Raw genomic sequence first — 71,475 nt, 5'->3', positions numbered from 1 at the left:
CTATTCAAAACAGGTCATTTACACACTTAGTTTCAAAATTGAATTATTTTCATAATAAATAGATAGTTTAGGGTATTTTTATAAAAAAGCCAAATAACTTGATTTTTCACTTACAAAGCAGACTATTTCTGTTGTTTAAATTTATTTTACACAGCTTCAGCTTACTTGTTGTCCTTATTGCTGTCTGCAGACCCTACAAAGCTTTTCTTTTTATGTATTTTACTGAGCTCCAGCTTCTTCAGAATACATAACATTTTTGTAAGTAATGCATTTAATATTAGAATAAAATAATAATTATAAATAAACAAGCAATCATGCGTACCCTCACCACACTCTTCAGTTAGTTTTTTTTATTGTTGTTGGGGTTAAAATTTTTGTTTAAAATTTTTTAGTAAATTATACAAGTATTTTTATTATTGTCAAAATTATATTTAAATGTTTTTTAGATAAAATAGTAGAAAGATAAAAAACTAATCAAGTTATATGATAGTTGAATAATTTAAAATAATAATACATAAAATATAAATTTTAAATATCTTTTAAATAATTAATATAAATTATTTATAAAACTAATGATAATAAATTATTTTAAATATAAATAATACATTATATTTAAATAATTTGATACAATAATACATAAAACATAAATTAATCTAATTTTTATATATTTTTAAATAGTTAATATAAATAATGATATTTTGATATTTTTACTTCCAAACACAAAAATCAAAAATTAAAAGCACTTAAATCCCATCTTTTATGTTTGGATGAAAAAACACTTTTTAACTGTAGTTTTAACTCCAAAAACCAAATGTTCTTCATTGTTTTTGTGCTAACACTTCAATAAAAAGCGTAACTTTAAATTGTCAATCAACTTCCATCAAGTCTAATATCAATAAATAATGGTATAATAGTTATTAAGTGGTTGAAACCGGAGGCGATTCATCCATCAAACCAAATCAAAGGCTTTTATGATAACAGAAATTTTCCAACATGTTTAGTTGTTGAAATTATTTCTTCATCCCTTTGTCTAAGTTCAGACCAAAAGCGCAAAGTCTAGCCATAAGAAACAACTCTCTTCCAAAGTGGCCTTTGAAGTACCTCTCACTCATCAATACCATTTCAACTTGTGTAAACGTGGGCTACCCTCAGCTTCGAAATTCATCAATTAAAATTTGATAAAAGTGTTATATAGAATTTAGATTATATTTTATTCTTTTACTTAAAAATAAATAAATTAATCTTTTTAAATTAAATTAAAAAGTAAATTGAAATTTTCTATTAAATTTATTTATTTATTTTGAGTATTAAAAATAAAATGCAATTCAAGGTTCCATGTATTTAAAATCACCATCTAAAGCAAAACATCCCATGTATTTAAAATCACCATCTAAATAAAAAGCAATTCAAGATTCCATGTCTGCTGTTTATTCTCTTGTCTAGTAGTACAAGTAGGGCAGGGCTTTGGGGTAAGGTAGTGGATCCCACATCGCCCACCGAGAAATTTCCCCCAAGTTTTCACACTTTCTTGTAGAAACGTAAACAAGTTGGAAACGTGTGGGCATATGTCTTGTTTCGTTTTGTTTCTCTAGAAACCCTCTCTATCCATCATTAAATCTTTGCCATTGAGTTCAAACAGAAAAATACAGCCTCCTTTCTGGATTAAATTAAAACAATTACCTGATGTGACTCTTCCCCTTAAAGTAATCCCATTATTGGGGTTTTCTTTTTGTGCTTATATTTCACAACTTCGTGTATTGCTTACCCTCCTCACTTGCAAAAATATGGATAAATTTCAGGGTTTTGTGCTCCTTTTTTTGCTTGTAATCTCAGTTTCTTCATCCCAGATTCCCATGGTGTCGGCAGCCAGGCCATTTTCTATCCTGCCTGATCAACAAAGTAAGAGCCTGCCTGCTTGTTTGTTTCTCTTCAGCTTTACCTTATTGTTTCAGTTTCAGTTGACTTACTAAGGGGTTGTTGTTTATATAGGATACTCGAAGATTTTTGCGACTCTTGGAGTTGTTTGCAAGTGTTGCGATGGAAGTGGAGGTGAATGCTCCACTACTTGGACCCAACCTTGCTCTAAGCTCAAGTGCCTGCCCTGGAAACTACATTAGGATTTTGGGTTTTCCCCATTTTCCTTTCTCTTTTTTCCCTCACCTTCTTGGCTGTACTTCATATGTACATGTATCATCACTAATACAGCGCAATCTGTTGGATCAAATTTGCCTACTTCTTGCTTACTTGAGACGTCTTTTTAAGTTAAAATATTACTACTGTGCTCAAGCTATTGAAAGCTTAAGAATCTAACTTCTGATTTGTGCAACCACCTCAACATTTGGTGAATATTTCTCTTACTTAAATTTAACTTGGATTGGGCTATTTACACTTCAAATTCCTTTGAGCAACCGAGTTGTTAAAGTTTAGAGGAGAGAGAAAAAAATAACATATAAGCAAATCATGTATTTTAAAAATGTATTTGTATTTGTTTACTTAAAATTATACATAGATGTTCGAGACTATTAAATTAATCTTACACGATTTTATAATTTCATCATCTATTTTATTTGTATATGTTAAAATTTGATTAAAAGAATTGAATATATATTAATAAAAATAATATTTTAAATTATATTAATAGAGATATCGATTTGACTTAAAATTTTAATTAAACTATTAACTTAAATATGAAATTTGACAAGGTTGGACTTTGTCATAGGCCTAGTCTCAAGCTCATTAAAACGTTTGATGTGAGTTTATACAAATCCTCGAAAGATATATAGAGAGAGAAAAACGCTTGTCAACATTTATCAACTCATCACTTCTTCAAATCTTACAATGCTTTGCCTATCACTTCGCATCGATTACAATAATGATTTTAATTGACAACCTGTCACTCTACTTATAGAGTGAGTGGTTGATGATCAAAACTCACACCAAGCCAACCTCCCTCTATAAACACCACCATTTTGCACCAAAGAAGAGGTGTAGAAGAACTTAGCTACTTGTCATACAAACATCTTGCAACAACTCTCTCTCTCTTCCTTATATAATCTTAAACTTCTATTTTTAATGGCACTATGCACCACACTTGGTGTGAACCACCATCATAGTCTACTCCAACACCATAACAACTTAATTTTTAGCTGATGTAAAAAATGCGATTTCAAAATCGAATTTTGTAAACCAAGTCAATGAAATCATGAATATAATCTTTTATGTATTTAATTTGAAGATATATTAATGGACAGTTGTGTAACAACCTATAGCCGACCCGACCGCCGGATCTGAGATACAAATTGTCACATTCATTGTCGGAGCAACTACAGTCAAATTATATTAAATTAATATCAATTGACATGAGAGTGCTACTAGATCTGGTGCCCTGGGTGCAATATATCCGTTTGTAAACTTGTAATTTTTTCGACAGATTGATTAATAAAATAAAATTATTGATTACATTAATATAACTTTTATGATTGTCCCTTATATGGTTTTTGCATGCACCACTGGTTAGATGATTGACGGGTTAGATGAAGTTAGGATTTGATGATGTGGAGGATTGGGCGGATGGTTTGGGAAATGGAGTTTCTATTTACTGCAATCCAAAATTATTGAGTGCAAACCGGGATGTATGAAGTTCCGAGCCTTGTGGAGGGGACATTACGGTGTCAAAGTTAGAAATGAGGTAGAAAGGATGGGCTGTAATGGGTTATAATGAGTAAGACCATAACTCGGATCCGTCAGGACATTAAACCATAGCTCGGCCATGGCAACGTAAAGAGTCCGCCAAGACATTAACAATGGGATATAAGGTGTAAGATCATAACTCGGCTATGGCAACATAAATAGCCTGTCAGGATATTAAACATGGGGTATAATATGTAATATCATAGCTCGATTATGGGGTATGAATCATTTGGTCATAATGAACTGTTGAATGCGAAAATATTAAATATATTTTCTCATAGATTTGTTTACGGTAAAGTCTTCATGATTTTAACAGAATTAGAATTGGGTTGAGAAAATTATTTAATTAAAAATATATTGAAGTTTATTTCTAAAAAATAGAAAAATAAATATTAGATTAGATCAAATTATAAAGTATCGGGTGGCTCAACATCTTCTACCATCTGCTTAGATACAGCCTTCGAAACTCCATCCTTATTTTTCACCTTTTTGGTTGCTCATTGAACCTTCGAGGGTAGAGGAAAAGTACGGAACTCATAGTTGTTAGACGAGAGAGAAAACATATTCACTATTTAGAATTTAGATGGATGACTATAGAAAATTAAAATTAATTCTAAAAATAAAATAAATTTAAAAATAAAATGCTTTTCCTTACAAAAATCCAAGTTTTTTTGCATAGTTTTTCCTCTTATTGAAAAAAAACTAAATTTAATTCTAAAAAAAAGGGAAAAAGAATTTAAAAAAAAAAGAGATAAATTGGGTTTTCCTCTGAAAACCTAGGTAATTCTCTATAAAAATCCCAGGTTTCTTTCTTTTACTAGGAAATAATGAAATTAATTTAAAAAGAAAAAATAAAGAAAATTAAAAGATAAAATGAGTGGTCAATATAAAAACTTACAAAAATTGAATAATTAAAATGAGTGTACAAAATGAATCTCAAATTGAGGCCTATTGATCGAGTATTATCTTCCACAAAAATAACATGAGTTCGAATCACTATTATATCAAAGGAGAATTGTTTGTAATAACAAATTAACAAAGAGTTGCTAACATTATAAAAGTATAAAATGATTGTGGCAATTTTTTTTTTTTTTTATGTCTAAAATGAAAGCTTATGGAATTTGGATGATGAATTGTAGAATTTACCTTTAAAATAAATCTTAAAATATAATTTAAATTTATTTATTTTGATAAATAGAAAAATGGAAGTTGGTACGTGTACAACATTTTTCACGGTGATGGAAAAGAAAAAGTGGTAAAGTAAAGGGGAAAATACGCGGGATTTAGCCACCACACACTGCTGTAAATTGTAAACGCAATGATTTTGGTGGAACTGAACACACTGATAATTATAACAATAATAAATGATTGACTTGGTATTAAAGTCTTGGATCCTGAGATTTAAGCCTCATCTGATTGGGTGGTGTTTAAGTCATGTACGAAATATTTGTTTATTTATTTCTTCTCCTTTCGCCATCAAAGTCCCTATCTAACCAACTTCTTTTATAAGGTATAGAAAAAGCATAGCTGATTGACCCAGTCAACCAATTTGTCCTTTTACCTAAACCGACTTTAAACTTTTTTTCTTCCTTATTTATTGTTTTTGGATTTATCAGCTCCAAAGTATCTACGTTCACATTTTATTTTCTCATAATTTATGACTTATTAAAATTATTATCTCCACTAAAATTTTAAATATTAGTTATGAATACATTTTCTTATAATATAGTTAGGGTAAACTATATCTAATGTTATGAAATTATTAAATATTTTAGTTATTTAATTTTAAAAAGTTACAATATGATTATTAGACTATTTAAAAATTTTTATTTATTTCACTAAACTATTTTAAAATTTTTATTTAAGTCAATGAGCTATTTTTTTTTAAGTTTGGTTAGCGAGCTCTAAGTGACGATTTCCCAATCAGTATGGTGGATTAATACCCATTGACGAGTAGAAGAATATATTTTAGATCCAAACCGATTTGATGGTTAGTGTCAGAGATCAGAAAAAAAAAGCTATTAGGGTTGTGGTTCACATATTTGTATTAGTAGATAATCTAAACATGTTAGTTTAATCGAAAATGAGCAAATTGGTTGAAAGGCTAATATGTTGTCTATCAAGTCTAATTAAGGAAATGGTTTGTCTTAAGCGTCGAAGCAGATGACTCTCAAAAGATAGAGAAATAAATATAACTGGCTGGATTAGGAATACATCAGACATGACTCAAGTAGAATAAATCTTAGATCTGCTCATGAATTTATTCACTTGTCATTTTTATGGTATGAAATATCTTAACCTTGAATGGATGGTGGATTATGTATGTGTGACTTGTATACTTTGATATAAGTAAAAACCCGAGTTCAAATAGATAAGGAACCGAAAGCCAGTGCATTGGGTATACTACTTTTTGCAGTCTGTAGCATTATTCCACGATAGTGGAATTCATAGTCCAACTAAAGGGTAGATGATATTCTCTCATTAGTATTGCATGATAGATGAAAAGTAAAAGTGACCATTGATCATTTGTTTTTGTGATAAATGACTTGATTACTATCAAATAGTAATTGACTTTCTTCTTTCATGGTTACCATAAAATAAAATAGGGTCATATTGGGAGAACAAATTTTTTCCAAAGAGATTAAGGATATCCTATGATGGTAACACACTTATAACAATGTCATTGGACGAACATTTATTCAGTAGCTTTCATAATGGTATATAGTTAACGAGAGCTCAGTCACAATACTTTTGTGGAATGACTTCATGACTAAATAAGTTTATAATTAATAAGTGAAAATGTGAAACTTAATTATAAATAATTTGTGTCCTAATTATATATGTCTCATCGGTCCCTCCGCTAGATCATTGAAACTTGAGATGAATTGCATGTAAAACTAAATAGATAGAAATGAACATAAATGGATGGAAATGATGAAGTGAGAGAAATGGTCGTATTCACAAATGAATTTGTTTTCTCATTAAGTACAAAATGACTTGAGAATTAATTTAAGGTTTTCCAAATTTGTATTTAATTAATTATAATTAAATAAATGAATTTAGAAAATAGAATTAAATTAATTAGTCATTATGAATTGTTGAATAAGGAAATTAAATACATTTTCTCATAGATTCTTTTACTATAAAGTTGTTATAACTTTAACGAATTAGAATTGAATTGAGAAAACTATTTAATTGAAAAATTAATTTAGTTAATTTAATTGTTTAAAATAATTGAATAAATAATATTTATTTTGAGAAATAAAAAATAAATATTAGGTTGGATTAAATTATAAAGTGATAGGCCAAAAATCCAAAAAGCACATCGATGCGGTCGTTGAGAGCACCAAAAATTTCCAATTCCCTGTAAAAAAATAACAGTAAAGGGAAAGTAGGGTTGAATCCTCAGGGACCGGATTGTACGAATTCTTGTTTCTTGAAATCCTGGCCAATTTTTTGGCCAAGAAAACCTGCGTTCTTGAAAAATAAAAAAATAAAATTAAGAATATGGAAAAATAAAAACAGAATTTAAAGTGAATTGAAATTGCAAAATTAAATAAATTGCAAAAACTAAAATGAGGGAAAATAAATAGAGTTGGAAAAAGAGAAAGTTTCTTATGTGGCGAGATTCCAGCATCCGGTTGTCTCGTTCCGCCTTGGGTTCAATCCTTGGCTTTTAAGTAACCCTTCTCTAGCAGGATAAGCCAGTTATAGTGGAAGAGGACGCCTACGACCACCAGCTCCAAAGATCTATGCTTAAGATTTGGCGGAACCTGACTTTAGCCAATAATCGCTTTTGTGGGACTATCTTTTGCTAGATCACCACTTCCCAACGGCGAATACCACACCGTTTTGTCTCTTGGATTCGCCAACCTCTGACGCAGAAAGCCAACGAACCAATTGTGTAATCTTCCCAAAACGTACAAAGCGGTCGTTCCTTACACAATTTGAAAAGATCACCTATTAAGGGACATGGACAGAAGCGTTTGCCTCGTAGTGTGGAGAAGCAATGAATACCCTGTTGAGAAGGCTAAGCGCGGATTCTAAGCCTCATGAACTTTTTTAGGGAATTTTGACAATCTTCGGCTAGATTGATTTAGTGGCTCATGATTTTTGGAGAAGAAATAAATAAAATAGATATGGAATTTTTATTGAAAAAAATATGGAGAGAACAAAAAGACAGAGTTTTTGGGAAAGGGAGTGTTTATAGGAAAAAAAGATATCAAATATATGTCACTCCATCCCCTATTTATAGTACTAGAAAACCTAGTCTATTCCTAATGAAATTCTAAAAGATAAATAATAAATAATTAAAGATAATTAAAGATAAATGAAAATAAATCCTAAAATTAAATCTAAATAAAAATCCTTAATAATTATCCTAATATAATTGAAATTAAAATAGAGTCTTGTGCTATAAAATCTCTTCTTTTGCATTTCAGTCCTTGGATCTTCCATGTTTGCATTTTTGGCACAACTTCTCTCCTTCTTTGCATGTTGGCCCATTATATATTCAAATTGGCACTTTTTACCCTTAAATTTCCTCTTGCCTCCAATTTTGTCCCTAAAAGATAAAAGACCATAAATAGCCCAAATTAGTCGCATCATACTCAAAATAAATATATAATTAGCACATAAAAATATGACGTTCTAGAGTATTATCACACATATAATTGGACCAAATACATAAGAAGCCCAAAACTCAATCAAGATTATTGTTCCTCTATCTATAAATAGATAAATTGGTTGACCTAAAAACACACTTCATAGATTATTTAGTTATTGTTATTCTACCAGAAAATAGTGGTAATTTATTTACTTAGAATAGATTCTATTTTCTAGAAATTTAGATTTTTTCCAGTTCTTATAGAGAGGAATTACTTTCCAACTAAAAGTAATTAATTCGTTTTTTATGTAATTTGGTTTGTGTTGCTCGAGCCTACAGGTAGCGCAATTCATGAAATGTGGATAGTGGAAAAGGTCGTTCAATTGAAAGCTAAGATCGACTTAAATTTTTCTTGCACAAAACATAGGTATTCTTTGGTTAGGGTTTATTACTATAAATACCATAAATTGACTCAATTTTGAAAAAAATTAAATCTTCCACTGTAATTGTAAAATTGTTTTCTTAACCAATTTTTTCAATAGTTTGTAGGTCAATCAGTTTAGCCTTATTTATGGACTTGTACCTTGATTGATTCTCGATTTGACTGATCAATCTAGTCATGAAAACACTAGTTTTGATCAATGAAATGATTTTTTCGATCTCGTCAGTTTAACCAAGCAAGTTGTGAAATTAAAAAAAAAAAAATTAATTGCCAACTTCTTGACCTCGGGAGGGTGAATTTTGAGATTATTCGCATTGGTAGACATTATAAAAGAAGAAGAAATAGAAAAGAAAATAAAGATAGAAAATAATGGAAAAAGAAAAAGAAAAAGAAAAAGAAAAATAAAAGAATTAAAAATTACTTTTTAAAGTTCATATGACAAAAGAAAATGCTTAGGTACCAACTTGTACTCCTTAGTAGAGTTTAAACATAGGTTACTTTCACATTAGTAGAAATTAAGTATATCATTATGTTGTTTGATGAAAAGTAAAATTTGATTTTTGATAAATATTTTTTTATTTTAAATAATTTTGAAAAAATAAAAATATTATAACTTGAATATCTCTATTATAAATATTAAAAATTATTATAAATATTTTTAAAAATATAAAATAAAATCAACTTAAATTTTCAATATTAAGTGATTAGTAGTTATTGATCTACTTATATATCTTATTCAACATTTATTTATAGAAAAGTTATATTAAACAAAATATTAATATAATTATCAAACCCATCTAAAATATAAAGTATTAAAATTTTACTTTTTCAATGATTTAATTAAACTATTATGTCTCTTCCATTTTAGATAACTCAGAGGTTTTAAATCATAAGATTGTGGAACCTCTAACATGTGAAATGGAACCATTAAGAAATTGTGATTGAACCAAAACTTGGGCTGCCTCCTTAAAATATTAAGCCTTTGGGGCGAGCATCTCTTGTATTCTAATCTAAACCCTTCAAACTACGAAAATCGACCCTTAAAAAGAATATATTCATTTAGGTAAGCAAAGCAAACAAACAAAAAAAGAGCAAGGCAGGACAGTGACAATGGGCAAAAAGCACATGTGATGCTTCTCAGGTTTGGTCCCTCGTGAACCAATTATTGTACTCTTATCATCACCATGTTTGCTGGGGTTAATCCATCTTCTTCCTCTACTTACCTATATACACATCCCTCTTTCTAAATATAATATAATGTATATTTTAAACAAAACGAATGGTATAAATCGCTAAGCACATACAAGGGGGAGCTAATGTCGGATTAATCTGAAAATCGAGCTACTATTTGTGATTAGGAAACTAAAATACCAAAACCTTTGTATTTCATGCAAGTTTGTTGGCATGATATGAAAGTATTGAAATGAGAAATTGAAAATTGATTGGTGTTTAAATAGTTTACACAAATTAGTCTACCATGTTGATGTCTTTTCTAATGATGGGTGAGGTTTGAAGATATAAATTGGGTTTTGAGGTTTGAAGTTGTTGTAAGATCAAAGTGAATTAGGGATATGAAAACTTATGTTTCAAAACGTTTTCAATATTTAATCAATAAGGGGTGTAATTGAAGTAAGGAAGGAATATAGCATAAAGCTAATAGAAATGCTGAGAGCATGGAGAGTGAGAAGAGGGATTACATCTGAGTATTCATTGATATGCCCAGTAAGTAGTTGGCTGGTTGAGGATCTTTTTTCTAACAAAGCTATTGATTGAATGGAACTCAAGCTGAGTATTTAAGATCCTATAAACTTGGCTTGATTAGTAGAGTTGCCGACTTTTTTGTTATTTTAACCTCCACTATTCATATTCTTCGAAAAATGCTTGTTTGAAGCCAAATGTCGCATATATAGATGATACTATTTTACCGGTATTCAATTTTGTGCTGAACAATAGGCACGTGTAAAACTGGGGATAGCTAGCCTGAATTATGAGCTGCATGAAAAAGCCTGGTGTAGCTTTCATGGAAAGAGTTGTTGGGAGGATTTAATTATTATATTCCAGCACACATATACATTAAATAATAAAATTGGGTGCCAAAAGTAAAATATTGTAGAAATATTAAATATAGCATTGCATGCTGTTATTAAACAATAGAGCTGAAGAAACCTGGAACTATTACCAGGGAGGCAGACTGTCCCTTATCTTTCACTCGCAATAAATATACCAATTTAAACTAAAACATTCCTTCCATTATTTATTATTTTCTTCTTTTTTAATAAGTTAATTACTATCTTCTCACTCTTATCTTTTATTTATGGGTAAACTTCGTCATCTGTCCCTAAACTTTGTTTAAAATTATATTTCGATCACTCAACTTTCAAAAGTTACATAATAGTCACTAACATTATTAAATTGTTACATTTTTGTCACTCGACTATTAACTTCAATTAATTTTTTCTTTAAAGTGTAACAATTTGATAAGTTAGTGACTATTATGTGTCTTTTGAAAGTTGGGTAACTAAAATGTAATTTTAAACAAAGTTTAGGGATAGTTGGTGCAGTTTACCCTTTATTTGTTTACATCAAATGCTCTTTGATAAAATTGGTAAAATTATAATGTGCTTTTATATTAGGATATTAGGAGTTAGATTGTATTTTTTCTTTTTTATTTAAAAAGAGACATAAATTAACCCCTATACCTTAGATAAAAAAAAAAACAAGTTGGTCCTTTCATTAAAAATGACATCCATTTTTACCATTAAATGATGACATGACTGATAGAGGAAGTAAGCAGTTACACATGTACATCATGTTAACGTAGCATTTGGTAGTATCATCAAATATTTAAAAAATAAAAAATCCTAAAATTAAATAAAAATTTTAATATTTAGTTGAAAAAGCACCTAGACAATTGTTTGTCCGAATCATCCTAGACGTGGTTTTAAAATAATTATTAAACAATATAAAAATTTATTAAAAATAATAAAAAGTTTTTAAAATAAATAGCAAAATTAAAATAACCCTCACCAAACTACAAATTCAAAATATTTAAACAATCATTTTTAAAAATTAGGTTTATTTTATTTTTTTAAAATTTGTTGATACGACATAAGGTACACATAGCACACCACGTGTCAATGCTTACTTGCTCCATCAGTCACATACTCATTTAACAGTAAAAATATATGTATAGAGACTAATTTACTCGTTTTTTAGTAGAAGAAACAAAATGTAATCAAACTCTTAATATAGAAGTATCTAGGGATAAATCCAGGTTTTACTTCAAGGGGGCGAAACTTTTAAATTCGAATGACATTTTCTCTAGCGTAAAAAAGTGTCAATTCTTCTTAGATACTTATTTTTTTCTTATCAAACAAATCGATTTAATGTTTTTTAAAAAGTATGAACAATTTAACTGTAAAAAAAATTAGAAGGAAAAAATCACACTATATAAAATTAAATATTCCTTTCCAATATGCAAAAAAGAATAACTAATAATATATTAAAAATTTCATCAGTATCATTATAATTCTAAAAATTAAATTTTAAAAAATGGTCTTAGTCCTATCTCTCAATACTAGGCATCCCAAATTGCACCATTCGTTTTTTCATAAGATTAAACTCATCAATGATAAAACCTGTTGAAAGTTCTCTTGTTCTGGCTTCTTCCCGACCTGGAGGGTAATCCCAAATAGACTTTTGAAGTCCCAGATCACGCTTTAAAGAAGAAGCATCAAACTTGTTTGTTTCGACTCTCGACACCTTACGAGGACGTTCAAGAACTTGAGAAGACCTAATATCTCTTTCAAGAGCTTGGGAAGACTCAATATCTTATTCAGGAACTTGGGAAGACTCAATATGTCGTTCAAGATCTTAGGATTGAGAAGACTCAATATTGCGTTTAAAAGCTTGGGAAGATCCGATATTTGATTTTTCTCCACTAATAACAGAAGGTTGAGGAATTGATTGATCATTATTGCTTTCTGACATCATTATTTTGAAAAAATATTCGATCTTTTTGTTAAACATAATTTAATTGAAAAACCTGAAGACTATAATAATATATTAAACAATAATATATTAGGAAAAAGAACATAATTTATACAAAAATATTTACCGAGAGGTCTTTTCCATAATGAGCCGAGAGGAAGATAATTTGTATTTTTTTACTTTGTGCACTTTATCACGGCATCAAACTACTTTCTTTTTCTCTTGGTAGTGCCGACACCTTACCAGAGAAAGATAATTCCTTAGCAAGACATACAAATAAAAATACATGAAAGTCACTAACCTAATATGTATAGAATTTGACTTTAAAGTCCATATTAGGCTTTTAAATTTTGTCTTTCAAGGTCCATCATACTTTAATATTTGATTATTATTAAAGCTATATAATTAAAAACTGAAAAATACTTTGTTAATATAAAGTATAACCTTATGATTTAAAGAGGCAAATTATATGAAATACAATTTAGCCAAGGGTGAATGTTATACAATGTGAACACTAAATTTAAAATATATGATAATTTATATATAAAATTCAAAAATCTAAAATTTCAAGTATCCTTTAGATCCATCCCTAGAAGTATCTATAATACTTTTATCGATAACATTTCCATATTTCAATAAAAATATTGCCACTTGAATTGAAATAATGAAGCCCAAACCCACTTCATTGAAAAACAAACAAACTTGCAAACGAAATTGGAAGTGAAGAAAGAAAAAAAGAATTGAGGAGATAAGACGAGATGTCTTTTAGAAAAGTGATAAAAAAAAGAGACCAAAATTAAACAAAGGAAAAGAATGGAGGATGGAGTAAGTAATATTTATGGTGGGAAGTCCAACGAGTAAAGTGAAAAAACAAAAGCCGAGGACAAGTGCGGATCATGAGAGATGTTATCTTTTTGAAAAGTTTGGACAAAGCTACCTTTGATAAAAGGAAATCAACTCAACCCCACATTTCTTCTAAATAAATAATACCCCATCTTAGTTCAAAGTCTCACCAAACCAATGCCATTTCAAAGGGATGAGCCATCCGCTTCCACATTCTCCTTCCCTTGGGTCTATTGTCCCAAACCCACAAGGCATGAGTGATGCAACTATTTTAGAGTGGTGTTGAAAAGGACAAATTGTGTTTTGTAATTTAATTTTGGGGGTCAACTTTGAAATGAGTTTATGGTCAATGATTAAGTGAGATGCTAGTGGACGGGGGTCATTGGAAAATGGAAAGTGGGGGTTTCCTTACTCTTCTATCCTTCGTCCTCGTTTTAGTCAATACACACATAAAACAACTACTTGAATCTTCCTTCTACTAATTATGACTTTGAATATTTATCTACTTCCATTCATATTATACTAACAAATGGTTGAATCAATCTTTTTTTAATTGTTAATATTCTAAAATATCATGCACTCACTTGAAGACAGGTTAATGGTTGTTAACCCCTCCCCCCCTTTAGTTGCCTTCTTTTTCCAAGTCTGTTCCGCCAGCTCTTTGAATCACATTTCTAAAGTCATTGTATTTTATTTTTATTTTTAAATAAAAAAAAAAAAAAGGTACAAATTTGATATAGTTTCAACTTCTAGTAGTCAATATTGGCAGTTAATAAAAGAGTTAATTATATTTTTCATTTTACTTTTGAATAAAGGTTGACTCTATATTGGTTTTTGCTGAAGTTTGTTATTTCATTGAATTTTGCTATTTTAATAATTTGAAGAGAACAATTAATAAATTAATTCTATTGTTAAGAATTAATATAATGGTAATATATGATAGACTTGATTAGAAAAGAAAAGAAAAATCAGCAACAGTTGGAGTAATGATCAACGGTTGATAAGATCCACATCCCATCCCCTATACTTACATCAACGGTGTATGTTTCAAACCAGGCATTATTTTATTTTTCTAATCCTTATTTTAGCATAGTTTTCTTAACATGGAAGAATAAGCTATGATTTCAACCTTGATGTTGATGGTAGTCGCATTATTTAACACCAAAACCCATATTTAATCAAGACCACATATATTATTCCATTCAATTCATTACATAATCTTCAAATTTCAACTTTGTTTTCATGGAAAAATTACTCTTTCACATTAACCAAATTAAATTTTACAATCACACTTATATTTTTATAACTACTGCATGTAGCAATTAATTACTCTTTTTATGAATTTTAATGCATTAAAGGCAATCATTTATCAAAAAGATAAAAACCCATAAATTTATTGTGCCCAAAATTCCCCATATAGTTTGCTTTATGACCCCTCAGTTTTTAAAGTTTCACAATTTACCCATATTTGTTTATTTAACCCTATTTATAAAATCTAAAAATTTTACCATATAAAATAGAAAAGGCCCCTCCACAATACCAAAATAATTAGAATCATGTTAATGAGTTGATATGCATCAATTTTCATGTAAACTTCATCTCATAAATTATTATTATCTCGGAGGATATATGAAATCAGTTTCGACTTTGCTTCCTTTATCTTATCCCTATATATTATCACTTCTTCATTTTTCATTCCTTTTCTAAAAACTATCCTTAAAAAGTGAAAAAAGAACTTCATTAATAAATATCAAATTAAATTAAAAATTAATTAGAATTTTTTGAATTGTTAATAAAAACCAAGACATGGAATGTAATATTATAATAAAAATTACCAAAAATGTAGGGATTTCTTTAACTGGTTAGAGCAATTCTTATGAAATACAAAAATCACAAATGATTCTTTTTAGTAAAAAACAAAGGAAGACTAGTTGATGATGACAAGCTGCATATTATAAAACTAATGGTGGGATGGATCTTTTGTCCTTAATCAAGCCCTTCAAAAATTGGTGATTAAGATGAACAAATCTCTTCCCTTCATTTTGCTTACTTTGTTTACGATCGACCCTTGACTTGATCTGATCTGATCAAAGTCTCTTAAAGAGTCCACTTCCATTGGTACCCACAATTTTCTCATCACTCTCTCTCCCTTTCCATAAAGATATCAGAAATAAAATAAAAAAAAATTTATTATATACATAAAAGATAAAGTTTCATGCTTGAGTCGATTAGCATAGGAACAGCAACCAGCCAGCAAACAAAAAACATACAAAACCTCTAAGAAAACCCCAAAAAAATTAAATAAAAAAAAAGGAAAAGAAAAAGAAAAAGAATCATCTTTTTTTCTTGAACACCACTGATTCTCTCTCCAAATGATTCATATTTACTTACTCTTTCTTTCTATTTGTAGCTGACTTCAAAGTATAATTGCATAATATGGGTACTTGTGAATTTTGAAATTTACTATTTCTAAAGAGCATCAAAACCAGATTTTCATTTTTTATTATTTTTTCTTTTCTGGGTTTTGTATTTTAATATATATATACAGTCACAAAGAGCTCTCTTTTTTTAGCTGTTGTTTCTTTCTTTTTGCCACCATTTCTTTTCTTTTTCATGGTCTCTCATTTTACCATTTGTTGCCTTCACCATGGAGATGGAGAAAAGGCTTCTCTTTTCACTTCTTTTATTCTCCCTGCTTCTTCTTTTGGATTCCTCTTCAGCTCAGATGCAAGGTATTTCCTTTTATTTATATTTGTGTAGTTATTTAACAAAATGGGTTCTCTTTGTTCTTTGTTTGCAACTTTCTCCATGTTTTGTGAAATTTATGCTTTTCTTGTGATATGTGGTTTAAGGGCATCGATTTTATGGGTTATCTCATATAATCTCTTGTATTTTTAGGCTGTTTTAACCTTATTAATACCTCATCTATTCCTCTAGAAAAATGTATCAATCTTGGGATCATTCTGTTTCAGGATTTTAACTTTGGGTTATATTTTGAGTGATATATTTGTTTTCTGTCGTCATTTTATCTTTATAAGATTGCTATAGTGAGCTATTAGGAGTGGTTTTATTTTTAGTGATTTGAACTTCATCTAGTGTAGCTAAGCTAACAACTAGTTATCTTTTTTGTGAAAAGAAAATTGTTTGCTCTGTTCTTATTTTTTTAAGATGTTATATGTTAGAAAATATTGACCATTGTAGATGAGCAAAAGAGTGATTTGAACTTCATCTAGTGTAGCTAAGCTAACAACTAGTTATCTTTTTTGTGAAAAGAAAATTCTTTGTTCTGTTCTTATTTTTTTTAAGATGTTTTATGTTAGAAAATATTAACCATTGTAGATGAGCAAGAGAGGCAACGGCTATGGCCAGAGGAAGGCAGAAAATCTTTCTGGTTTTGAATTTGTGAAAAAACTGATGCATAGTTGACTGCTTACGTGTGTCAGAGGAAATTAGAATCCTAACCTATTGACCCGATTTCTGATAGAGAGTCTTGTTTTCATTATTGATGAGCCAACTCAAGGAGAAAATAGCAAAATTTAGTCATTTGTACAACGATTTAAACAGTTCCAACAATCTGTATTTTGTTTGATGACCTTCATACTTCATGGTTTTAATGATCTGATGGAGAGTTATTTGCTGTTTGAGCTATTTTAAGCATAATCCCATAACCTGGGGAACATGCTTGCAACCTTACAACATAGGATAGAAAAAAAAAGTATGATGCAACCAGGAAAGTTTGATTAAGTTAAAAAAATTTTCTCGTCATGATATTGTCTAAATCACATTAGCATACACTTAGCGCATTAAGAATGAAACAGTTGTAAACCACAAAGTTTTGGTTTATTTATGGAGTTATTACAAGTAACTGTACATGTGGTGTTAGAAAAAATGCAATTCACCTGTAAAGTACATTTTCAAAATTAAGTTTGACATCCTTTAAGCCAGGGGCCTTTCTTTTCCACCTTCATTTGCCCTTAGTTTGGACCATGGTGCGTTAGGTCTAGGATTTGGCTGGTGAGGTCTAATGGAGTTGTGTGATTTCTAACAAATCTAAACATATGAAACAGGTTTTGTGAGTTTGAATTGCGGGGGTGATGGAAATTTCACTGATGAACTTGGCCTCTCGTGGTCTTCCGACTATTTTCTTAATTATGGAGAAACAGCTAGCATATCTGTTTCGAATGAGACAAGACAGCAGTATATGTCACTCAGGCATTTCCCTGCTGATTCAAAGAAGTACTGCTACAAGCTTAACGTTGTAAGCAGGACTAGGTATCTTGTAAGGGCAACTTTCTTGTATGGTAATTTTGACAACAACAATGTTTATCCAAAATTTGACATTTCCCTTGGGGCTACTCACTGGTCTACAATTGTTATATCGGATGCAAATACTATAGAGAAGGCAGAACTTATATTCCTGGCTACCAGTCCTACTATTAGTGTCTGTTTATCCAATGCTACAACTGGACAGCCATTCATATCTACATTAGAGCTTCGACAGTTCAATGGTTCAATCTACTACACGCCATTTGAAGAGAACTTTTACCTTGGTGTCTCTGCTAGAATCAACTTTGGTGCAGACAGTGAAGCTCCTGTTAGGTATGCTTGGGCACATTTTTAAATTGCTGTTAGATAATGAACCGTCAATGACCAGCATTTAAAGTGACACGAAGAAAATTGATATATACATTTATGGGAATTATGTGAATTGTTTCCCTTCCATAAATATTTGTTTTACAGAAGATAAAATAAAGTATAATTTTTTTTCAGGTATCCTGATGATCCTTTTGATAGAATATGGGAATCAGATTCTTTGAAGAGAGCAAACTACCTTGTTGATGTTGCTGCTGGCACCGTTAAAGTCTCTACGAATAAGTCAATTTACATTAGCAGTACTGAAATGCCTCCTGAAAAAGTGATGCAGACTGCTGTAGTTGGTACAAATGGATCATTAACTTACCGCTTGAACTTAGATGGTTTTCCCGGTTTTGGCTGGGCGTTCACGTACTTTGCTGAAATTGAAGACTTGGCTCCAGATGAGTCCAGAAAATTTAGGCTGGTGCTACCAGGCCAACCTGATTTGAGCAAAGCTGTTGTTAATATCCAAGAAAATGCCCAAGGAAAATACCGTGTCTATGAACCAGGATATCCTAACATATCCCTTCCCTTTGTATTATCATTTAGATTTGGGAAGACATCTGATTCTTCCAAGGGGCCACTGTTGAATGCTATTGAGATAAACCGGTATCTGGAGAAAAATGATGGTTCTGTTGATGGTAAGTAAGATTAAGTTTCATTCAATAAATATGTATTATGGAATGCACTCTTTGATTTGATTCTTGGGATACTTGGTTTTTCGTCTAGATTATTAATTAGACTTTGCTATCTCATTTTGATTTATTATGAAAATTATAATCACAGTGCCTCTGAAAATAGGTTCTCATGAGTTGCAGGAATGGTGATTGCTAATGTGGTCGCACTCTACCCATCAGCTGATTGGGCACAGGAAGGTGGTGACCCTTGCTTGCCTGTTCCGTGGTCATGGGTGCAGTGTAATTCAGATAGACAGCCAAAGATAGTGTCAATGTAAAGATTCATGCCACCGGAGATTCTTGTCCACTTCTGTTAAATTGTTTGTTTCAGTAATATCTGAAACAAATACGAATACATTATGACTTCTTTTATTTATTTGGTGCTTGGCAGCCTTTTATCCAGCAAGAATTTAACAGGGAACATACCTTCAGATTTTACAAAATTGAGCGGTTTGGTCGAGTTGTAAGTTTCAAACTGCATTCTTTCCATAGCTGGCTATTTAATTCAATTGGTTGAGACACCCGTTTTACCCCCTAAAAACTCTTATTTCTTATCTATTCCTTACAGATGGCTTGATGGGAATTCCTTGACTGGTCCAATACCAGATTTTACCGGATGTGTGGACCTAAGGATCATGTAAATACTGAGTGCTCTTTTCTTAATTGTGATATTTTTGTGAAGAATTTTCTGACTAAGAATTTTTCTCATGTAGTCATCTTGAAAACAATCACTTGACGGGTGAGCTACCTTCATCTTTGATGAACCTACCAAACTTGAGGGAACTGTAAGTCACTCCAACTTGTCTGTTGTTTTGATTTTGCCTGATAGAAGTTTCCACAGTTTACTAGTGAAATTCTAAGATGTATTTCATGCATTAGTTTCTGCTCATTTTCTATTGCTTTAGTTATGTGTCATTGTTTTCCATGTTGCTTTCTAAGAAAAAAAGAAAGTCTTATATAATTGATGCTCTCATGATGCAGGTATGTGCAGAATAATATGTTAACTGGAAGAGTGCCATCAGGCCTTCTGAGTAAAAACTTGGCTTTGAAGTGAGTATCATAAAATGTAATTGAAATTCATTAACATGCTTAATAATTGGTGTGTCATAAGTTCATCTTAGATGTATAGAACTCTTTTTTTGGAAATGGTATATCATTACAAGCTAGTTTTGGAGATACGTGAGACCATTGTTTGAACAGAGTTGAATATATTGTTTGAACAGGATTTTAATGTTCTAAATCCCCAGATAGGTGTTATTATTGAAACTTCTTCATGAGTTGCCAGATAAGATGCTATAGAGTCCCTGATAAGTAAATATTAGTGTTTTGAATTTGCACTCTTTGCACTTATTATTGTTTTTTGGTTTTCTTCCCTTGTAATGATATTATCGAAGGCCTACTCCTAATCTTCTAATGAATAACAAAAGTTGCTCAATAGTAGCCCGTCAAGGAATCCTACACAAACTGCAAATATGTTCTATCTTCTAGTTGGTAGGCAAAGATATACGTATATTTTGGCTTCCCTTTTAACATTTTTTCTCCTTTCATACTAATATATGCTTCTTTGTTAGTTTAGCACAAAATATTTACTAACTACTACTTTCCCGCAGCTATGCTGGAAATATTAACCTTCATGAGGGGGGTGGAAGAGCAAAGCACCTTAGTACTATTATTGTTGGTTCGTCCGTTGGAGCTGCTTTTCTGCTTATATCTACGATTTTGTCTTGCATTATTTTGCGCAAGGGGAAGAAAAAACATGAACAAGGTATGGAACCAGGTTTTTGAAAGTTTGGCTTTGGCTAATCTATTGCATATCTGGCTTGACATGCTTAATTTCTTCAAATTTATTGCAGAACAATTTCATCATCCTTTGCCTATTCAAGGTCAAAGAATTGCTTCTTCATTGAGTAACGCTCCCACTGAAGCTGCCAATTGCTTTACATTACCGGAGATAGAAGATGCTACAAACAATTTTGAGAAAAAAATTGGTTCTGGAGGCTTTGGAGTTGTATACTATGGGAAAATGAAAGATGGGAAGGAAATTGCGGTAAAAGTTCTCACTAGTAATTCCTTCCAAGGAAAGAGGGAATTTACAAATGAGGTAAGTTTCAAACCCTTGTTCCTCATTATGGAGTTTTGCTGCTTGTCTGTGGTGTTCATGAGTTTTGTTATTTTGGAACTTTTCTGACAGTTGTTTAATCTTTCCCTTGTGATAAAGATCAAATTCAAAATAGTGGCATGAGAGTTGTTTGATCATTGAACTTGAAAGAATAATAGCTAAGTTTATTCATTTGAGGCTTCTCATATATAAACCTGTAGTAGTCGGTGTATTAGGTTTCTATCTCCTTGATGTTTTAAAGGGAATTTCATCCATTTTTAAGGGCTATTTAGGTAAAGAACATCACATCAGATTCTAGGCCGTGAAGCCGGGCAATTCGGTAATGATAGTCAGATTTGAAGTGACTTTATTATTTGACTAGGATGCCTTCAATTCTTTATCATGTATGGGTTCTGAAACGAGCTGACAGGATGAAAATATAAATTTTCATACAAATTATGAATTTGTTAGAACTTAGATCCATTCGATGAGTTTTACTGATAAACCTCAAGTGAATTGGTAGTATGCAAGTCTGCTTTCAGTTGGAAACTTTTCTTAAAAGGAATGTTTTGCTGTAATATGACCTTTTCTTTTCTTGAGAGAGGGTACTGAGGCTTTTAAATAATTTATGCTGCATTGATTATTTATTTCTAATTGGCCATTTGAAGCTAAGATCATGTGAAATTGACTTATGGTGTAGGTAAGTCTTCTTTCAAGGATACATCATAGGAACCTGGTACAATTTCTTGGATATTGTCAAGAAGATGGGAGAAGTATGCTTGTTTACGAGTTCATGCACAATGGAACTCTTAAAGAACATCTTTATGGTAAATTCAATTATTCTTAGGTTAAACCTGATATTGATTGAGTGCTCACCAATGTGTAAATATTTGTAGGCCCTTTAACACGGGAACGTGGTATCAGTTGGATAAAACGCCTTGAGATCGCAGAAGATGCTGCAAAAGGTATTCAAGCTAAGGGACTAAATTGTAGTTTCTCTGTGCAGAAGTTTCTTGCGTTGTTCAAGTATTGAAAGTTTGATTCTTTCAATTCCTTTATTCAGGGATTGAATACCTTCACACAGGCTGTATTCCCGCCATTATACATAGGGATCTAAAAACTAGCAATATTCTTCTTGACAAGCACATGAGGGCAAAGGTTTCTGATTTTGGGCTTTCAAAGCTTGCCGTAGATGGAGCATCACATGTGTCAAGCATAGTTCGGGGAACTGTGGGGTACTTGGATCCTGAGTAAGGCCTTGCTTCTACTAAATCCTCCTTTCTTTTGTTGAAATCATTTAAATGACTGTTTGCACTGATTTATATATAAGAAACAAAGTGGAGGGATTTGTCTTTTAGATAAGTGTTATCATGCAAAACACACCAAATCTACTGTTGCTGAATGCTTTTGGTGCGCAGGTATTATATCTCCCAGCAATTAACGGATAAAAGCGATGTTTACAGCTTTGGTGTGATTCTTCTAGAACTGATGTCTGGTCAAGAAGCCATATCTAATGAAAGCTTTGGCGTTAATTGCCGAAACATTGTCCAATGGGTAATTTCATATAGTTTCACAACTATCATATAAATATATAGTTTTTCATAACTTCTGAACCTCTAATTCACTTTTAACAGTAACTAATAGTATACAACAGCAATGACATTGTTCAAAGTGTTACTTTATTTCTCTATATACTTTCCTACTGCTGCTTATGGTTTGGAAAATGAATTGAGATATTCATTTGTTGATTTCTTCCAATAAATAACTTTGCAGGCAAAGTTGCATATCGAGAGTGGGGACATTCAAGGAATCATTGATCCTTACCTCCGCAATGACTATGACATTCAATCAATGTGGAAGATAGCTGAGAAAGCTTTAAATTGCGTGCAACCTCACGGACATATGAGGCCATCGATATCGGAAGTTCTCAAGGAGATCCAAGATGCCATCCTAATTGAAAAGGAAAGTATGATGGTTAGAGAGGGTAACTCGGATGAAATGTCTAGGAACTCTGCCAATTCTTCGTATAACCCTGGTTCCTTGGATATGATTGGAACTGATAATTACCTGTCATTGGATGAGTCCATTGCACGGCCGGTTGCACGATAGTCCGTTGTTTGTCCATGTACAAAGAGGCAATTCCTTATGTTTTCTCTTCTTAAATTCTTTGTTATGTTGCCAGAATCTTCAATCATGCTCTAGCCTGTAGGAAATTTCTTCTGCAATCCACCCTAAATAGCCAGGGAAGATAAAAAAGAAAAGAAAAAAAAAAAAGATGGGATGATGATACCATGGGACAGAACAGGTCCAAGTTTGAGCTGGTCATTTTTGAGGTTGTTGCGTAGTATAATTTTATTGCCTTCCTTGCATGGAATTAATGTTCATTATATGTGAACGGAAAAGGGAAAAGAAAATATATGACATGGTTTTCGTCGTGCTTAGATTGCATGGGACATGCATGATTTGGCTTTCATCATGCATGGTAAATGTAAGATTTAAAGGTTTGGAACCATCAAAAGGATAAACAGATGTTCAACATGGTTATGAAATAAACGTGGTCAAATTCTGTAAGATTTTTTTTTTCAATATATTCATTAGAGTGAGTCTAGTGATTAATTTTCCGTGTTTTGTAGGTTGATGAAAGAGATCAATTTTGTCAAATAATTTGAGGTAGTTTATTCTTTTCTAACATATGATCAAGTGACGAGTACCTTGAATTTGTGTTTTACGATTGACGATTATTTTACATGGATAAAAAAATACAAAAATTATATGATTTTTGAATTGTAAAAAATGTTGAGGTGTAATGTAACATTATTTTTTTAGCAAAACATAATCTTTACAACTATCCAAAAATTTTTCTCAACTTATATAAATAAATAGATAATATGTTTCAAGTATTTAAATTTAAGTCCTCTTGTATTGATAAAAATATTCATATTAATTGAGTTAATAAATTTTTTTGGTGAAATGAATTAAAAAAGCTACTAGTTGGTAACACTCATACAAGCAAAAGAAAAACTTTTAGACTTGCCATCCTCTAAGAGATTTTGAACTATATCAGGAGGAACATGAAAAAATTGTAAATCAGCTCTAGAGGATAAAGCTCTTTTTGCCAATTAATCGGCAATTGCATTTTTTTTTATAGCGTAGAAGTTAAAGGTTTTTTTGAAAAAAAATACTCTGAATTCGCATAATCAAAGCCGAATTTGCCATAGCTGAAGAACTTGCGTAAATGACCCAAATAACGTCCAGATTATCCGAAAGATAACATTACTATAGATTTACTGATTAAATTTATCTAAAATATCTTTTACAATTTGACCAATAATGAAGGGGAACGAGCGAAATTAATATACTATGCGGTTAGATTGTAAGAGGAACTTGAAGATGATGTTCAAACCATGCGATCTTAATTTGAAACCACTTGTTCTAAACATTACAATCTTATTTAGATAATGCTTTCAAGAAAACTAAATGAGATAAGGTATTTATAGATTTTAGAGCCAGGTGTTGATCGTGTTTTTAATATATATTCGAATAAAAAGAAATGATAAAGAGTGGGGTAAAGTTCGAAGGAAGAAATAATTATTAGTAATAGAGTTGGAAGTGTGAAGGAGCAGCGAGGTGTGGATAAAGAAAAAAGGACATAATCCAGTCGACGTAGTACTTCCCTTCTCCATTCAAACCATACCTTTCTTCTTCCTCAACCACATCCTTCTAATACTTGTTTACCTTGTTCCTTTCCCCCCCAAATGGACCAGCCATGTCTATGAATATTGCTTCTCCTTCCCCTTGTTCTTCTTCCTCCTCATTTCCCTCCGCTCTCCGCTGGCTCTCTCCCCTTCCTCTGCCGCCCTCACCCTCCACCTCCACTACTTCCTCTAAGCCCGCGCGTCCCTTTTCTTTGCGAGCTCAACCCACCGCTACCGATTTATCTCTCCCCAGTGATAAAAAGACCAACGATGATCAGACACTTCTTTCACTCCTCCGCCAAAAGAAAACCGAACAAGCTTGGACCCTTTACTCTCAATCCCCTCACCTCCCCACTCCTACTTGCTTAAGCCGCTTAGTTGCTCAACTCTCTTACCAAGCCACTCCTCAATCTCTCGCACGCGCTCGTACTATCATCACCCGCCTCCGCAATGAACGCCAGCTGCATCGTCTCGACGCCAACTCCCTCGGCCTCCTCGCATCGGCCTCCGCGAAATCCGGCCATACCCTTTATGCCTCTTCGCTCATTAAGTCCATGCTTCGCTCTGGTTACCTACCGCACGTCAAAGCATGGAGCGCTGTCGTTTCGCGGCTCTCTACCGAGTCACCCTCTGAGTCGATAAGCCTTTTTGACTCCGTGACTCGCCGCGTCAGGCGTTTCGCGGACCCTTCAATTGTTGCTGATTCCAAACCTGACACGGCTGCCTATAATGCTGTGCTTAACGCTTGTGCTAATTTGGGGGACAAAAGTAAGTTTTTGAAACTGTTCGATGAAATGCATGAATGGGGTTGCGAACCTGATGTTTTAACTTATAATGTCATGATAAAGTTGTGTGCTAGAGCTGATAGGAAAGATTTGCTTGTGTTTGTGCTGGAGAGGATTATTGAGAGAGGAATACGTTTTTGTATGACTACTCTGCATTCCCTCGTTGCTGCTTATGTTGGATTTGATGATCTTGAAACGGCTGAGAAAATTGTTCAAGCTATGAGGGAAGGAAGGAATGATCTTTGTAAGATTCTCCGAGATGCGAATTTGGAAGATTTAAAACAAGCCAAGGAAGATGATGACTATGACGACTACGACCTGGAGGATGAAAAGGAGGAAGATATGGAAGATTTGAGTAAAAAAAAGATAGATGATGTAGTATTTGAGAAGTTGCTTCCTAATTTGATTGAGCCGAGCAGCGAACCGCTTTTATTGCCTAAAGTGTATGCACCGAATTCTAGGATTTATACGACACTAATGAAAGGTTATATGAAGGCAGGTAGAGTTACTGACACGGTGAGAACTTTAGAGGCGATGAGGCATCAAGATGATAAGGCTAGTCATCCTGACCATGTTACATACACAACAGTTGTTTCTGCATTTGTGAAGGCCGGATTGATGGATAGAGCGCGAGAAGTGCTAGCTGAAATGACAAGAATTCGTGTGCCTGCGAATCGGATTACTTACAATATTCTTCTCAAGGGTTACTGCCAGCAGTTGCAAATAGACAAGGCAAAGGAGCTGCTAAGGGAGATGGCTGATGATGCAGGGATTAAGCCTGATGTGGTTTCATATAATATATTGATTGATGGGTGCATATTGATCGACGACAGTGCTGGAGCACTTGTGTTCTTCAATAAGATGCGAGAGCAAGGAATCACTCCCACGAAGATCAGTTACACTACATTGATGAAAGCTTTTGCTTTGTCGGGTCAACCAAAGTTAGCTAACAAGGTTTTCGATGAGATGCTTAGAGATCCACGGGTAAAAGTCGATTTGGTTGCTTGGAATATGTTGGTGGAGGGATATTGTAGATTGGGACTGGTTGAAGAAGCAAAGAAAGTCATCCAGAGAATGAAGGAAAACGGGTTTTACCCTAACGTTGCTACTTATGGTAGTCTAGTAAATGGGATTGCAGTGGCTAGAAAACCAGGGGAAGCACTGTTGCTTTGGAAAGAGATAAAGGAAAGGTGTGAGATGAAGGAGGAAGGCGAGAACTCATACTCTGATTCCCCTCCACCATTGAAACCAGATGAAGGTCTGTTAGATAGTTTGGCAGATATATGTCTGAGGGCTGCTTTCTTCAAGAAGGCATTAGAGATAGTGGCTTGCATGGAAGAGAATGGCATACCACCAAATAAGACAAAGTACAAGAAAATCTATGTAGAGATGCATTCAAGGATGTTTACTAGCAAACATGCTTCACAAGCGAGGCAGGATAGGAGGATTGAAAAGAAGAGAGCGGCTGAGGCATTCAAGTTCTGGTTGGGTTTGCCCAATTCTTATTACGGGAGTGAGTGGGAATATGAACCTCCTCAAAGATGATTAAATTTATGCCTCTGGCTCAGGGTCTATAGAAACAACACCAACATTGATCTATACTTATAGCAAATTGTAACAAGGTTAGTGTAACTATAAATTGCAAAAGCAAAGTAGAGTCTCGTGGTGCTTCATGTAATGAATTGAATGCTTCCTTCACTACGTAGTAAATTGTAACAAGTTTAATGCAACTATATATTGCAAATGCAACATAATCAGCCCATAGATGTTTCATGTAATGAATTGAATACTTTCTTCAATGTGTATACATCACCCTTTCAAACAGATAGTTGAATTGGAAATTGTGGGCTTATTCCATGTATTTTAGTTTGGTCTTTTTTAGTTTCTATTCTTTTGTAGATGAAAAGCACAGGGACTAAAATCAATCAATTCAAAAAGTAAAAAGGCTAAAATTGATCAAATTAAAGTTCAGCGACTACATCTATAACTTTTACAAAGTATAGAGAGGAATAGCAGAATCTATAATGCACAACGTAAAGCGATCTGAACCCTCCATACAAGGTTGTCACGGCAAATCAAATCTGTAGAAGCGTTGGATGTGGTGGGAAAGTAAATAATCCGGGTAACGAACTGAAATCCTAAAAAAAGACAAGAAAACAAAAATGGAAGATCCAACGTCATAAATCACCTGATCACCGCACTATACCGGTCGCTCCCACATCCTCTGTGAAGGGCTTCCTACCTCAACCTCGGTCACTTTTTTCCGGCTTCAAATTTATTTATGCTTTGAACCGCTTCCCAAATTCAAAAAAGAACATTCACTAAATAATTAACGCATTTGCTTTCTTAGTAAAGCATTTGTTATTTCCACATATTTCAAAATCTTTACCTTTTCTTCAATTCTATTTTTTATCTCAATTCAATTCAAATATTTAAATAAGTAACGCATTTGGCCTCATTGGGGTGATTCCGGGATGCAAATCGATTTTGATATCGAAGGTCTAAGCCTCATCGATGTTTCGTCCGAAGACGATTGCCTCCTCTCTCAATCCTCAGGTCTTTCTTTATTATCATCATATGATTTCCTCATCTACATTTCATCGAAACATAACTTTATTTTTCATTTTTCTGATAATCATGTTTTAGAATTACGGTGAAATGTTCCTTTTTCCAATTTCTTAATCTGTTTATTACGAATAATTAGCTCCAGAAGATCATTGATGATAAGCTGATTTTTCATGTTTTATTGATTTCTCTCGGTATTCTTCTTATAGAAATTGTTTGACTAAACCTTCAAATGAAACTGATTGAATTTTTTACCTGAAAGCAGTTTCTCATCGGCATTTGCTGTTTTCCCACTATAACGGATTCAGTTTGGCCTTCTGAAAGCAATTTCTTGTTAACATTAGATAATTTGGGGATGCTTTTTCGAAAAATATAAGATGATGATCCACTGATCCTCGTTTCTTTTTGCTTATTAAATTTGAAACTTAAATCTCATTTTAATGTTGCAAAACTATATATCTCTCCTGACAAATTGGAAATTGTGTGTTGTGCAGAGAACGGGATTAAAACCAGAACTGTTTGGTTTTCTTTGGATCTCGACAATGTAGAAATCTCATCAGGCTTTCTTGAAGAAGCTGGAGAGTTAGAGCAACCACCAGGTTCTTTGGAACAAGACGAGTTGAGAAAAAATGGAAAATATAATTTACGCAAAAGTTTAACATGGGATAATGCTTTCTTTGCTAGTGCAGGTACAATTTGATCTTTTTTTTTCATATACTCTTAGCAAGTTATGGTTTTAAAGTACTTGTTTTTATTTATTTGTAATATTATTTTAGGTTTTCTCGAACCGGAGGAGTTGTCTAGCATGTTGGGAGGCAGTGAGAAAGGTGAAATAAGTAGATTTCCCGGGATCCAAGAGGATGTAAACAGATCTTTTGATTCATTAACGATGTTGGATACTAAAATTTTGACTTTGGAAAATTCTGATGCTGATTTGTTTGAGGATATAAGAGCTTCAATCCAGAAATTTAACAAAATTTCCAACACAGCAAATTCCATTGGCAAAAAGGAGTTGGAAACAACATATTCTGAAAGTGTATCATGTAAGTATAATTTGTTTCTTTCTGAATCTGCATCTTTTTCTGCTGTTGCACCCAATAGTTTTTCTTCGATGCCACAAATACAACTTCAAAGGATTTCCTTTCATCCATTGAGGGAAATGTAATAATTAGGCCAACATAACTTGTATTCTTACGGTTTGTACTTATCTTATGATCCTTTATTCGTATGCTGAGGTTGTTTGCTGTCTTATTTTAAATAATATCACATCAGATATAGGGCTTAAAATAACATTCTAGGCATGCTTATTCTTTGCACAAATATTCTCAAACTGACAATACCTGTTTTCCTTTTACTTCCAGTTTCAAAGAAGGTAGCATTTATCACTCAAGATAAGGTACATCAAGATCTGCCAATGCAAAATTTCATTATTTGTAACTTTCTTGTGTGTCCCCGCTAACATTTATTTTTCTGCTATTTCAGATGAAGCAGAAAGCAGCTCCAAAGAGGCCAAACATTGGTGTGAAAGATACTGGGAAAACAATGAAGCAGGTTTCTTTCTGATGGCACATATCTCATGCATTTATTAGCTGTGTCATGCAAATGACTGAAACTGCAACTTGTATCTTCTTTTCTAGTTGAGATAGAAATAATTTTATTGAACCATGTGTTCTAAGTAAGTTTTAAACTTCCAAATCTAAGAGGTGAGGTGAAATTAATTGGATTTTGTTGTTCTAGAGATTCATAGAAAACAATACTATAAAGCTGTGGTAATTTAATTATTGTGACTGCTGATTATAGACCAACATAACGGCTATTTACTACGACTGTAACTCTTATTTGTTTTTCGTCTAACTGGCCTGTACAGCCTCTTTCTAAAAGTGGAGAATCAACTTCTTCTCTTCATAAGCTGCCAATGGGACTAAGCCAGTTTGCTCCCATTTCCACAACATCAACCAGAAGGCTCTCCTTGGATGCTAAGATTGTTAAAATGGAAAAGAATGCAAAAAGTGTGACTGGTAAATTAAAATACTTTCTGTTTAGATTAGCTTCATCAAATTAGAAGTGTTCTTGCTCATGAATTCTATTTAGTTCACTCTCGATTTGTTTTAATGGTTAGGTAGAGGCACCACTGTATCAAAGACTCGTGGTTTGGGTGGTTCAAGACATATTGTGCCTAAGTCTACCCTATCTGCCAAATCTTCTTCCTGCTTCCCAGACTCTAGCACAGCAGAGCTGAGAAATTATTGTACCTTGCTTGAAAGTAGTGCCAGTGTTTTATCTGAGGGAATTGGAAAGTCTTCCTTGAATTTGACTAAACAAAAAAACGACTCCAGAAAAGTTAACCCTTCTTCCTCTGGTTATACTATCAGTAACCCATCCAAAATTGTAGCAAAAGGTAAAAATCAAGCAGGAAATTCGAAGCTTTCCACTTTTTTGAAGTCTTCAACCAAGCTCTCTTCCAGTATATCTCCTGCTAGCTCTATCAGTGTACAGTCCTCAGAGTCACTATCATCAACCTCTGCTGCTAATCAAAGTCCTAACATTGTAAGAGATAGACTTCGTATTGGCTCCCACAAGGGACTCACTACAAATTGTGATGTCCACCAAGATCTGGATTCTCCGAACCATCCTACTGGCCAGTGCTTACTGGAAGCCGGGGCTGAGGTTACTGGTGCACTTGATGAAAGAGTAAATAAAGCTTCACAAGAAACTAGTGGGCTTCTTCCCCCTGCTTCGCTGAAACCCTCCAGCCTTCAATTGCCATCACCAAAAATTGGCTTCTTTGATGGGGTTAGTTCTTATTTCTTAAAATTTCCATCTTTAACTGTGGTTAAGAATAAGCAAACAGAGATTTTCATATCAGAATCTTCAGCAGGAAAGGAGATAGAACCTGTCTGTGTCTATTCTTTGACGAAATCCAAATGGACAAATTGCCTGCTTGTATTCTTTTTAGCTCAATTTTGTTTTGATCATGAATGCAGGTAAGATCATCAGGTCGTAGTCCAAATGGGAATATGTTGTATCATCCTGGTGGAACTAGTGACTCGCCTAATATTGAAGCAAAAAGCACTAGTCCTAGTGGAAGCTCAAACAGTGCAATGATTGGAAAGTTTCAACCTGTTAGAATCCTCACTGCAATCAAGGGCCCCAAAGTTGATGTTAAGCAAACTTCCTCCCTTGTAAGATCTAGATCTTCCTCGTCAATTCAAAAACCTTCAAATGCTCCAACAAAGGTACCAAGTGCTTCAAGAAACCTCAAAAGCAGCCCTGGCACATCTCCAAAACTTCAGAATAAATCCTCTCCTAGAACTGATAGAGGAAGTTACTCAAAGGCTCAGGGAATTGGTTCTGTTGAAACAGTAGTAAGCCAAATAGTGGGTGTGTGAGGCAAGGATGGTGCTCGCATAAAGGATGCCAAGATTGTTCCTCTTGATGGAGTACCTCAAACTGCTGATAATTTAACTTCCGAGTCTGATGTTCAACACATTGTCACATTGAAAGAAGCTGCTGAAAAAGAGACATACAGTCAACCATACTTTAAGACTAACACACTTTCCCTTTATAACACCACCAAGGAAGATGCTCCTCTTGAAGACCAAATTACTGGTTTTGTTGCAAACGGAGGCCCTGTGGAAGTGGATATAAATTCAGGCACTCGTAAAGAAGCCATTTCTGATTATCATTTTGCTCATGGCTGAAAGTTGTTTGTAAACATTTTGTCAAACCCCACTCATTCCTCAGTGACTTCTGAAATTACTTCTGGGTCAAGGAAACCTTTCTCGGTCAAGGATTCATTTTACAATATTGATGCACCACTAAAAAGTTTATCAGGAACAGCAGTGGCAGTAGACAAGAGGACCATTTTATCGATTCCAGAGAGCATCTTACACAAGAACAGCTAAGATAAGTGGAAAAATCTTGTTTGGTTTTCTCAAGGTACCTTGGTGTGGATCTAGGTAAAAAGCCTTGTAGGCTATATAATACACTCTGGTAGCATTTTGTACTCCTTTCCAGCAATGAGGGTTCCAGATTCAAATTCCACCAAGTTGGGATCTGATCCTGATCTTGAGTAGATAGTGTCTTATGGAGCGCGTTTTAGAGGTTTTCAGTTATGAAGTAAGAACTTAAAGATGAAGTCATGGATTGGATTTGCCATCATATTACCATTTGTGTCCAGACATATTTATTATGCAATGAGAGCAAGATTTATTAAGGAAGAAGAAAAAGAAGGTTGTCTCATATAGATTGTGCCCACATTGAAAATGTACTTGCAAACAACTCTTTATTTCAGAGTATAATTTTATGCCCAGTTTGCATACATGATTTTATATAGTTCTGTGCCAAACAAATCTGCCTTCTTGACCATGCAAATTTCTGCCAGGCTTGTAATTGAAAGTTGCTGTACTTGTTCTTGGGATGGGATTTTTACGAGATTAATTGTTCTTAGTTTTTTTAAACTGTCAGTGTCATACCAACAAGAAGATATTTACTTATAGAATCTGTGGATTGTTTTTAGTACCAACAAGTATACAGACCCAGCAAGTCGGGGCAAATTCTTAGCAGCTATAGGACTACTAAACACTGTATGAATTACCAATCCAATAAATGCAATCTTATCTTTTCCGATGCATTTGCATACTTTAAAACCCTTAAATCCAATAAACAGCTTTCATGTATATTGACAATCTTCATTCATAAATCATCTCAGGCTCCAAGTTTGTACTCCCATTGAACAGAAGACAAACAAATTGACAGGATGGACGTCTACTATTGGTACGTGTGAACTAGGGTTGAGCAAGAAAAATTAAAAACTGAAGGTAATTTTAAAAGTCGCCGTACTCGAAACTGAATGTAATTCTATTTTTATTTAATATATAGTAATTTTTTATTTTTATTGTACAATAAATATTTTATATTTAAAATAGTAAAAATAATTTAAAAGTTGTTGAAATTTTTTATATAAAAATATTTATAAAAGAATTTGAAAATTTATCAAATAATATTCAAAGCTATAAAACATATCTCATTTTGTCAAAATAAGTCTAAAATTTAAAACAAAAATTAATACGAAAAAACCCTAGAAGCACACATTTGGCTTAATAAATTCAATCCATATTTGATCATCATGAAATATGCAACTCTAATATTTAAATATTAATAATATTTGAATCAACCCAATTGTGACCTCTAATTCTTTGCATAACTAAAAACTAAGAATCTCATTATTGAAATACATGGCATTATGAAATTAATTGCCCTTTCTTATTATAATACTATACATTGCGAAATGTGGTTTAGAAATACTAGAATTACTAAATTTCTTTTTTAGTTAGCCAACCATTCGACCTGATTTTTCACAATAGACTTGGAATTACCAAGAACCTATTTAATCTGGTTTTGTTCTTTAATTTTACATTTTATTTACAACAAATAATTATTTATAATTCAGTCCTACCTCTTATGCACTAATTTGACTAAATCAACAACCAAAATTGTTTTTAGCATTTTATTTAACATTCATTATAACTCACCCTAATGGTTAGAGGAGGTGTAATCCTGAATAACTAAAATTACCAACTTTTATTTTATTTTATATTGTTCTTCCTTTTATCAACAATTAAGTAATTAATTATAACTCAAATGTTTTGATTAAGTACGAATCGAATCATTTTATTTACGCAGTTGCATAAGTCAACGCATCAAAATCATAGCAAGCGGAAGAATGAACATTTTGGAACAGATATAAAGCACCAAAATCTTTTTGATCAAACGATGACACCAAAAATTCAATACAATAATAGCCAGAAAATAATCAAAAGTCCAGAAAAGCTACCAGGCAACAGAATGCTCTCAGTTTTAAGTAAAACTATAGAAAGATCATGAAAGCCATCTTTTCCTCATTGCAAACTTAAGATCTAGGCTTCTCTTTTTTCTCTTTGAAGAGTGCCAAGAGTGAGACACCAGACACCTTCACAACCTTGAACCTAACACCAGGAATATCACCAACCGCATGACCCTTTCGTCCAAATCCAGCAATCAACACCTCATCCTACATTAACATATTAATCATCAAAAGTGTAGCAGCGAAAACCATACCTTAAGGCTTTAACTATTTTCAGTTCAGTAATACTCACATTCTCTTCAATGTAGTTTAAGCAACCATCATTTGGAACAAAAGCAGCAATCTTCTTGCCGTTTTTGATCAATTGAACTCTAGCACACTTTCGGATGGCAGAGTTCGGCTGCTTAGCCTCGATACCTCTGCATGTACCAATGCCTCAGTGAACTTGTTTGAAATAAGAGTTGAATGAAAACATTAGAACCAAACAAATTTAAAAAGAAAAGGAAATAAGAGTTACATCTTCTCAAGGACAATTCCTTTAGCATGGGAAGAACCGGCAAATGGCTTCTTCCATTCATTTCCAAGGTTAGACTTCTTGTATGCCTTATCAGCCCACCTCTGCCTCCTGCGGTGGGTCCTCAGCTTGCGCCCCGCTCCCATACCACGTGTTTTCCTATAACATTTTTATATTATTAAGCCATTACTTAATATTTCTGTATTCTAATTGTCATTTGAGATATGATTTCAAACAAGCTTCGTTCAAGAGTAATTCCTCCTAAATCTTAAAACCCAAATCGAAACAGACATTTTGTTTCTACTAGTCAAACAAGAAATCAATAACCCAAATTCGAATTCAGTAGTCCAAACTTAGTTCTAGAAATCTAAAACAGCAACCAAAATTCAAACTTTCGGAGCATCTAAAACCAGAACCCCGGGCTGTAAAAAAATTTCCTTTGTTCTTCCCCCAACTTATTCAACACTCGCCTTAAACAAAGAATGGAACCAACAAAAGACTTCAAGATCCAATACCCAGATTTTAAAAACCAACGGTTTTCATGAAAAGTCATCCCTTTCACTGAATAAACAAGAGTAGCTTAAACACTTTAAAAAAAAAAAAAAGGAACATAAACAAGTTGCTAGAATATGTCGATTAGAGCTAAAAGAAGTAAGGAGAAGAAGAACACATACCCCATGTTGGTGGAGAGAGGTTGTTCGGGGTGAGTGGGATGGAATGAAGGTTTTGAGAGATTTGGAGGCGAAGACAAGAGGGAAACAGCAGTTGCTGCAGTGAGCGAGTTTTAAACCCAAACGATCCTAACCCTAGGAAACGATGCGGCAAATAAAGTGGGCTATGGTATTCGCCTTACAAATTGGGCCTCATACCTACGCCATTTCATTTATCTTTTAAAACTAGTCCAATAATAATAATAATAATTACAATAATCTAGTGAATTATTTATTTATCACAAAGAAAAACTATTTTTAATCTCTAATTTTAATCTACTAATAACATTCCTTAGAAAATAACAGTAACAGTAACAGAAACTGGAACTGTAGCAACTTTGTTGATTTTCAATAAGTAGAAGGGATTTTCTTCCAAAAATAATAGATTTTGTTTACAATGTTAGAGTTCCATTAAAAAAAGCATTGGAAGACATTGTCATATTCGGATATATATATCCATTTGTCATATCAGGAGCAAAATGTGCAACGACAGCAACCAGATGTTCCTCAGTTGCAACTGGTCTTGCAACTCAAAGACATACCAGGGCATTTATAACCAAGGAGATCAAAACTAAGTATAGAAAGATGAAGGTTGTTGGAAAATGGAAGGAACCTTTTATCACTCAGGTTACAAAGAAAAATAGAGCAGAAAGAAAGAGAAAAATCGTTGCTACTAAAGATACTAACGATGAAAACATCTGCCGTTGGCTAATTTGGCACCACAAGTTACAAAACACTACTTCAAGAGAGTTAGTGCCCCCTCTTCAACCAAGAAAAGAAACAAGAAATTGAAAGATGTTGACGTTCCAAACATCCTTGATGAAACTGCTGATGCTGCTAGGCCATGTGCCTGAACAGAGAAAATCTCGATTCCTTACCCCATTCTGTGCAAAGAGGATGAAGTTTATGGTTGAGAAAGGCTTCATCAATGAATGAAATATTCAAGAAGATGGGTTTTGTAGAGCATGACATGGACATCTTTTTAGAGGAAAATGAAATCTTGTTTTTTGTGTCCTATGTCAAGCCCTATGTAAAGAACTTGGTGCTTGATTTTTATGTCAATCTCCAGAAGACATGCAGATAAGGATGATGTGCACTACATGCAAGCTTATGTGCAAAGATACTTCTTTACATTCAGTCTTGCAGTGATCAACAAGTCGTAGTGAAGATGATGATAATTTCATTACTGTCCACGATCAACTTGCCTCCCAACTCACAAACAAAATCTGTTCCACTTGGTCAAAAGGTCAAGATTTCATAACTTCAGAGCATGAGCCTACCTAGGCTGCATAATATGCTATTGCTATAAGAAATTAGCTGCCCTCCAAGCAAAAGATGGTTGTCAATAAAAAGATGGCAATATAACCATATAAGGTAGTTTCATTTATTCATGTTCTTCTTGGTAAACTAATATTTAATGAGATTACCAAACACACAAAAACCAAGAACACTAGGCAGATGCTATCTTTTCCCTCACTCATCTATTAGATCATGCTACAACAAAAAGAAAGACATGGTGCAAGAGGATGAAGTTACTGAGCCCCCATCGCCTAAATTGAAATATTCTTACTAGTAGAATAAAGGGAAACATAGAGTTGTTGATTCTGATGTTGGAGCTGATGAAGCTGATGAGGATTCAGTGCAAGATGATGCCCTAGTTGCAGCTGCATCTACATCTGGCAAACCAACCAATGCAGATATGGCAAGATTGTTCAACCAATGCAGATAAGCAACTACATCATTTGGAGAGCCAAATAAAGCTCCTTAACAAACAAAAGGCTCGAATCCTGCAAAACAAGGCTAATCATCTTGCTCATGACACTTGATCAAGCTTTTGCATTCTTGAACAAAAAAGGGCGAGAATGGAGTATGGAGTCAGGAGTAGAGATATATTTTCTTGACGAAATTATTGTTTTGAGTCATGTACTTAAGTACGGATGATTTATATGAATTTTATTTTATCAATGCTATGTGTCTTATTACATGAATTATTGGGTTCATAGTGGATTGATTAAGGGGGAGCATTGTTAAGAAGATTGTTTTTGCCCTTTCTTAAGTTTGTTGTTATGTTTTTGGTCAAAATACTCGAGGGGAATTATTTGTGTCGGATGCACGTCCCAAATGCAATGCCGGTTGCTACTCCTCTTGCAACTAGTTTGTCATTCAGCTTGTCATATTTTAAGGGTATCTTTCTTACTAAAAAATCTTGGACTTTTCCTTACATCACCTTCACAATTTTAAGCAAATATTAATGACTTGGATCATCAAAATAATCGGTCAAGGACTTCTTAAGACCTACTCAAGCACAGTTCAACGAGAATGGAATTCACACTGATTGAAGTTTTACAAGCCTCTAACATTTAGATGAGAAAGACGTGTAAGGAGTGATCTAGTTAATATATAAGAGTGAGGTTATAATTTGGTGAGTGAATAAAACTTAAATCATATCTTGTACTGCAAATTGATAGTCCAAAATACGTAATCAATTTCCATGTTTATATCTATTTTTATTCTTCCAATTGTTATTTCAATTGCAACTAAACGTACAACAGACATGCAAATTCAAACAACCCTCAATAAGTTTTAGTTAACTTTATTTATTATTATTTTGATGGAGTAGTCCTCCTTAATTTGTTTAAGAGTTTGAGTAGTTACTATTGTTGCAATTTAATAGCAGAATTAGTTTTTTTTTTTTACTGATTTCAAATTTGAACTGCAAAAGTCTTTTTGTTTAACCTTGTTTTTATGGTTAAAAAGTGGGTTTAGACCTTTACAAGTAATGCTAAACACATTTTATATCACTAACATTTCCATGTACTTCGGTTAATAAAGAAAATTATTACAATTGTTCTACATCACTTTTTGACTTAAGTCTAAATTATAATTCAATAATAAATCTAGTTGTTACAATTACTCACCTCAACTATCCTAACATAAAAGTGAAAAGAATTCTCTCAAATAAAATCTATTGAGTGTCAAACAAAATTATCAATAAAAACACAAAATAGTAGTCGAAATAGACACAAAATAGAAGTCGAAATAGACAATCCAAAGATTATGTTTTGCAAATCAACAATGCTACCTATTTATAAGTTTCCTCAAAAGTCTTTTCACGGTGTTTTAATAGACTTCAAACTCTGATTTAAAAGATAAAAACGGCTTCAAATAGAATAAGGATACAATACTTAAAAAACACAAACTCTTCTCCTTTTAGGAAAACCATTCAAATGAACTAAAAGTTTTCACACGAATTTGGTTTCCCTTGCCATGAATCACCTACTCATTGGCTACAATAAAATTAAACACAATCAAATGTCACAAGCTTTGACTATCCCGATTGTTGTTCTAACATGAAAATGGAATAAACAGTCAAAATTCTAAACGCGGTCCAACTTGATATGAATAACATTTTAATACTTGGAATCTATTCTACCTGTAAGCAATTTTGATCAAAATGGATGAGAGATGTTAGTTGAAGCATAAATTTAAGAAAAGGTGGAATAAACATTTGTCTTCTTAAAGGAATTAGGATTTTAACAAACTGAAACTCTGATCCTCTGACCAGACAAAAGTAAGGTAACTTTTCATAAACTGAAAACATCCACAGCCATTTCAAGTTTTACTTTTAGAGAAGAAATATATATTATATTATATATGCATTGCAACCTAGCTATCATGCATTTGCTGCTACTTCTGACCTTTCTTCCATAACACACCAATCTTTTTTAACATGTTTCCATTCTTCTTCTTGGGTGAATCATCATCCATGTCTTCCGAGTTCGGCGAACCATTTCCAGGGTTATAGTTGCTGTCAACAGATTTTGTCTTGTCTGAATGTTTCCCTTTGTTCCCGGATGAAAGCATGGCAGTAGCTGCCTCAGCTGCCTTTCTCCACTGATCCAGCTGCACCTTCAGTCTCCGCAACTCTGCCTCCATTTCAGTGTTTGCTTCTTGTGCTGCATCCAGCTGCTCGGTTGCTCGTGCTGCTCTTCGGCTACTCTTATCTGCTTCTTCTGTTAAATAACCAACTTTCATCAGCGCCTCTCGCTCTGCGGACCTTGCTGCTTCCAACAATGCGACCGATTCTTCACCAACTTTGTTGCTACCCGTTTCCATGTTCATAATTTCTGTTTTGAGCATTTTGTTTTGCTCTCTTATGCTCTGCAATTCCGTTTCCTTTGCTGTCAAATTTGCTTTCAACTCTGTCAAATCTGCCTCTAACTTCTTCAACTCTATTGCAAGTTCAGATTCTCTTTCGTTAGACCCTTTTTTCTCAATCTTCAAATTCAGTTCCTCAATTTCCTCGGAAATACTCTGCTTTTCAGTCTCCTTATCCATTAAATTTGCTCTCAATTCGTCAGCATCGGCTTTTGTTTTCTTTAATTCTTCCTCCAGTTCAGCTTCCCTCTGGCATGACTGTGCTTTTATACGCTCCACTTGTTCATAAGCACCTCTAATTTGCAGCGTACTCCGAATATATTCTTCTTGGTACCTGACCTCAGCTGCATCCAGTGCTGATCTCAATTTATTCACTTCAAGTTTTGCAAAATTAAGCTCAGAGTTAAGCTGCTGTATGCCCTCGTTTTCTCCATCCTGTTGGGGTAGTTTATTGTCTTTGAGATGCTCGACCGTTTTGCTGCTATTACCAATCAGTTCAGCCTGGAGCTTGCTCACAAGTCCCTCCAGTGACTTAACTCTAGCTTTTGATTGCTCCAATTCCAACGTCAATGTGTTGTAAGCTTTGGTTTCTTTCGTCGCATCAGAACCCAGCATTTCTATGGTTTTATTTGCTGCTTCCAGTTGTGTTTGGGTTTTGTGAACAACTTCAAGAGCCTGCGATTCAGATTCTCTGCAATCAGTGAGCTCAGACTTAAGTTTTTGAACCAAGGAGAGAGTTTCAGTTAGTTCAATTCTCAAGTTCTGAATCTCAGTATGCGCGGATTCAGCGTGCTTAGTTTGAAGGGCCTCAGATTCATGTGCTTTTTCCAGCTGAACTTTAAGCTTTTGAATTTCATTCATGGCAGAAGCCAAGGCTGCAGAATCCATTGAGTGCTGTTTCTGGACTGCCTCAAGTTCAGACTGCCATGCTCGATCTCGGTCTTGAGAAAGCTTACGAAGTTCTTGCACACGGTCATCCTCAGAGGCAGAAATTTCCATCAATTGCTGTTCGGATTCTTCAAGCTTAGCTGACATTGCTGATAGCTGCTTCTTGGCCTCCTCAGCCTCTTGCATTGCTCGCCTCTTCCAGGACTCTGATGCAGTCAGTTGGTCTTTCGTCTTTTTTAGATCATCTTGAAGTTGGGTGAGCTGTGATTCCAGTTCAGTCACTCTGCTCGGACGCTTCTTCTGAAGCTCAAAAGACAAGAGTGGACATTAATGTAAGTATGAATAACAAAGTACATAAGCAAACACAAAAATGTCCCGTAATGACCGAATTAACAGCATGTCGAAATATCTTCATTGTAGTTGTATCATCCTACACTTAAAAACAACCTAGTTTAGGTGTACTTGACAGAAGAATACCTCAGCTACTGGGCTTCTCAACACTTTTCGCTCAGTAACCTTTGGACTTCTGTCTTTGGGTGTCTTACTTGCAGGATTTGGAGAAGACACAGCCTCAGAATCAGATCCAGGTATCTTCAGTTGACGAGCAGTCCGAGGTGTTGCTGGAGATTTTCTCTGAGGCACTTCTACAGAGCTTGTTCTACTGTCAAATGGAAAATAATAGCAGTAAATATCAAGAACATCAATTGAAGCTTATAGTCAACAACCAATAGCTACGGCTAAACAAAACCATGTACCATCTGATCAGTTATTCCAAGATGACCGAACTAATCTCGGAAATTCCATCGGTTAAATCATATATTTCAAACCTGGTGGGACAAGCCTTGATTGACTACCAACAACTTCAAAATTCTGCAGCCAACCACCACCATGAAGCTGTCCCACCATTTTCACAAGCAGAAGTAAAACAACCCAATATACACACCTCATCTGGAACCAATATAGGATAGGTTCACATGAAAATTTGGCGGAATCCAGCCTCATAAAAGGCAATTTAACATCTAAAATTAGTAGACAATCATCAAGAAATGGACCTTTTTTTTCCTTTCAAGGAAACATTAAGAAGAGCAATGAAGGATTCCAAGGACATAGTTTACTTTAAGGGGACAAAAGAATTGTTAGAATGCTATAAACACATTATTGACTAACGACGAGCTTACCTTCCTTTAGGTGTCTGCATGATTTCGATATTTTCCCTTGAGTTGAAGAGATGAAAGGGCAAAATATTTGTACTCTGCTTCAAAGTTCAAACACCCAATCACCGACCGTCTGACCCACACCACCTCCAACTAGTTTAAAACTGCGGGCTGAGGAGCGAAGTTGAAAGGGTGAATCTGATACATAAATATAGAGAAAAGAATAAATAGTTCATGAAAGCTGCTTTCAATATCTTATCAGTATGCAAAGGACCTAACAAACAAACAATACAATTACAATGCCTTAAAAGAAACTCCAAAGAAACTACTTCCACTATCACCAACCATAACCAAATGACAAGATTTAAAAGGAAAGATAAAAAAGGAAAAAAAAGGGAAGACAAATAAATAAGGTTGCCATCAAATTAATTCATTAAATATCATTACAAACAAAACCATTTTTTCCAACTCTTTTTTTTCCACTTTTTCTCTCTCTCGGGGAAGATCCTTCCTTTTCACCCTGTACTGAAAAATATACTATAACCCTCCGCACCCCCCAAAAAAAAAAAAAAGAAAAAAACAGAACACACATCATTGAAACCACAAGGAACCTGCTAGAAATGAATGAAGTTTTTTTTTTTTTTTTGAAAAAAATGAAGTTAATGTATATAAAATATAGCCCATGTTCTGCAATATTTTTGGATGAAAAACTGAATCACTCTGTCTTAATGAAAATTTGCGCCAGTATGCGCATGGAATAGTGTTTTAACTCTCATTCCAATCAAAGAAACAAATTTTCCTACATTTTCTTCATTTTACAACAAATTTATGATCAAAGCCCTTTTTGACTCCATAAAAAATCTAGTATTTTTACTTGAAATATGCTTGTTAACTTAGAAAGCAAAAATGGAAAGCAAACTTAACTTAACAAGGCAAAACTAGGAATATAGGGAGTCAAATGAACTTGAAGACATGCAAGGTTTCAAGGAAATATCTCACTTAATATGTATTTACACACACACACACACATATATATGTTTTCTTAGAGAAAACTAAAAACTGTGTAGGCATTGTTCACCCTTGTGTAATCTAAGCTGAGATGGAAAAAACCTGTTCAAATGAAAAGCAAGTTATAAAAGAGAAGTAAGCTTAAAACACAGAGTTGAAAACAGTGTTCCAAGTTAAGTCCCAAGTAGCAGTTAAAAATTTGAGAAAGAAGGGATGGAAACTCGATTCTTCTTCATTTACTGAGTAAAAGGTGCAAAGGAAGTGAGAGATAGTTATAACCAAGCTTTTGGAGTTCAAGGATGAAGTCACATTTTCTTTTCCCAGAAGAAAACCAACAGAGAAAATGGGATTTTTCTTGAAAATAATAATGAAAGAAAAGCACAAAAGGAGACATTATTACTAACATAAAAGTAATGAAAACCCAGAAAGATATTGACAACTCCTCACCCACTCTTACACACATTGAAATAAAAAGAAAAACTATGTCTAGCTGAAAACACAAATGTCTAGCAGTAAAACACAAATGTCTAGCAGTAAGGAGAAAGAAAACACAGAGATGGGGTTTTACCTGAAAGAGACTAACTAGCTAGCTTTGGTTGATATTTTTAATGGTTAGATAAGAAAAAAAAGGTTGCAAACAAAGAACCCTAAAATTCCCAAGCTTCTTTTATGAGCTAAGGATAATGCAGCAGCTGCTATCTCAATGCTCAGTTCCCTAAGGCCAAAGCCGAGTGTTTCTCTTTCTTCTATGTATGTATTCTTTCTTTCTTTCGCTGTTTTTGTTAAATGTCAGTGGAGAGAGTAAGCAAAAGGCGCTGCCTTCTTGGGACGTTTTACTATGCAGGAGAGATTATGATTGATTAAAAAGTACCACGCCCATTTCTCACGCGCTCTTTCAGTCTCCTCCCCTAAGCTTTTTAAATTTTTTTAGTTTCCTCCATGTCAGTATGCATTTCACCATCTGCTTCTTGTTTCTTCTTCTCTAAACTAGTCATTTTAATTTTTTAGGGAGTTTGTGATAAAATTATAAAATTTTAGGGAGTTTTTCAAAATAGCTTAAAATGAAATGTTTTCATTAAGACTAAATTGAATAGTTATTTATAATTACTTAAAAATAATTAAATTAAATTATTATTATTTTGATATTATTTATAAACACTTTATTACATTTGCGTTACTTTTTCTAGCTATTTTCTTGTTCTCATTGTTTCTTCTTCTGGTCTGGCGTAAATTTTGCTATAGTGACAATCTTTCATTAACCATAAGAAAGAAAGAAAAAAAAAAAGTGTGTTGCCATAAATTTTGCAATAACTGAGGTATTTCATGCAAAGGGATCATATTAGTTTACTTTCACCTTTTCCTGGAAAATCCCAAATTTTCCTTCGGAACTTTCCTTTGCATTGACAGTGGTGCGACTTCCTGATAAGCCAATTCAACTGCTGTAAATTAAAACTTGGAAATTAAAGTGTGGGTGTCGTTGCTGGTTTAGGTCATACTTTGACATGTGCAAAGGCTTATAATTTAGGGTATTTTTGGGTTTGATGGGTCCCTCGAAATAATACCCATTTGGGGACCATTTTCTATTTATGTTTTAATTCCCCTCCCCTCCCCGCCCAAGACATTGCTTATTTCATTTGGTTATTTTCCCGTCAAAATTGAAGCAAAACTGGCCACTAACATTTTGTTAGTCGTATGAACTATAAATCAAGTTGTTCTGGCATTAAGGATTTGAAAGCCACAGCCAATAATTATACTTTTCTCCAGGCTTTGGGGACAATTTAATAAATATCATAAATATAATAAAATCAATGACTTGGATTTGTGCCTAATTAATTCCTTCTTTGTGGGCGCATTAACAAGGAGCAACAAATATTCTTTGTGGGGTTCCAATTATTAGATTGCCTTGTCTTGCATTGTAATAAAACCTTTCTTTTTTAAAAGAAAATGATAAATTCAAGCATGTTTTCATATGTTTAGGGGTTTATTTTGTTGAGATGAAAGCAAATAACAGGTAGGGATTCACGTGGTTCTCATGAGTTTAAAACATCTCAACTATCCTATAAGTAATATCAGGATGGGTGATTCTCTGGAATTTTCTTCTGTTACACCCCTACTTAGCAAAAAAAAAAAAATTATATAATAAGGTGATAGATGATCAAATCAAATAAAAAGCATTATTTGGGACGAGACCTTCTAAATCTTTCGAATCAAATGGCTTTTTGAGCATCTTTGATCAACACTTTTGGAACACTAATGTTTGTGGTACGGTGAAAATGTCCTACATAAAATCCAATCATACAAGTATTGTTCTCATTCATGGGGAAATAACGTATGAAATCTCTCACAACAAACCCAATATTGAACATTGCAACTAATTAATCTTACAAGATAATATTCAAGATCCTTACTTCACGAATGAAAGCCTTCCTTCCAAGTATCATCCTTCAAGCACAATAAGCTTTCTTAGTGGATTGTCCAATTCAAGATAAAAGAAGCCTTTCATGTGATAAAAGAAGCAAAAATAAGGCTCCAAAGGTACCAAGGCTATCAAACTTTGTTGACACATTTGAAGGCTATGGCTGAAATAGTGGCCACAACTTGAGGCATTGTTTCATTGTCATATTTGCCTATTTTTCAAAGTTGCCATATTTTAGAACAAAAGCAATAGGTTGTTTGTTTTGGAGATATTTGGACAAGTTAGAACCTAAACCATGAAGCCCAATTGAGTTAAAGTTAAGAATTGAAGTTTGGTTACTTGTGGATCAAGTAAAGCCACTATCTACATTTGAAGACATTGGGCTACACTGAGGTTCTTATGAAATTATGTCAAGATTATTCTATATTGATTTTTAACTTTATTTTTTAGAAAAAGTGATTAGACTATGTCTCTTATGTAAGCAAAACTTAAGTTTTCTCTAGGTTAAAGATCGACCGAGAGATAGAAAGAGCACAAATTTGCTTAAGTTAGGAATGCTTTATGTGTGCATCATTTTGTAAGCAATCAAGAGAGTCTCTTGTGTTGCAAAATAAGCTTTCGATGGGGAAGCTTTGTGGGAGAGTGATCTAGTCTTTGTAAAACGGTGAGGTCGCTAAATATGTGAGAGTTAGCCCAATGTTAGAACTTAAATCATTGGTTGTATTGTGAGAAGGATAGTGGATCATTGCTCTAGGTAAGGCCCTGCAAGCGTAGACTGAGGTTGAACTGGGTAAATAATCTCGGTGTTCATCTTTACATTTATGCATTTTTTATTTCGTAGTTGAAACTATGGCCACAGTTCCAAGCACTATTTTAGCCACAATTTATGTTTGCTAAAGCAAGTATCTCCTTATTTCTACAAATTTTATTTGTCCAAAGCTTAGGATAAGGTTGAGTGAATATTTTTAGAGAAACTTGTGTTGAAAATGGATTTTTACCGAAAATGGATCTCTTGGATCATGGGATATGTATCTTTACCAAGGTTCTTTATTGTCATTAATAGGGGTGGCATGGGCTCTTTAATCCACAACGCATAGCCTCCAACAAGGAAATCCTCTATTCTTTTTTATTTGTCCTAGAAGTTAATGTCCTTTCAATTTTAATTGAAAAGGAAATATTCAAGGTTTTAAACTTAGTCTGCTATGCCCCATGATCAATCACTTAATGTTCATAGATGGTTGACTTCTCATTGTAATTCTAACAGGCTAATGGCTAATCTATTAACCATGTTAAAACTAGTGTTTTCTCCTCTCCTAATACTGGAACCACAATTCAATCTCTTATAGATGGTATGCTTGGCACTAGTTTCGTAGGCCTCAAATCATGCTATTTTAATTTGTCTTCCATTTAAGGATATGGAAAAATAGAGGCTTTGGGTTTTTATGGACAAGATCAAATCTAAGGTCCAAAGCTGGAAAGGAATACTATTGTCCCAAGTAGGTCAAAAGTCTTAAAAAAAGCAGACATGTTTGTTGTCGTTTCTCTATGTTATATAATGCTTATTTCTTCTAAAGTCTTTCTATAATAAACTCAATGTTTCTCTTAATAAATGTCTTATATAATCACTAATTCACTAATTAAACTGACTAGTCAGTGCACCAATACTTGAAGGGAAAGCTTAAATGAAGATTACTAGGTTAGCTAATTTTCTTAGTTTAGTTTTAATAATTACTCTTCTTAATCGATTACACTAATAAACATGAGCTTAAGTAGATTGGTACTTTATAAAGTTTAACAAACATAAGGTCACACTAAGTCAAATCTTTCCAAGGGATTTGATCCCCAAAATACTTCTTTAATGAAGTATTTCATTGTAAATATTACTTTGATAACAATCGTACACTTTCAGTAGTAATTGTCCATAATTTGATTTTCTTTAGAAACACGCCCAACCATCATCAATTAGCACTTATGGATAGCTAGAAACAACCTTATCTTTGTAGGTGTAAATGGCGACCCCATTCTCATTCGGAATAATACTCTTCATGTTTACATTTTTTAAGAGTAATGATCTTCTATCTCCATAATCGTCTCTTTAAACTTCTCCACCTAGTTGGACTCTTCCTATTGATACTATTAATGTTAATTATTTTGTTTTTTTTTATGTTATGTTACAACTTGTTGAACTTTGTAAAGCTATTTTTTGTATGATCAAGGTATTACTTATGTTTATTTTACAATCCATGAAAATTAATCTTTTAAAGGTTCGTAGTTGCCCCTCCCAACAATGTTATCTTCAAGGTTTGAACCTAAATTCTCTTTTTAGAAATGCAATGTGCCTTAGCACTACACACGTTGGTTGTAGGGTTGATTTTTGTTACATCTTATACATTGATTTCTATTAATAAAGCCTTCTAATGGGTTAGCAAAAAAATAAATTGCAATGCTTCTCTTAATCAATCAAGTCGAGGTATTTAATACTGCGGTCATCCCTTGTGAACACCATGGCAACATCTTAGATGGAACCAATACATTTAGTAAGGACCAACACCGTACTGGTGGCTAAAACTTTTCCAATAAAGCTTGATTTTGATTAAATGCATGCCAGTGGCTCGAGGAATGTGATTGTAACAACTCGATTTTAGCCAATGTTGGGGAATTCAATTTCAGAACTTAGTTTTGCAAACCGAGTTCGTGAGATTATAATAGAAGTAATTGCAAAGTTAGTATGAAAATCTATTAAAGAATGATTAAGAAATTGAATTGAGAAAATCGTTAGTTAAAGTTTAGGGACTAAATTGTAAAAGTTCACTTACTATTGAATTTTAAGTTAGAAAATGCTCGAGGACCCAATTAGAAATTATGTGAAAGGGTTTTTTGAATTAGCGGATGACAACAATCCTTCTCATCCATTTCTATTTACTTAGTTTAAACTATATTAAAATTTTTAATCATATGTTAATTAAAGTAATTAATTATCACTAATTATATATATAGTTAGTGGATGAGAGAAGACAAAATAATGTTTTCATCTTCTACCTCTCAAGCTAAATAGAAAAGAAGATTAAGCTTCCTCCAAATTTTGATCCCAATTAACAAATGTAATCAAGTTATTTTCATGAGATTTTTATAGATTTTTTATCAACTAAGCTTAATTTTTCATACCTAAGTTGTAATAACCCGATTTTCAGTGATAACGGAACAGTGTTTTCAGGACCATAAATTTCCATCTTATTGAATCATATATATTATCTTTAGAATATTTATAGAGTCATTATACTTGTATTAAAATTTGGTTAAGAATTATTAATGTTTAGTTAGTTAATTAAAGAAAAGGACTAAATTGAAAAGGTGCAAAACTTGCTAATTATAGCAATTAGGTGATGAAATGGTGTAATTATTAATTGAGGAAGGAATTAAGTGATAATTAAGCCTTAAATAATACAGTGGGATGGAAAAGTGATGGATAAGGACAAAATAATGAAATTATAATGGCAAACTTGTAATTTAGTTGAAATTAAAACAAAATTAAGTAAGAAGAAATAGGTTTTCTTCTTCATTTTCTTCTTTTGTCAATGCCGAAATACCATAGAAATATTTTGGAGAATCGGTTGAGCATAGGAGCTTCCATGTGAGTTCAATTCTCACTCGTTTCTTATAATTTTTATGTTTTTGAGATCGTTGCAACGAGGTCCAGCTAACCTGTACCTTCGTTTCTGATTCTGTTAAAAATTTTGGAAGTTTCCATTGATAAATATTAGATTTTTTTGATGAATAACATGGATTTGTAGTTTTGATTATGTTGTGTGATGATTTTGTAAAATGATTTTTGTTAAATATTGATTTTAGGATTAAATTGTAAAAATGTCAATATATTAGGGTTTGATAGTGAATTTTAGGTTTATTAGGGGTTTTATGAGGGCCTAGAATATTTGGATATATTATTTATTTGAGAAAATTAGTTAATTTGATAGATTAACTAATTAAGGGATTAAATTGCAAAAATTGTAAAAGTTTGAGATAATTGTTAAATTCAAAAAGAAAAGGGTATTAATTGTAAAATGAATTGGAAATGAAATATATACTAATAAATGAGTAATTTTATATTTTAGATTAAGATCCTGTAAATACTCGTGGAAAAGAAAAAATAGTGGAATAGTCCTTGAACTTCTGCAATTACTACAATTCAGTCCAGGTAAGTTCTTACGGTTAAAATTTAACATTTTATAAATTTATGATTTGTATTATGCATATATTCTATTGTTGGAAATGAATTATTGTTTGAATTATAATATTGAATTAGATATTTGGTTTCAATTGAACGCGAGATTTGAGTACATTCATGATTTGGTGTATGACAGGGGTTTGGAGTGGAGATGATATTGGAGGGAGATATCAGCATTTTACCCAAGTAAACCGGGGTTCAGTATTAGTTGCAAACTCTCGTTTTTTATTTTTTGTTTGGCGTGATTGGATGGAGATTGGATGGATCAGCTGTTACGAGCTTCTGTTAAGCTCTTACGAGTTTCTGTTCAGCTCTTATGAGCTTTTGTTCAGCTTTCGAGCTTTTTCTGGCGTATTCGGGAGGACCATCTCTTATGAGCTTCTGTTGACGATGTACTCTTACCCGTAAGTCATTCTTCGAAAGGAAAAATCTCGGTAAGGTAATTTATTTAATAAATTTGAAAGACATGTTATTTATTTTTGTATTGATTTGAATACGGATGTATTTATTGATTGAAGTTGTGACTGACATGGAGTTGTCTTGGATGATTTTTATTATTTAATTTATTATAATTAATTCGGTAAGATTTTTGTTTATCTCGTCAAACTTACTAAGCTTCATTAAGCTTACTTGTGCTATTTAATGTCATTGTAGTTTTTTGGAAGGTTGGACTATCGGATCGGCACTCAAGTCACACTATGTAGTTTATCTCGATAGTTTTTGAAATTTTAAATTCAGATTATATGGCATGTATAGGCTCTTGTGTTATTTTGGTTAATGTTTGACTTATGTAAATGTCATGAATGATATTTTGTGCAAATAACCAATTTACAAAAGGTATCAGAATGAGGTACAGTTGTTATGCTAGTATGTATGGCTTACATATATTTGATTTGTTGTGGTTGTGGTAACTTTGTTAGGTATTTTGATCTGGTATTGCTTGAATGAGTTGATGAATTGAATTAATGTGCATTTTGAGATTAAATTGTATATAATTGTGGTATCAATGAGGGTATATTGGTTAGACACATATTAGTTTAGTTTTGATGTGTTTTTGACCCGATTAATGTCATTTTGATTTTGTATTATTTGAGTTTCTTAAGGTCCAAGCAATTTGATTATGCTTGTATTAATGTATGATTTGAATGATTTACTATTCCGTTGTCCTATAATACTCCGTAACCTTGTTCCGATAACAGATACGGGTTAGGGGTATTACACAAGTTTTAAATTACTAAATTGTTAAGTATATGTGAAGTTGTTGTTAGTAGGTTTTTGATGAAATTGAGCTTAATTTTGATAAGAAATTAAAGTAAGAGTTTGAGAATGTTAGGAGTAAGTTGAAACGTAGAGAAAAGTGTTAGAATTGATTAGAAGTTTAACTAGGCTAAATAGTTAATTTTATGACAATAGGGACCTAATTGAATAAATGGAAAGTTGTTAAGAATTTTTTCTATAGATTAGAAGCACAAAGTCCCTAATGAAAGATTATGAAATTTTATTTTGATCTGATGTTAAATATTGAAAAATATGAGTATTTCATATGTAGAGACTAAAATGAATAAAATGCAAATTATGTTTGATTATATGGTTTATATGTGATTGGATGAAAACTAATATCATTTCTATAATGGAATTATCGAACATAGCTAGAGGCGATGTCAGGCCATCTCAAGAGAAAGGAAGGGCGAAAGTTGTAGACGAGTAGCTAATATGGTTATATACATATAACTTGTTACAAACTAGCTTGATTAAGGCAATGTCCCTACTTGTCTTATGAACTTGGTAAGTATTACATGGTTGATAACTTATGAAATATATGGTGATATGTATATGATGATATGAAATGAAATGAATTGAAATGAGTATTATATGATTGATATTATATGAAACTACAATATATGATCGTGAATATGTGTGTATTTGAAACATTGATTACCCTATTAATAGTCTAAGGCAAAATGAGGTATAGTTGGCATGCCATAAGATTAATGTACAAGATTATACTTCGATTTATACTTATGAGACATGGAGCGCATATTATACTTCGGATGTTCTGACGAAGTGCGAAGACATATTACTTTGCTTTATATTGATGGGGCGTGATGCTCATATTATACTTCAAATATACCGATGAGGCACTTGGTGCCAATTATATTGGTGGATGATGGTTGGATGATTTATTTATCCATCTTGATTTTGTGTCCAGTTAATAGGGATAATAAAACATATACATCGCTAAGTGATGTTTGATGTGAGATGTTAATAGTAAATTACGTGTCTTGTATATAACTGTTAAATGACAAAAGAAAACATGTGAAAGATCATGTGAATCGGTTAATACAAGCTCTAAGGGTTGTCATGGATATAAAATGAATCAATGGATTCGAGAATAGAAATGACAAAATAAATGGAATTGATGATACGCTATGGCACACATGTAATTGTGACATGATGATAAATGAGATTATATGTTCATATATGACATGCCAAATGAAATGTTGTATGAGAAAATGCACATGAGACATGAAATACATATTGATATTACTTGATAGTTGAACATATATTGATTGTATTTGTCTCTTTGTTCTATTTGAATTTTTTATTCAAATCATGATAACACCACTGAGCATATTGCTTAGTGTATGGTTTGTTTATTTTCGTACATAGGTATCATAGATATTAAAGCTTCAAAGTGATCAACAACATCCAAATTCCACTTTCGACTCAACAAGTTTGTATAGTTTATTTGTTAGTTGCAAGTGGCATGTACCTAAATTTTAAGTTGTCTTTAGATTCATATTGTCACTTTGGTACTTAGCTTTGCCGAGAGAATTGGGTTTCCCCCCACTTTTTGAATTTTCAAAACCTATAACAATTGGTATTGTGTGTCTTTTATCTAATTAGTTTCTAATGTCACATATCGCATGTAATTCTATGTGTTCACTTTTAATTAGTTTTTAAAGAATGTATTTTAATTATTGTAATTAGTATAAAGTAATATTTTTTACTTGAATTTTTAAACAAAATCAAATGTATATTAACTTATTTAACAATTCAAACATTATAATAATAAATTTTCAAATCATAATTTCCTATACTTAATGCAGAATATAATTTTACTTCATATAATTAACACAAAGCTACATTATTCAAAATAAAAACTCTTGAGGCAAGTTTTGAAATGGCTTCCTATGTGTCAGTCAGAAGTGCCCACTTCCATTAACCCTGCGATAGTCTAGCATATTTACTATATTTGTAGACAATTTGTTGAAACAAAATCTTTGGGCCACAAACCATGTTGATATTGTGGAAATATGAAAACCCAACTTGCCGATCAATCTAGTTAAAACAATTATATTTTAAGATTGGATTGGATCGGATCAATCAATTATAATAATTGGATTATAGAGAATCGATTGGGATTACATTGAAGATGTCACTAAAGAGTGAATCTCCATTAGTTCACTTTATATTGGACTTAATTAGTATATTACCTTTTCTATTTTGTGGCTGCTATTTTTAAGGGGTCGGACTGTAATTCATCACTATTAAGTTAGTTAATCTCAAAAACTTTTATATATTGAGAGACTTGTATACGTTTTGTATGAGAGTATAGAGAGCACTTTATTGTTGATTGAGTAATTTATTTTGGGAGTGCATTTGAAGAGTAAACTGTTTATGTTTACTACCTAAATTCTCAGGGGGAGAATTAAGAGGTAAGTGTTACAAGCCCAATTTGCCCAGCCCATTTACAACCCCTAAACCCAATCCTAAATAAACCCACTAAACCTATTAACCCAAGTCATTACAGCCCAAATGACCCCCAAGCCCACATAGCCCAATACATTAAAGAAAAAGGGGAAACCTAAAACCCTAGCCGTTTGACCATCCCCTCACTTGCCTCTAACGGCGCTGCACCTAACCCCTTGCCACCGTTGCTGTTGCTAAGCCACTTACTCCATCTGTACACATTAATGGAGAAAAGACAGCAATAGAAATAATAAAGAAAATCAAAATGAAATGTAATTTTTATTTCGGCTATATAAAGCCTTCTAAATGCATTGTAAGGGTCTTCTTTTTTTTCTTTTCGGACTTTCAATGAGAAAAGTGGTTTAAACACTACTAAATCAAAAGAAAAAACAGACTCTAAAAGAGAAATATCCAAATCGAAAATAAAAAGGTGATTCTAATTTCTTTGGTTTGGGATCTTTTCTTCTTTTCTTTTCTCCTTTGTCTACACATAACACACATATATATATATATTAGGTAATATAAAAAAAATATTACCTTTGACAATTTCCGGCCACCGTACGGCGGAGCTACGGCGGGAGTGGCCGGACCTTTCTGGCCAATTCTGGGATTTACCCAGAGAGAAAACAATTCCCTTTCTCTCCTTTTTTCTAAAACTCAGGGAAAAATGAAATTTTTTCTGAAATATTAGCTTTTATACCCCCCCTGATACGGTGTCGTTTTGGGGCAAGTATTACACACCCAAAACGACGTCGTTTAATCGCCTGACCCGACCCTGACCAGAAAATTGCCTAGGATTCGCGTGTTTTTGGACTGAGGGTCTATTTGCGTCCTCAGTCCCTCCGCTTTTGAGGCCGGTTTCGATGTGGTCCCATTCTTTTTGATTTTTTTAATTTCACCCTTGGAATTTCGTTGTCGTTTCATCTGGGTCCTTAATCAAATGATGCGTTTTGGACGAGTGGATTTATTTCCATTTCAGTCCTCCTTGGTCACTCGTGCATTCATCTGGGTCCCTTTTGTCATATTTCCTTTTTTAATCGGCCCCAAAACTTCCTATTTGTTTCGAATTTAGTCCCTTTAGATTTAATATGGTTTCTGCATTATTATTATTATTTTTTATTATTTAAAATATTATTTATTATTTTATGTCCTACTTTCGTATTATTATTATTAGCATATTTTATTATTATTTAGACAATTTTAGCTTTAATTAATGCTTACAATATTTATTATATATATTTATTGTTTCTTATTATTACTCCTAATATATTTTATGTACACACATTTAAATATTATGTCATACCCCATATTATGCATACATATTAACATTATGCTACATATATATATTTTATTAATATTATATATATATATATCTTTAATATATTATATATTGTGTACATACTGTTGATATTATCATGTTTTCATTTTAATATATATGTATATATCTATGTAATATCATTAATATTTATTTTAAATATTATTATTATTTTAGGATGTATATACTATGTAAATGGTTTAAATATCGTATTTTTAATATACAAATACGGATACATTTTTATGTTACGTGTATATGTCTTTTAATATTGTATTTTTATTGTTATGTATATACCTTAATATTATATCATTTATACATTTTATTTCTCATACTATCTTATGTTTATGTTTTTCCTAAACAATACCATGTATATACAACTACTATATATCTATTTATATAGTTATTAATAGTTTATTTATTTAATTATTTATTTATTTATGATTATTTCTAATATGTATGTATTATGTATTTGCCTCTAATACTATATATTGCATATTCGCTATTATCATCACTATATTTACTATTATTATTAATTTTATTATTTGACATATTATTGTTATCACTTTTTTCTTTCTTATTGTTATTGCATTATTATTATTATTATTATTTTTATAATCGTTTGTGTCATTTATTTATTTACGTATATATCATTTACTTAAGTTCTTACTTTACTTTTCGTTATCTTTGATCTGTGACTATCTCGCGTGCTTGATAATTTTTGTTATTCTCGTCTTTCATTTTATTTTATATTAATGCATCTATTATGCTCATGTATATTATCCCGTTTTTATTTTCGATTTACAAATATCACTTTATAATTTCTAATTCTTTAAAACCAACTATTCTCTTTTATTTTAAGTTAAATTAGTGTATTTCAAGCCGATTTTAAAATCATTTGTTTAAAAATTCTTTAAAACGGAGACGATGTTCGATATTTAGCAATTCGGGGAATCGTGCCCTATCGTGCTGGGTTGTAATTTCTCGTTTGCCCAAAATAATCGAATGTCTCTTTAGAATTTCGTTCATGTTTTCTAAAAACTTTTTAAAACGAAGGAAGTGTTCGATAATTAGCAATTCAGGGAATTGTGCCCTATCGTGCTGGGTTGCAATTTCTCCTTTGCGCAAAATAATCGAATATCCCTTTGGAATTTCATTCGTGGTTTCTAAGGCAAGGCAATGCTCAACGTTTGGAAATTCGAGGAATCGTGTCCAACTGTCTTTGGGTTTCGATTTTTCATTGGACTAAATAGTAGAGCATCCTTTTGTAATTCCCAAGTCATGAATTTTGAAAGTCGAAATCTATCGTGTTCCGTGGGTATAAAGGATCACATCCTACCGTCTTTGGATGTGGTGCTATATTCCTCTGAAACAAAAAGATTTTGACGACCAATTCGGGTTATTCAAATGTAATCAAAAAGAAATCTCATTTCAAAAACATTTTAAATCTAAGACACGAGGACGAGTTATTTAATCGGTTTGGTACCAATTTTGGGCGTTCGGGCGCTAACTGTTCCTCGTATGTGAGACTCTCGAACCCTTTCTCTCAATTTCAGAGACTTAAAATTATTATGTTAATAAATCAAATGTTTTATTAAAGTGATCTATTTCAAGGTGATCTGATTACACCTCAAAAAAGGGTCGGTGGCGACTCCATTTTCTCTTTTCCAAAAAGTCGATCCACCATCTTTTAAATCCCCCAAAAAATGGTTTCGACAGCTTGGTGACTCTACTGGGGATTTCAATAAGAGAGTCAAGCCATAAAATTGATTATCTGCTGTCCTTTTGTCAGTTGATTGAAAATTTGTTTTGAAAAATCATGATTTCTTCAATTTCATTCGATTGTATGATTGTTGTGGCTCGGGTCTTATAGAATAACATTGCATTACATTGCATGACCATTGTGGTCACACCTTCTAAGTGGGAGTAAGAAACTAGGCTTTCGTGAGGTTTTCACCTCCGCATTGGCTAGTGGATTACTTCCGGGATACATCCGTACCTATGATTTCGTGAGATTTTCATCTCCGCATGGTCATAGGAAATGTATTCCTCTGAACCAAACTCGATCCATATGAGCCTATAATGGGTGAGGATCGAGGAATCTGCTGGTTCGGGTACCCTTACTCTAGAATCAAATTGTAATGAACCGAAAGTTACGGTATTGGAAATTGAGTCTTGAGTACTGTTTCCGTGAAATTAATTCATGAATATTTATTAGAAATATTTATGAATTATAGTTGAATGGTTATTTAGTGTTTAATTAAGTGAAGTAGCTTGAATTTAGTTTAAAGGACTAAATTGCATACGGTATAAAAGTTTAATTATAGATTAAAGATTAATAAAGGGACTAATCTAGCAATTAGACCGTAAGTGACATGTGTGTGTTAATATTGAATAACATGTGTAATAGTTGGTAAAGATATTAAATGTGTTAAAGTAGTTTTTCTTATAGATTAAGTTATTTTATTAGAATAATATTATATTATTAATATTATTATATTGAATATAGATTTATGAGTAAGTTAAAAAAAAGAGAAAGAAAGAAAGATAGAAAAGTTACAGAGAGCAAACGTGAGAAAGAAAGAAGGAAAGAAAGAAAGAAATAGAAAAGGAAAATTTGAGGATTAAGGCCCTAAAGTTTAATTGGTAAGTTGTTTTAGCTCATTTTCTTATGAATTTTATGTTTATGGATGCCTAATTCAAAGTTCTACATGTATGAGGTTAAAATGAAGAAAAATTGAAAATTTTTAGATATTGATTTAGTTGAATAAATTGAGGTTTTATGGGTTAAATTGATAAAAATTAAAGTTAGAAGTGAAAATTGAGTGATTTATTAAAAGAATTCTAAGTTAAGTTTAAATAGGGATTAAGTTGAATAGAGCTCAAAATTTATGTTTTATAATGAATTTTATGAGTTAGAAATTGTTAATGGGTTGATTAAAAGAGAATATGAAGCTTAAGTTAAAGAAAAAAGATTAGTAATGGAAAAAGGACGAAATTGGAATTTTTGTAAAAGTTTGATAGAAAGTGAAAATGTGTTTTATGAATTAGTATATTGATGATTTTTAATTGTATGATTGCTAGTAGCAAACGTAGCACCGGATACGTCATCAAAGAAGGGAAAAGAGAAAGTGAACGAAGATATCGATTAAATTCGATAAATAGTGGTTTGTATTTCTATAAACCGAGCTTAATCGTTATTGCTATATTTGATATTTATATTGTATGAAAATGTGAACGAGGTAACTATTTTTACCATATTGAAATGAATGTGATTTTGAATACCCTATTAGCAGTATCGGGCTAGTCGGATATAGTTGACATGTCATAGGAATTGGAAGACTTGGGATATTCCGACATTGAGTCGATGAGACACTATGTGTCGACTACTGTTAAAGTTCTGGATTTGTTCCGATGAAGTACTTTGTGTACTATAATGTTAAAGTTCGGATTTGTTCGATGAAGCACTATGTGCTTATCCCGAGTGTAGGTTGGATCCGTGTATCCGTCGATTGTCCGAGTTATGTTAATAAGGGTAAATAAAGTAAAGATTATTAAAGTCTTGATTGATATTGAATAATAGCAATAATGTGTTTGAATTACCATGTTTTAAAGTTGATTAAGCTATTGTTTATAGAAATACCACTGAGAGTATTCTCAGCGACGGTTTGTTTACGTGCTCGGGCTAGGTACGAAAGTATAAGGACTCAAACATACAAGCCGATCCCGAACTCAAATTGGTGAAGTTTCTATCTTTTGGAAAATGGCATTGTACCTAGGATGTCTTTTGGTCATTTTGAAAGTATCTAAGTTGTTAAGTGATATTTTGGTATGTTTTGTAAATGTTACCAAAACCTTAAGTATGGTATGTTTTGATATGTTAGTGAAGAGTAATAAGAGGAATTGTTGGTAAATGTTGTAGAGAGAAGAAATGAAGATGTTATAAACTTAGTTATCAACATTTTATACTAAAATAGATTTGGACAGTAGCGGTAGTCCAACTTTGAAAATATACCAAAAATAGTATAAAGTGAATTAGATAATTAATAAAATTTTTAATTGAAGCTTAATGAATCTATTTTTATATGGAAGAAACAAAATAGGTAAAAGAGTTGTATTTTATGAGATATTTACGTTTTGGTGAAACAGGGTTAGAACAATTTCTGGATTCTCTGTTCTGACTTTAGAAATTCACCATAAATTGTGTATTAAGAATTAGGACTCAAACTTTATTTGTATGGATTACTTATTGAGTCTATTTTTAATTGAAACAAATGGCATAGTTATTGGATTTCTGTACAGGAAGAAATTTGATTCGTAGTCCACAAGGGTCAGAGTAGCCGAACCCTAAAACAGGGGAGACTTCTTCTAATAAACTGTACTAATTGGCTTGACCAAAAATTCTAGAAAAAAATTAGTAAGTAGATATATGAGTCTAGTTTCAGAGAAAATTTACAGAATTGGATTTCGAGTTTCTTAACTCGAGATATGATTTTTTTAGCGACTGTGACGCAGATGGATAGTTTACTACGAAAACTGTTTAAGTGCTAAGATAAGTTTTGTAATGTCTCCTGCTTGACTCCGGCAATGGTCTCGGGTAGGGGGACGTTACACAAATCATATATAGGGAACCCTAAGAGCCTTTTTTAGGTGGAGCTAGGTTAAACTGTAGTGGTCGCCCATATAAATATGCTTTGATTATCTTTATTTTGCTTGTATTTTATTATTAATACTTGATACTAACTTGTCTCGTTTTGATTGTATTTTGCATGACATTGCATACTAAAGGAGGTGTTGATTTGTATTCGATTACTAAGTTAGAAAGTTTAACATGGAGAATGAGTTTCTTAGTAAAGTTAAGGATAATGCGGCCATCCGCGCATGGTCAGAGAAGTTACAATCAGAAAAAGGGGATAGCTTGGCAGAAGGATATACATCAGAGTTGCAAGAATTCACTCACGTCAATGTAGCACAGAATGAGTTGCAAGAGTTGAGAGACATCTGGGCTCGTTGGGATGAAGAAACCAAACAGTTATTCTATCAAAGCTATGGTGATATATCTTACTTGCTAGATATTAAGGTGAACAAGCACCTGTTCCGAGTTATGGTTCAATTTTGGAATTCTGCTTTCAAGTGTTTCACTTTTGGGGAAGTGGATTTAGTGCCTACTGTGGAGGAATATACTACCCTACTCAGGTGTCCAAAAATGCAAGTTAGAAAAGCTTATGCCAAGGTTTTTAATGGTCAAACCTTCACGAAAAAATTGATGAATATTTTAGGGATGAGCGAGCCTTGGGTCACTGCTCAGATTCAACAAAAAGGAGATAGTAAATGTATCCATTGGGAGAATTTGAGAGATTTGGTTCTAACACATCCGGATGAGAGAAAGAGGGTCGATATATTCGCCTTAAGCATCTATGGATTGGTAATTTTTCCTAAGGCTTTAAGGCACGTGGATGAGGCAGTCACTGACTTATTCGATCGTCTTGAGAAGGGAATCACACTAGTGCCAGCAATATTGGCAGAGACGTTCAGATCCTTAAGCACATGTCGGAAGACGGGCGGGGGACGGTTTATTGGATGCGCACAACTGTTGATGGTATGGTTTCATGGGCACTTTTGGAAAGTAGACAAGGTTTCTTATCGGATCTTTGCCAAAGGTTATTCCCCATTGAAAGAGGAAGCAGCCATACAAAGGAGAGAGGATATCTCGGAGGAGAAGTGGATGGAAATTCTTCAAAACCTTAAGGAAGGGGATATCGAGTGGAGAGCATATTGGATGGTTCCTGATAAGATCATGTATCGATGTGGTAACTTTGATTGGGTGCCATTGTTAGGAATTTGGGGAGCCACCGGATATACCCCATTACTTGCATTAAGACAATATAAATCGAGGCAGTTTCTACCTGCGACCTACGGACTTGCTCAGTGTGAATTCTTTTTTAAAGGTGCCCACTATAAGAAGAAGGTTCGGGAGCTATCCGATGTTTGGAAGCAAATTCATTGGATGAAGAGGTTAGCTGTCGGTTCCATGGTGACACCCGAGTATGATGGATGGTTTAAGAAGAGGATTAATGATAATGTTCCTAGGCCAAGTTTAGAGAATACTCGACTTATGGTAGAACAATTACGAGTCGCCCTATCCGAGTTGGAAATTATAAAACAAGACTTCGAGAATAAGAGTTCAGAGCATGGAAAAAAGATTGAACAATTAGAGGAAGAGAAGATGCACCTAAGATTAGACGCTGATGTCCAGAGGTCAGAGGCTGAAAAGTGGAGAAAGGGGAAAGCTAAAGTCGAAGAGGATCTAGACAGTTTGAAGACTGATTACAAGAAGTTACGCCTGTCTATGAGGACTGCGAGGTTAGGTAAGACTTCCGAACAATGGCGACATGAAATTCGAGAAGAAAAGACCAAGGCCGACCAATGGGAAAGAAAATTCCGAGAAGCTCAGGCACGAAATGAAGACCTAGAGAAGAGTCTGTCGGAAAACAGAAATGAGCGAGGTGAATTAAAGGCTAGGATGGCAGAACTCGAGAAGTCTCTTCATCAATACCGAAACCGCAACACTGCAATAGAATTGAGGGTGAGCTTGAGCAAGATAGAAGAAATGGGAAGAAAAATAGAATAACTAGAAGCGTCACTGCAGAACTGTGAGATACGGATTCAGTTTTTCGAGGCAAATGAGGACCGTTGGAAAGAGCAGCTTTACCATGTGCAGGATCAAGTCAGAAATAGAGATTACATTATGGGAGAAGCCATAACCCAGATTCGGGAGGTAGCTGATTACTTACAAGCTTTGGCCGTACAAGCGGACATACTGGGAGTGAAATACGAGTTGGAGTCAGATCGGGGACGAGAGCTAGCCTCATTATTTAAGAAAATTAAAGCTCTGAGCATCAGGGTGAAGTCTTATTTGTAACTCAATTTTATGTAAAGACTTTTATTTTCTAGTCAAGCTTTCTAAAGGGAATTGAATGAAAATTGATGCCTCCTTTGCATTCATGCATTTGCATTACATTACTTCGTATGCATTAAATGCCATAAAAAGATTCTAATTAATTAAAAATGTTTCAGTAATCTGGAAACCAATGAAAATCTCTCAAGTGTACATCCCTACAGTACAAGAAGAAAAAATCAAGCAATGGATAAAAAATTAGAAAGACTGGAACAAATGCAGAAAGAGATGCAGGAGCAGATGCAAGTACAAATACAAGAACAGTTAGCTAAAATCCAGCAGGAAATGAGGGATCAAATGCTGGAATCGCAAAGAAGTATGATAGAAGAGCTAACTCGACTTCTGACTAGTAGGACAGATAAAGGAAAGGGTCCTATGACCAATGTTGGAAATAATAATGAAGACTTCCTTTACCCCCTGGTTTTAATCCGGCAAACGCTCAAGTGCAACATGAAAGGTCAGCCGTTACTGAGGATCCTCTCTACCCCCCTGGTTTCACTCCGATGAATACTCAAATGCCACCCGAACCACACATGCGAAGGCCGTCTGTGACAATCAAGCCCCAACAACTACAGGCCGATACCTCAATACTGATGAACTATCAGGCTGGTTCAGGTTCTAATCCAGGGGATAACCCGATTAACCCCGGTGTCCCCGATCTTAATGATATAGTAGAAGCGGAAAAGACAAGGGTGGAGCTTCTGAAAGAACTCGAAGAGCGGTATAGATGGTTGGAAGAAAAATTTAAAGAAATAGAAAACGCTGACTATCGTGGTGAAATTGATGCTAAGGAGTTAAGTTTAGTTCTGAACTTGGTACTTCCCCCCAAGTTCAAAACACCAGAATTTGAAAAATACAATAGAACTAGCTGTCCAGAGGCTCACATCACTATGTTTTGTCGAAGAATGGCAGGATACATTCACAATGATCAACTGTTGATCTACTGCTTTCAGGACAGTTTGGTCGGGTCTGCGGCCAAATGGTACAACCAACTAAGCCGTGCTCAAATCCATTCGTGGAAAGACTTGACACAAGCTTTCATGAAGCAATACGGCCATATGACAGACATAGCACCCGATCGAATCACGTTACAAAATATGGAGAATAAACAGAATGAAAGTTTCAGGTAGTACGCCCAAAGATGGAGAGAGGTGGCGACACAAGTCCAACCACCTCTTCTGGAGAAAGAAACGACTATGCTTTTTATCAACACTCTGAAAGCTCTATTTATCAACCACATGCTGGGAAGTGCTACTAAGAGCTTCTCGGACATAGTAATGTCAGGAGAGATGATAGAGAACGCGATAAGATGTGGAAAGATTGAAGCAGGAGAAAATACCAAGAAATCAATTCCGAGGAGAAAAGAAAATGAGGTGAATAACACGAGTGTATACAATAAAAGTTATAACAAGCCTGTCACTGTGAGCCAACCGAGGACGGTGACTACCAACCATCAGGGCTCCGCGAGACAAGAGTCCAACTCAAGGCCTAACACAGAAAGAGTCCAGTTTACGCCTATCCCAATGTCCTACAAGGAATTGTATCAGAGCTTATTTGATGCCCACGTGGTGTCACCTTTCTACTTGAAGCCTTTACAACCCCCGTTTCCAAAATGGTACGACACAAACGCCCAATGTGAGTACCACGCAGGAATAACGGGGCACTCGATCGAGAATTGTACCGCGTTCAAAAAGTTAATGGAAAAACTCATTGAAATGGGTGTCATAAAGTTTGATGACTCACCAGGTCCCAATGTGGCAGGAAATCCGTTACCTGACCATGCTAATAAAGGGGTAAACGCGATAGTCGAAAGTGAGAGCAAAAGAATCAAGATGGATGTATCAGAGGTAAAAACCCGCTTAAACGAGTTTGGGAGGAGATAGTGGAAGAAGGTTTAGTCACACGACATCCAAAGGAAAGGCCTAGAGAAGTAAGAAGATACTGTGAGTTTCATACTGATAAAGGCCATGACATCCAATAGTGCAACAAGTTCAGGTTTATAGTGCAAAATCTGTGGACAATAAGGAGATGGAATTTTATGAAAAAACCAGAGGATCAGAGGAAGAAGAGGTGTACGCTACAGAGGAGGGAACAACAGAAGAGGTCCAAAGAGTTAATTATCCTGTAGTGATCATTTGGCGACCCAAGATCAATGAAGCGGGAGTACAACTGGTGCCAAAAGTTATAATCCAAAAACCGATATCCTTCCCATATAAGGATAGCAAAAAGGTTCCGTGGAATTACGACTGCAACGTGACAATCCCCGGGGGGAAAGCCCAGTAAGTGCTTCACAGGAGAACCAAGATGTAGGTTTTTATACACGTAGTGGGAGACGTTATGATCCTGCGAGTATAAAAAATGAAACCGTTAAAGAAAAGGCCCCTATGGCTGAGCAAAGGAAGGAGAAGATGGTCAGGTTCGAATCGCCAGTCAATGAGTCGGTAACCGAGAATGAAGCTAGGGAATTTTTAAAATTTTTAAAGCACAGTGAGTACAGCGTCGTTGAACAGCTACGTAAGCAACCAGCTCGCATCTCAGTACCAGCCTTACTGCTGAGCTCAGAAACGCATCGGAACGCGTTAATGAAAGTATTGAATGAGACTTATGTCGCGAATGACATCTCAATTAACAAACTGGATCGTCTGGTTAACAACATCAGCGTTGATAATTTTATTTTCTTTAACGATGATGAAATACCACCGGGAGGTATGGGGTCCACAAAAGCTCTGCACATTACCACACGTTGCAAGGGATTCACATTGCCGGGGGTATTGATTGATAATGGATCGGCACTAAACGTCTTACCTCTATCCACATTAAATAGGTTGCCCGTAGATAGTTCCCATATGAAAGCATGTCAAAATGTGGTGAGGGCGTTCGATGGTATCGAAAGGAAAGTAACGAGGAGGATCGAAATACCACTTTTAATTGGCCCTAGCACGTATGAGATAGACTTCTTGGTAATGGACATTAGACCCTCTTACAATTGCTTGTTGGGAAGGCCCTGGATTCACTCAGCGGGGGCAGTGCCGTCATCGTTACATCAAAAGCTCAAATTTATAACTGAAGGTCGATTGGTAACCGTGAATGGGGAAGAAGATATCATTGCATCCGTTACCAGCAATGCACCGTATGTGGGGACAGATGATGAAGCCATAGAGTGTTCTTTTCAGACGTTAGAATTTGTAAATGCGACCTTTGTTGTCGATGGAAAGAAGATCCCGATGCCCCGAATCTCTAAAACTACAAGAATGGGCCTACAACTGACGGTTGGGAAAGGAGTTTTACCAAGAAAAGGGCTTAGAAGAAGCCTACAAGGGAGGGTTGAAGCACCTATGCTCATGGACAAACGAGACCGCTTTGACTTAGGATTCAAGCCAGATGCGAGACAGAAGAAAAAAGAGCAAGAGAAGAAACAAGAAAGGAGAAGAGCGCGTTTGAGCGGGGAAGATGTTAAGTGGGAGCCGATGACCTTTCCTCACATGTCCAGAACATTCGTGTCGGGAGGAATTATTCACTCTGAAGGAAGAGCGACAAGGAAAGGATTTTCTGAAGAGATGTTAGAAGACTTAAGCATTAACGCCACATATGAGGAAGGAGCTAGAGTAGAGAATTTGTCAGGCATCCGCCCTTATGAGCCAGAAAGTGTTCTAAATAATTGGACTGCGGAAGAGATTCCTATAGTCTTTAGAACCAATACAGAGTAATGCCTAAAACACGCCTATTACTTCAGGCCTAGGAGTAATAAGTGTCCTTTTGTGAAATAGGCTTGTGTCCAAAATCGTTATTTCAATAAAATGCATCATTTTGTCTTATCTCGTGCAAATATTCTTTTATTCTTTCATTCATGATCATACTATACACGTCATTGCTCTTAGATTCTTTTGTTCTTTGTATCTTCCTTCACACCTACAACAGGTCTCCAGATATCAACGATATGAACGACGCTGCTACTAATTCAGAGTCTCCTTTTGAGTGGGATATGTGTTTAGAGGGATCTCAGGACTTTAAAGATGACAGAGACTGTAACCTATCCCCTGATTTGTTAAGAATGGTAGAACAAGAAGAGAAACAGATTCTACCTCACAGAGAGTCATTAGAAGTCGTGAATTTGAGAGATGAACTAGAAAAGAAAGAAGTAAAGATCGGAGTTGGCATTACCACGGAGACAAAGCGGGAGCTTATTGAGTTACTCAAAGAGTTCAAGGATGTCTTTGCATGGTCATATCAAGATATGCCTGGGCTAAGTACTGATATCGTGGTACACAGGCTTCCCATTAAAGAAGAATGCAAGCCAGTTCAACAGAAACTCCGAAGGATGAGGCCAGATGTGTTATTGAAAATAAAAGAGGAAGTCAAGAAGCAATTCGATGCTGGTTTCTTACAAGTGGTTAAGTACTCGAAATGGGTAGCCAATATCGTCCCTGTCCCTAAAAAAGATGGAAAGGTACGGATGTGTGTAGACTACAAGGATCTGAACAAAGCCAGCCCGAAGGATAATTTCCCGTTGCCTCATATTGACACCTTAGTGGATAATACGGCAGGTTACTTATTGTTCTTCTTTATGGATGGTTTCTTAGGGTACAATCAGATTAAGATGCATCCCGAATGCATGAGTAAAACCAAATTTGTGACCATGTGGGGAACTTTTTGTTATAAGGTGATGCCTTTCGGATTGAAGAATGTGGGAGCAACATATCAGAGAGCCATGGTAACCCTGTTCCATGATATGATGCACAAATAAATTGAAGTCTATGTTGACGACATGATCGCTAAATCCCGTACAGAAGAAGAGTATATGCAAGTATTGAGGAAATTATTTTTGAGGTTGAGGAAGTTCCAACTGAAACTCAATCCAGCAAAATGTACCTTTGGGGCCAGGTCAGGGAAACTGCTAGGATTCTTAGTCAGTGAAAAAGGGATTGAGATTGACCCAGATAAAGTCAAAGCCATATAAGAGTTACCTCTGCCACGTACTCAAAAAAGAAGTTCGGGGATTCTTAGGGAGACTGAATTACATCGCTCGGTTTATTTCACAACTAACTGAGAAATGTGACCCCATATTCCGCCTCCTCAAGAAACATAACCCTGGTGTTTGGGATATGGAGTGCCAGAAGACTTTTGACAAGGTTAAGCAATATTTGTCTAATGCCCCAGTGCTGACACCACCTAGTCCAGATAAACCACTGATACTGTATTTGACAATATTTGAAAATTCTATGAGATGTGTGCTCAGCCAACACGATGGGTCAGGAAGGAAAGAAAGAGCGATATATTACCTCAGTAAGAAGTTCACTGAATGTGAGACGAGGTACTCGCCAATTGAAAAGTTGTGTTGTGTCTTAATTTGGACAATCCGACGACTGAGACAATACATGTTGTATAATACAACTTGGCTGATTTCTAAATTGGATCCTCTGAAGTACTTGATGGAATCAACTGCTTTGAACGGAAGAATGGCCCGATGGCAAATTTTGCTTTTCGAATTTGACATCGTCTATGTAAATCAGAAAGCTGTAAAAGGAAGCGCAATAGCAGATTTTCTAGCCAGTAGAGCTCTAGAAGACTACGAGCCTCTGAACTTTGATTTCCCAAATGAAGATCTGATGTACGTAGCAACCACTAAAGAAGACCATCAAGAAGGTCATTATTGGAAACTAAACTTCGATGGAGCATCAAATGCTGTGGGTAACGGAATTGGGGCTGTTTTGGTATCCCTAGACGGAGATCATTATCCCTTCACTAGTAAATTAGATTTTAACTGCACGAACAATATGGCAGAATACGAAGCATGCATCATGGGCATCCGTGCAGCCATAGAATGCAAGATTAAAGCACTAGAAGTATACGGAGATTCTGCGCTAGTGATTTATCAACTCAAAGGTGAATGGGAGACGAGAGATCCCAAGTTGATCAATTACAGAAATCTAGTCCTCGAATTGATTCAAGAATTTGATGATATCGTCTTCTGCTATCTCCCCCGATAAGAAAATCAGATGGCCGACGCCCTAGCAACTCTAGCCTCTATGATCAAGGTGAACAAACAAGAAGATATGAAACCGATCCAAATGAGTATTTACGAGGCTCCAGCTCATTGTTACAACCTCAAAGAAGAAGTAGAAAATGATGATCATTCTTGGTACCATGATATCCTGCGGTATGTGAAGAATCGTGAGTACCCCGATCAAGCTACTGAAAATGACAAAAGAACGTTGAGAAGACTGGCCAGCGATTAAGTCTTGGACAGGGAGATCCTATACAAAAGAAGGAAGGATCAAGTACTGTTAGGATGTGTAGACGCTACTGAGGCCAGGAAAATCTTGAAAGAAGTTCATGAGGGCGTCTGTGGGACACACGCTAATGGCTTTACAATGGCTAGGCAAATTATGAGATTTGGTTATTATTGGTCCACCATGGAAGGAGACTGTATTAACTATGCCAAAAGATGTCATAAGTGTCAAATCTATGGAGACAAGATTAATATGCCTCCATCACCTCTGCATGTTATGACTTCTCCATGGCCTTTTTCGATGTGGGGCATGGATATGATTGGGCCAATTTCACCAAAAGCTTCAAATAGACATCGATTCATCTTTATGGTTATCGATTATTTCATTAAGTGGGTGGAGGTCGCTTCGTATGCTAATGTTACAAAATCAACAGTTAGCAAGTTCCTAAAGAAAGAGATTATCTATCGATATGGAATGCCAGAAAAGATCATATCTGACAATGCATTGAATTTGAACAACAGTACAATAGCAGATATCTGCAGTCAGTTCAAGATCAGACACCACAACTCGTCGCCGTATCGCCCGAAAATGAATTGTGCAGTCGAAGCAGCCAATAAGAACATCAAGAAGATTGTGGGAAAGATGATTGAAACTTACAAAGATTGGCATGAGAAATTACCATTCGCCCTCTATGCTTATCGAACATCCATCAGGACCTCTACTGGGGCAACTCCTTTCTCATTGGTTTTGGAATAGAAGCGGTTTTACCCATCGAGTTTGAGATTCCTTCTCTCAGAGTTTTGGCAAAAATAAAGCTAGATGAGGCAGAATGGATCCAGTATCGATACGATCAGTTGAATTTGATCGAAGAAAAGAGGCTAAAGGCAATTCATCATGGTCAAATGTACCAGAAACGGATGATGCGAGCCTACAACAAGAAGGTTCATCCCAGAGAATTCCACGAAGGAGACCTGGTATTAAAAAAGATCTTGCCTATATAAAAGGACTTCAGAGGAAAATGGATGCCAAATTAGGAAGGACCTTATGTTGTGAAGAAAGCTTTTTCTGGAGGAGCATTGATATTGACTGAAATGGATGGCAAGACTTTGCCCAATCCTGTGAATTCAGATTCGGTCAAGAAATACTTTGCCTAAAAAAAAAAAAGGGGGAGAGGCCAAGGTGAAAACTCACAAAGAGCACCTTGAGACCAAAGGGATTTTGAATTGAAAACCCATAAAGGGCGATTCAAACTTGGATCAGAGGTTGAGCCTGCGGTACTCTTGTAATATCTGAATTAGCAAAGAGGAGAGATGTTACATCTTGGGGCATCGACAAGAGTACTATAGATCCCTTAAACACATATAAGGCTCAAAAAAGAGGTCTTCAAGAAGTTCACACAGGGGAGTTCATGCTGCGATATTTGGGGCATCTATTTTCCTTTTGTTTATTTTGTCTTCTAGTAATGTCATGTTTCGTAACTAATCTATTACTCTCTGATTTTTTTTCTATCTATTGTTACGATCTTTCTCAAGCATTTTTGCATTGAAATAACGATTAATGAACTAATGACACTTTTGCAAAAAGGAGTTCTGTATATTACTCTGAAAGTTTCTAAATAATACAAGAACCTGAAACAGGACTATTATTTAGAACTAACCAAACCTAAGGATCGGAAATATTTGAGAAAGTAGAGTTAAGTTGGGACTACCACTTCAGATTTTTTGCCCAAAATCCAAAATGAACAAGAAGACAGGATACAGTTCCAGTGACAGAACCTTGATGAACAAAAAGTATTGGCAATCCAAACATTAAAGGATCATTCTCATAACATACCGCACTCATGCATTTATAGATCATTCATGACATACCTAGTTAGGGGCATTCTGATTCATTTCGATCATAGCATCCTAATCATTTGGCATAAGCATAGGTATTTGAAACAGATTCTACAGATCATACCCTTAGAGGATGGTGTAGCAATGTCTGAAAATTACAGATCTTATCTCTCTGAAGTTGCAGTAGAGCAGGTCGAAGTTACAAGTCTTATCTCCCTGAAGTTGCAGTGGAGCAGACTGAAGATCGCAAATCTTATTTCCCTGAAGTTGCAGTGGAACAGATTGAAGCTATAAACCACCGATCTCATCTCTCTGAAGTTGCAGTAGAGTAGATCAACACAAGTCTTATCTCCCTGAAGTTGCAGTAGAGCAGACTAAAGATAGAAAATCTTATTTCCCTGAAGTTGCAGTGGAACAGATTGAAGCTATAAACCACAGATCTCATCTCTCTGAAGTTGCAGTAGAGTAGATCGACACAAGTCTTATCTTCCTGAAGTTGCAGTGGAGCAGACTAAAGATAACAAATCTTATTTCCCTGAAGTTGTAGTGGAACAGATTGAAGCTATAAACCACAGATCTCATCTCTCTGAAGTTGCAGTAGAGTAGATCGACACAAGTCTTATCTTCCTAAAGTTGCAGTGGAACAGACTAAGATAGCAGATCTTATCTCCCTGAAGTTGCATTGGAACAGATTGAAGCTATAAATCACAGATCTCATCTCTCTGAAGTTGCAGTAGAGCAGATCGAAACAAACCCTATCCCTTAGAAGTTGCGGTGGAGCGATAGAGCGGAGTAAAGCGACAAGATGCGGTGGGCCGAACGAGGCTCCCTAAAAAAGAGAGGTACCAAAGAAGTCAAGACCCGGCGGGACTAGGCAAAGTTGGTCTTTCTTAAAAGTCTTTGCTCTGTTCTCGTTACACGACAACGAGCAAAGAGGGGCAGCTGTTACAAGCCCAATTTGCCCGGCCCATTTACAACCCCTAAACCCAATCCTAAATAAACCCACTAAACCTATTAACCCAAGTCATTACAGCCCAAATGACCCCCAAGCCCACATAGCCCAATACATTAAAGAAAAAGGGGAAACCTAAAACCCTAGCCGTTTGACCATCCCCCTACTTGCCTCTAACGGCGCCGCACCTAACCCCCTGCCATCGTTGCTGTTGCTGAGCCACCTGCTCCATCTGCACATATTAATGGAGAAAAGACAGCAATAGAAATGAGAAAGAAAATCAAAATGAAATGTAATTTTTATTTCGGCTATATAAAGCCTTCTAAATGCATTGTAAGGGTCTTCTTTTTTTTTCTTTTCAAACTTTCAATGAGAAAAGTTGTTTAAACACTACTAAATCAAAAGCAAAAACAGACCCTAAAAGAGAAAAATCCAAATCGAAAATAAAAAGGTGATTCTAATTTCTTTAGTTTGGGATCTTTTCTTTTTTTTTTTCTTTTCTCATTTGTCTACACATAACACATATATATATTAGATAATATAAAAAAAATATTACCTTTGGCGATTTCCGGCCACCGCATTTACCTGAGCTACGGCGGAGTGGTTGGACCTTCTCGCCGATTCAGGATTTACCAGAGAGAAAACAGTTCCCTCTCTCTCCTTTTTTCTAAAACTCAGGGAAAAATGAAATTTTTTTCTGAAATATTAGCTTTTATACCCCCTAATACGGCGTCGTTTTGGGGCAAGTCTTACACACCCAAAACGGCGTCGTTTAATTGCCTGACCCGACCTCGACCCGAAAACTGCCTAGGATCCGTATGTTTTTGGACTGAGGGTCTATTTGCGCCCTCAATTCCTCCGCTTTTGAGGCCAGTTTCGATGTGGTCCCATTTTTTTTATTTTTTTTAATTTCACCCCTGGAATTTTGTTGTCGTTTCATCTGGGTCCTTAATCAAATGATGCGTTTTGGACGAGTGGATTTATTTCCATTTCAGTCCTCCTTGGTCACTCGCGCATTCATCTGGGTCCCTTTTGTCATATTTCCTTTTTTAATCGGCCCCAAAACTTCCTATTTGTTTCGAATTTAGTCCCTTTAGATTTAATATGGTTTCGCATTATTATTATTATTTTTATTATTTAAAATATTATTTATTATTTTATGTCCTACTTTCGTATTATTATTATTAGCATATTTTATTATTATTTAGACATTTTTAGCTTTAATTAATGCTTACAATATTTATTATATATATTTATTGTTTCTTATTATTACTCCTAATATATTTTATGTACACACATTTAAATATTATGTCATACCCCATATTATGCATACATATTAACATTATACTACATATATATATATATATTTTATTAATATTATATATATATCTTTAATATATTATATCTTGTGTACATACTTGTTGATATTATCATGTTTTCATTTTAATATATATGTATATATCTATGTAATATCATTAATATTTATTTTTA

The 71,475-nt window shown here is 34.1% G+C and overlaps 5 protein-coding genes and 2 long non-coding RNA genes across 10 annotated transcripts; 4 read left to right on the top strand and 3 right to left on the bottom strand.

Annotated features, from left to right (window-relative positions):
• Positions 1-1,544: 1,544 nt before the first annotated feature.
• On the top strand, positions 1,545-2,224 carry LOC108456080 (uncharacterized). The gene is made up of 2 exons (XR_001866859.2): positions 1,545-1,899; positions 1,990-2,224. It is a non-coding gene; the product is annotated as an uncharacterized LOC108456080 (long non-coding RNA).
• A 13,510-nt stretch (positions 2,225-15,734) lies between these two features.
• LOC108456579 (probable LRR receptor-like serine/threonine-protein kinase At1g67720) lies at positions 15,735-23,552 on the top strand. 2 transcript variants are annotated; one of them, XM_053018979.1, is made up of 15 exons: positions 15,735-16,303; positions 17,639-18,170; positions 18,342-18,847; positions 19,025-19,157; positions 19,275-19,346; positions 19,452-19,520; positions 19,597-19,668; positions 19,865-19,933; positions 20,494-20,648; positions 20,737-20,984; positions 21,682-21,808; positions 21,878-21,946; positions 22,045-22,231; positions 22,445-22,535; positions 22,755-23,552. In XM_053018979.1, the coding sequence occupies exons 1-15, from the start codon at positions 16,219-16,221 to the stop codon at positions 23,088-23,090; spliced, it is 2,751 nt and encodes a 916-aa protein (XP_052874939.1). In that variant the 5' UTR covers positions 15,735-16,218; the 3' UTR covers positions 23,091-23,552. The 2 variants fall into 2 exon arrangements, with proteins under 2 accessions (XP_052874939.1, XP_017610615.1); XM_017755126.2 differs by having other exon boundaries at positions 15,736-16,303; positions 22,400-22,535.
• A 915-nt stretch (positions 23,553-24,467) lies between these two features.
• On the top strand, positions 24,468-27,285 carry LOC108456580 (pentatricopeptide repeat-containing protein At3g09650, chloroplastic). The gene has a single exon (XM_017755127.2). The coding sequence runs from the start codon at positions 24,748-24,750 to the stop codon at positions 27,004-27,006; it is 2,259 nt and encodes a 752-aa protein (XP_017610616.1). The 5' UTR covers positions 24,468-24,747; the 3' UTR covers positions 27,007-27,285.
• Positions 27,286-27,390: 105 nt separating this feature from the next.
• Positions 27,391-27,778, bottom strand: LOC128280721 (uncharacterized). Its single transcript, XR_008270847.1, has 2 exons — positions 27,650-27,778; positions 27,391-27,542 (listed from the first exon to the last, which is right to left on the bottom strand). It is a non-coding gene; the product is annotated as an uncharacterized LOC128280721 (long non-coding RNA).
• Positions 27,779-27,858: 80 nt separating this feature from the next.
• Positions 27,859-32,258, top strand: LOC108455526 (uncharacterized). The gene is made up of 8 exons (XM_017754074.2): positions 27,859-28,017; positions 28,521-28,715; positions 28,803-29,069; positions 29,388-29,422; positions 29,509-29,577; positions 29,894-30,044; positions 30,146-30,819; positions 31,011-32,258. Exons 1-8 carry the CDS (start codon positions 27,936-27,938, stop codon positions 31,413-31,415), a joined length of 1,878 nt encoding a protein of 625 aa, XP_017609563.2. The 5' UTR covers positions 27,859-27,935; the 3' UTR covers positions 31,416-32,258.
• Positions 32,259-33,758: 1,500 nt separating this feature from the next.
• Positions 33,759-35,216, bottom strand: LOC108456581 (40S ribosomal protein S23). Its single transcript, XM_017755128.2, has 4 exons — positions 35,060-35,216; positions 34,389-34,544; positions 34,164-34,290; positions 33,759-34,078 (listed from the first exon to the last, which is right to left on the bottom strand). The coding sequence occupies exons 1-4, from the start codon at positions 35,062-35,064 to the stop codon at positions 33,938-33,940; spliced, it is 429 nt and encodes a 142-aa protein (XP_017610617.1). The 5' UTR covers positions 35,065-35,216; the 3' UTR covers positions 33,759-33,937.
• A 3,363-nt stretch (positions 35,217-38,579) lies between these two features.
• LOC108454123 (interactor of constitutive active ROPs 2, chloroplastic) lies at positions 38,580-43,301 on the bottom strand. Of its 3 annotated transcripts, none has more exons than XM_017752451.2 (4): positions 42,872-43,301; positions 41,320-41,493; positions 40,619-40,802; positions 38,580-40,447 (listed from the first exon to the last, which is right to left on the bottom strand). In XM_017752451.2, exons 2-4 carry the CDS (start codon positions 41,337-41,339, stop codon positions 38,783-38,785), a joined length of 1,869 nt encoding a protein of 622 aa, XP_017607940.1. In that variant the 5' UTR covers positions 41,340-41,493; positions 42,872-43,301; the 3' UTR covers positions 38,580-38,782. The 3 variants fall into 3 exon arrangements, with proteins under 3 accessions (XP_017607940.1, XP_017607943.1, XP_052875253.1); XM_017752454.2 differs by having other exon boundaries at positions 38,580-40,441; positions 42,872-43,299; XM_053019293.1 differs by lacking the exons at positions 41,320-41,493; positions 42,872-43,301 and adding an exon at positions 40,897-41,038 and having other exon boundaries at positions 38,580-40,441.
• Between the last annotated feature and the right edge of the window lie 28,174 nt (positions 43,302-71,475).

The sequence above is a fragment of the Gossypium arboreum genome, chromosome 9 (genome assembly GCF_025698485.1).
Source record: "Gossypium arboreum isolate Shixiya-1 chromosome 9, ASM2569848v2, whole genome shotgun sequence".
Lineage (NCBI taxonomy): Eukaryota > Viridiplantae > Streptophyta > Magnoliopsida > Malvales > Malvaceae > Gossypium > Gossypium arboreum.
This window is presented reverse-complemented; position numbering and strand designations above follow the sequence as displayed.

Excerpts from the sequence above, each read along its gene's own strand:
- LOC108456579 (XM_017755126.2), top strand. The coding sequence starts at position 16,219 with ATGGAGATGGAGAAAAGGCTTCTCTTTTCACTTCTTTTATTCTCCCTG. Across the intron at positions 19,347-19,451 it reads TTGAGCGGTTTGGTCGAGTT|ATGGCTTGATGGGAATTCCT; the intron begins GTAAGTTTCAAA and ends TATTCCTTACAG. Across the intron at positions 19,669-19,864 it reads CTACCAAACTTGAGGGAACT|GTATGTGCAGAATAATATGT; the intron begins GTAAGTCACTCC and ends CTCATGATGCAG.
- LOC108456580 (XM_017755127.2), top strand. The coding sequence starts at position 24,748 with ATGTCTATGAATATTGCTTCTCCTTCCCCTTGTTCTTCTTCCTCCTCA.
- LOC108455526 (XM_017754074.2), top strand. The coding sequence starts at position 27,936 with ATGCAAATCGATTTTGATATCGAAGGTCTAAGCCTCATCGATGTTTCG. Across the intron at positions 28,716-28,802 it reads TGCTTTCTTTGCTAGTGCAG|GTTTTCTCGAACCGGAGGAG; the intron begins GTACAATTTGAT and ends ATATTATTTTAG. Across the intron at positions 29,578-29,893 it reads CTGGGAAAACAATGAAGCAG|CCTCTTTCTAAAAGTGGAGA; the intron begins GTTTCTTTCTGA and ends TGGCCTGTACAG.
- LOC108456581 (XM_017755128.2), bottom strand. Across the intron at positions 34,291-34,388 it reads GGAATTGTCCTTGAGAAGAT|AGGTATCGAGGCTAAGCAGC; the intron begins GTAACTCTTATT and ends TGGTACATGCAG. Across the intron at positions 34,079-34,163 it reads TAAACTACATTGAAGAGAAT|GATGAGGTGTTGATTGCTGG; the intron begins GTGAGTATTACT and ends ATGTTAATGTAG.
- LOC108454123 (XM_017752451.2), bottom strand. The coding sequence starts at position 41,339 with ATGCAGACACCTAAAGGAAG. Across the intron at positions 40,803-41,319 it reads ATGCAGACACCTAAAGGAAG|TAGAACAAGCTCTGTAGAAG; the intron begins GTAAGCTCGTCG and ends TCCATTTGACAG. Across the intron at positions 40,448-40,618 it reads TGAGAAGCCCAGTAGCTGAG|CTTCAGAAGAAGCGTCCGAG; the intron begins GTATTCTTCTGT and ends TTGTCTTTTGAG.